The sequence below is a fragment of the Spinacia oleracea genome, chromosome 5, assembly GCF_020520425.1.
Source record: "Spinacia oleracea cultivar Varoflay chromosome 5, BTI_SOV_V1, whole genome shotgun sequence".
Lineage (NCBI taxonomy): Eukaryota > Viridiplantae > Streptophyta > Magnoliopsida > Caryophyllales > Amaranthaceae > Spinacia > Spinacia oleracea.
In genome coordinates, this window is record NC_079491.1 from 37,673,917 (window position 1) to 37,744,822 (window position 70,906).

A 70,906-nucleotide genomic window follows, 5' to 3' on the forward strand; every position below is an offset into this window, starting at 1 on the left:
GTTAAGTTATTAAAAGTAAAAGTTAGGCTTGAGTCGACGGAAGACTGTCTTAACTTTTAGAACAATTTCCATAACTTTAACCAACATAACCACAACTTTAACACATAAAATTACAAGGTGTGGAATAAAACAGATTACATGAGTCACATTAGCCGAAGAAAGGTAGAAATATAAAAGTCAGACTTTTATTAGTTAAAGTTAAGTTAATAAAAGTAAAAGTTAGGTTTGAGACGACGAAAACTGCCTTAACTTTTAGAACAATTTCCATAACTTTAACCTATAGAACCACAACTTTAACACAGACAAGTACAATGTGTGAAATAAAAATAATGCACGACTCACATTAATTGAAGAAATGTAAAAATATAAAAGTCATACGTATAGCAGTTAAAGTTAAGTTATTAAAAATAAAAGTTAGGCTTGAGTCGACGGAAGACTGTTTTAACTTTTAGAACAATTTCCATAACTTTAACCAACATAACCACAACTTTAACACATAAAATTACAAGGTGTGGAATAAAACAGATTGCATGACTCACATTAGCCGAAGAAAGGTAGAAATATAAAAGTCAGACTTTTAGTAGTTAAAGTTAAGTTAATAAAAGTAAAAGTTTTAGGTTTGAGACGACGGAAAACTGCCTTAACTTTTAGAACAATTTCCATAACTTTAACCTATAGAACCACAACTTTAATACAAACAAGTACAATGTGTGAAATAAAAATAATGCACGACTCACATTAGCTGAAGAAAGGTAAAAATATAAAAGTCGGACTTTTAGCAGTTAAAGTTAAGTTATTAAAAGTAAAGTTAGGCTTGAGTCGACGGAAGACTGTCTTAACTTTTAGAACAATTTCCATAACTTTAACCAACATAACCACAACTTTAACACATAAAATTACAAGGTGTGAAATAAAACAGATTGCATGACTCACATTAGGTGAAGAAAGGAAGAAATATAAAAGTCAGACTTTTAGTAGTTAAAGTTAAGTTATTAAAGGTAAAAGTTAGGTGAACTTATATAATGCTTTTCTTAACTTTTAGTACAGCTAACTTTTATATTGATATTCTTAACTTGAACGGAGATGTATGTTCAAATCCTACGTAGGCTATTTGTTTTATTATAAAAATATATAAGTCAGACTTTTAGCAGTTAAAGTTAAGTTATTAAAAGTAAAAGTTAGGTTTGAATTGACGGAAGACTGCCCTAACTTTTAGAACAATTTCCATAACTTTAACCTATAAAACTACAAATTTAACACATAAAAGTACAATGTGTGAAATAAAAAGAATGCACGACTCACATTAATGATGGAAGACTGCCTTAACTTTTAGAACAATTTCCATAACTTTAACCTACATAACCACAACTTTAACACATAAAATTACAATGTGTGAAATAAAAAGAATGCACGACTCACATTAGCTGAAGAAAGGTAAAAATATAAAAGTTAGACTTTTAGCAGTTAAAGTTAAGTTATTAAAAGTAAAAGTTAGACTTGAGTCGACGGAAGACTGTGTTAACTTTTAGAACAATTTCCGTACGTAACTTTAACCAACATAACCACAACTTTAACACATAAAATTACAAGGTGTAGAATAAAACAGATTGCATGACTCACATTAGCCGAAGAAAAGTAGAAATATAAAAGTCAGGCTTTTAGTAGTTAAAGTCAAGTTAATAAAAGTAAAAGTTAGGTTTGAGACGACGAAAAACTCCCTTAACTTTTAGAACAATTTCCACAACTTTAACCTATATAACCACAACTTTAACACATAAAATTATAAGGTGTGAAATAAAAATTGAGTGTTTAGATTTAAATGGTACAAACTACAAAGCAATTGAATGAACCCACTCAAACTTCAGGATAGATTGAACATGACAAAATATTTCATCATGTGCAATCAACATGTCTTCACTGACATTGAAGAAAACAGTGGGTTGAATGTAGTATCACTTTGAACCTAATTCTTCTCCTGCTTCGAGCTTAGCTCCACTTGCAAGTCGCAAATCGCAATGCCTGATCTTAATATCTTATTTATCGCATCACCTTCGCAAACTGTTCTGAATTGGTCAGAGAAAATCCAAGAATGTTGAGTATTTCAGCCCCAATACCCTTCTTACAGTGCTTACGGAAACATCGATGAAATGAAATTCGACCCACGACGGTACTCTCGCCGGAAGTAGCTCGAACAAAGCGTTCCCAATTCCCTTGAACCCTCATCGATAGCGTCATAACATCAAAACTGAAAAGAAAAAAAAAATCCAATTGAAGAGAAAAACGAAAGGAACGGAGATCGACATACGTGAATTGATAATTGAATCAATGTCTTCATTCTTCAATGGAAGGAGGAGATGGCAAAAGTGTGAGGAGAGAGAACGTGAAAAGATAATGATGGCAGAAGAAAGGAAGATATTTCATGTTCTACTCACACGTGTGAGCCCAGCCCAAAAGCAATAAAGGTTTATTAGTTGGGCTTGGTTTACAATAAATTAGCGTACAACCTTTGTAAACAAGAATCTTGATAGAATACTAAGGTCATTTATGTGATAGTATAAAAGGAAATGTAAATAACATTTTAAAATACCCAAAAAGGAAAACGTAAAAAACAAAAAGACACGGAGGGAGTAACAGCTAACGACTCATAACCAAACCTGCAGAGCGATTTCCGTCAATAATGCACAAAGATAAGTTAATTCCCAAAATACGTTACTTTTTTTGTTAATTCCCACCATACCGTCCACGTCAGCATAGTGAACCGGTCTTTTTTTTTTAAATAAGCGGCGCAAAACCGCTATCTGAGATAGCGGTTCATGGGGGTTAACCGCTATCTGAGATAGCGGTTCCTGTTTAATGAACCGCCATCTCAGATAGCGGTTCCTATTTAATGAACCGCCATCTCAGATAGCGGTTTACCACTTATCACTTACCTCCAGGAAGCAAATTCAAAAAATCAAAAGCACAAAAAAAACCCCGCTTTGTTCTGCGTCTCTCTCTCTGTCTCCGTCGTCCTGCGGTTAACCCGTCGTCGTCCCTGTTTCTCTCTCCACCGGCCGGCTCGCCGTTAGCCGACCTCATTCCTCGCCCTACCTCCGGCCGTCGCGTCGAGCCTCCTCACCCACAACGGATTCTCGAGTCTCTTTCTCACCCTTCTCCATCGTTCCTCCGTTTCGAAATTGTTCCTGAGCCCTTGCCGGCTGTCGGACCTCTTCCTCACCACCACTAGCCGTCGAGCCTCCTCATCAGCCACCAAAGCCGTCGAGCTTCTTTCTCACCCACCACCGGTCGTCGGTGGTTCGAAATCAGGTAAGCCCTAATTTTTTTTTGAATTAATATATTTGAAGCTAATTATTAATTCAGTAATAATCGTTGCTATGTTTAGGTTTGTTTGATGATGTTATTAGGAAGATCATGCTTATGTTTGATTGATGAGTTTATGATATGATTACCCTGAATTAATTGTAATTTTTTTTATTGTTAACGTATATCTAACCGCTATTTGAGATAGCGATGTTATGAATTATATTATTTTAAAGTGATTATGCTGTGATTTTTATTTTTTTGAATTATTTCTGATCTTTGATTCGTTTTAAGCTCTTGAGTTTTTCAATTTGGAATTTTAGTCTTCAATTTTTCAAGTTCAATTGAATTGAAATCAGATTATGATGGCCCAAATTAGGGATTTCATATTATTAATCATATTATTTTTTGTTTAGAATATGGAGTTGCCAGACTATCCTATTTATTGTCATTGGGGAGGGGAAATTTTGCAAAGTAGCGGTGATGTTACATATAAAGGAGGAGAGCGAAAATTTGGGTTTGTCAATTGTCAAATGAGTTATGATGAGGTTTTGAGTAAGGTTTATGATCTTATGAGATGTGACTCGAGATATGTGGAGTTGAAGCTACTAATGAGGTATCCAATGATGTCCGGTTCATATGAAGCCATTCCGTTGGATGATGACAATTCTTTAAAAGCAATGTTGATTGCTATGTCTCAAACACAATCAACCACAATGCAATTGTTCATCGAGCAACATCCAAAGCAACCCGAAACTCAATCCCACTTGGAATCCTTTCATGAAATGGATTCATGGGCGAGTCCATTTCCCTACTTGCCCTTGACAAATCAAAGTGGGTTAACGGGTTCATTCACAAGAATGCTTACGGATGAACAATATGCTAGTGAACAATATGCAAATATGTGGAGGAGTGGCGTGATCGTGAGAGTCGGATTGTTCAAGGCACTCCTTTTGCCGGTCATCGTGAGAGGATGAAGGAGTATATGGATTGGTATTGTAGCATCACGAGACTCCTCATTACTCCTGTTACACGATCACCCCCCACCACTCATTATCAGCCGTCTTCCTCTGATATTATTTTGGTAAATTAATCCTTGTTCCATTTTCATGTATAATGTTTATATTCATAACTAATGTTGAATTCTAATTATTGTTTCACATTCTTTTTTGTAGTCACATGCATTGGCTGATCTTGCCTCAAGATGCACTCGAGCTGTGGATTCTGCGTTAGAGTTACCTCCCAGTTTGGCCCTTCCTCTCACTCTTGATACGTTACGCAATTTGAGTTCCTCTTGCATTGAGACCTTATCAAGAGTGGGGCAAGAACATATCCTCCAACAATATGATTTAGCCTCGTCTCAGTGTACACCCGACACCTCCACCTCACATGTTTCTCGAGGGCGTGGTTTTCGACCACCACGTGCACGCCCTCCACCACTTACTCCTCCTCTACGCCCTCTAGCACTTACTTCTCCACACCCTCCACCACCACCTTCTCCACGCCCTCCACCACCACCTTCTCCACGCCCTCCACCTCTTACTCCTCCTGCATCTCCGCCAGCATCACAAGTTATTTCATCTCCTCCTTTGCAGCTTCTCACTTACCGGCGACAAAAGGGTTGCTCTCCTAGTCAACGTCCCGAGCCAATTGCCGAGGAGGATGAGTCCTCATTTTCATCGTCCGAGCATTCAAAGAAACAACGTAGAACTTAGATTTGAGCTACATTAGAAATTTTGTGTAATCTTTTGTTCTTTTTGCTAGTATTGGAACTTTTAGAACTTTTAGAAACTCATGTGTCATTATTGGAACGATTGAACTTTTGGAAATTTTTTGTTTGCACTCTTCTATTTTGTTGCATAAGTGTTATGGTTTGGTTGGTTGGTATGATTTGTGGAGGTTGTTGGAGTTGGATTACAGACGTTGGAGTTGGATTATAGACGTTGTTGGAGATCTTGGATTTGTTTACAGGTTGTTGGAGTTGGACTATTTGGCAGAAGATCTCAGCCCATTTTCTGGCTGAACACTGGAAACTGCAAGCTTGGATGCAGGGGGCATTATGAACCGCTAACTGAGATAGCGGTTTGGTTTTGAACTAAACCGCTATCTCAGAATGCGGTTAAGTAATATAAACCGCATTCTGAGATAGCGGTTTAGTTCTAAATCAAACCGCTATCTCAGATAGCGGTTTAGTGTTGAACCGGAAAAAAAAAAATTAGTTTTCTCTCTCCCTTGCTGACGTGGACGGTATGGTGGGAATTAACAAAAAAAAAGTAACGTATTTTGGGAATTAACTTATCTTTGTGCAATATTGACGGAAATCGCTCAAACCTGCATACACTTCTGAATGTTTTGAATAAGGATGGTAAGGGCATGACGGTCATTATACAGCTCCAAAAGGTTATGTTTTGCGTTGTAAAAGGTTTAGGATTTCAATTTCTGTCCTACTTAGAAATTTTGATCCCTTTGCTTTGCCCAAATCTCGACTGCAACCGGTTGCTTCATTTCTCGATGTTCAGATTCTGGTACGTACGTATGATTTTGTCTAAATTTTTGCAATTTCCCGATTGATTCAATTTGGTAGCTTCAATTTTGATGTTTGGTTTAGTTAGTGGTTCAGTTAAATCAATTAGTCAGATGCTTGTTTTTCAGAAATCAAGGATTATATGATCATGTGTTTCTTAATACCAACTGAAATAATTGAAATAGTTAAATGTTGTAGACTTGTAGTACTTAATCATACTGAATTTCTTGTGAAATACAAACCGCATATTGGTAGTTTTACCCTTTTAGGGGTGATCATATGTTTCTGAATTAGATTGCCCAGGTTGGTTTTTTTTTTTGGAGAATGAACAATTGGCTTTTCAATAAATAGTTTTAATTCGAAATCCAAAGTCTTAAAAAACAACGCTTATGATGGGAGAACATGTTTCGAAAGGGTGTTGTCAAACCGTGAATTCGGCTTTGAATTCGGCTTGTGATGGCCATTGGAATGAGGGGGTAATATTGAATTACTACAAGGGTGCGGAAGGAGTGGAAAAATGGGGTCAACATGAGGTGGTGGTGGTTGTTAGGGAAAGAGAGGACTAGCAGGGGCGGGGCTAAGATTATAAGAGCCGTGTGCAAGTTCTACAACTGGGCAGTTTATTCACATTTTAAAAGAAATACAATCAACAAACACCTGAATTTTAAATTCTTGTCAATTACAAGATAAACATAAAAAAAAATTCGCAATATTGGCAGAATTGCTATCTTGTCCATTGCTAGAACTGCCTCTAAGGACTGGGGAAGGGAGGGAATAATTACACAGGTTTAAGGAGTCCTAGTAACCCAATTTAGGCATAATTTTTTACCATCCGCAATATTTCACATGTTGAATTGCCTTCGATGATAATTTTTGCATTGGATATTACCACTTAATTGATTCCCCTCTTTCCAAACAGTTCAAGTGTTTTATTAGGTGTCTTAGCTGGTAAGCTCATGAAAGTTCTCTTTCTTGCACTTTGTGTTACCCTCTTACCCATGCTCTTTTCATTTTTGAGACTGGGACTGCTATTTGCTGCGAGTGTTGCTGTCTATATGTTATGAATTTTGATGAACTCATAGACTTTTGTTAATATTTGGAGATTTAAGGCAGGATAAAATCTTTGGAGATCTCTGAGTTGTTCTCCTGTGGTCTTGTTGTGGGGTAGTAGAAGTATTTATGTATAGATCACTGGTTGTGAATATTTGGAGTAATTTCTGACTTCTCTTTTGTTTTTTTCCCTTCTTATCTTCTGTGATGTCTGTTGTGATTTGCTAAATGTTTTTAGTGGATTCATGCCCCTTCTCGAACGTAGAAATTGCTATTAAATAAAGAGAAGTTGTCTAGAGCACTACATCCAGTCGATCTTGAGAAAAGGTTATACTAGGGATTGTGGCATCAGCTTCTTCCCCCCCGCCCCCCCCCCCCCCCCCCACCCCTCCCCTGAAGATGGAATGCTCCAAAAGTTAACCATTTTTTTCTTCTAACATTTGGGTTTGTGCCAAGTTAATTTCCTGCTCATGTTTCCTATTTTGGAAAAGAGATTCCTTCCTTCATGCTTATATTCAATGAAATAATCATCTCACTTAAAAGAGACATTCCTTCCGTACTTGTCTACAAAACCGCTCCGGATGAACTTTATGCCGAAAAATAGAAAACCATTTCAGTATGAGGCCTCCGAGCTTTCATCAAGAAAGGTGATGTTGAAGATTCCAACCCAAAGATTGTGAAGCCTTATTTGTTTGGATAACATGTTCTAAACGGCACAAAATGTATTGATGACATGTTGATACAAGACCTTGACGGAGTTAGTAAGTTAAGAGACGAGGAACCTTCTCATTTTACATTGTGAAGTGATAAAGCTCCTCGGAATTGGCTATTTGTTACAACAGGGTGTTTAGAGGTTATCTCACTTTATGTGTTATCAACTTTCTTAGTTACTGATGTTAGTTTTGCGAGTACTTAGAGAGAATGACCATTGAATATTGCCCTGCTAAACATCTATTTTTTCTGTTATATTAGTTTTTGAATTTTAGAAGTAAAGGCCATTGATTACCGTCCTGCTTCACTGTTCTTTTGGTTTTATGATTTGAGAAAAATGAGGGAGTATTGTGGATAAGCCAGAGGTGAGGATTTTCGGGATGATGAAACATATCTTGTGTTACTTTCCTACCTCACCTTTATAAGTAACTTGAATCTTATGAACCTCTAATTGTTTATAATCCCTGAAAATGTGAATCTGGTATGTATTGTGGCAGTTTCCATCTATTTAAGAATGAATAGTTTAGAGGATAAATACACCGCATTTATACTTTAAGATGTATTTTTAAGGGTGGGGGAAGCTGACGTACCTTTATAGAGTTTAAGGATGTTTTTTTTAATGAATTAATCGGTGACTTTTGATTTCCATCAAGGTGGCATTTTACCATACAAGGGGCAACCTATTGATAGGGGACCATATACGTCATCATGTTGTGACTTTAGTATGTCTATAGTCTTGAGTTATTTGTAATAGTTGGTCTTGCAGTCTTGCCATTCAATTTACCATGTGGAGTACTTGATTGTGGTCTTCATGTTGGTTGCTTACAGGGGATCTCAGGACCAAGAACCACAATCTCGTCCACAGGATGCTCCTTCACAAACAGGGTACCCATCCTTTGTTGGCAATTCTTCAACATATTCTCAACCATTAACAGCTGGTAACAATGCTTCTAACAGCTATAATCTACAGAGGCCATTTGAAAGGCCTCAGTCTCCTTCGCATGTCTCACCTGCTGAAGCTGCTGGAATAATTTCATCATTGAAGTACAAGAGGTAATTATCCTTGTCTCTCTTCTTTATTGATAAGAGATCATCCTTATCTCTTGATCTGTTATTTAGTACTTATTGGTTGTATCAGCTATCATGTATGCGTGACATTGGTAATAGTAAAAGTACAGATTTGGTAATTCGGAGTGGAGCTTGGAAGGTCCATCTAACCAAGTGACTCGGCTGATCTAGCGGCTAAGGCTTGGTTATGGAGAACTATGCAATCCAAATTCCTAAATCCAACTCATTTTAATATCTATAAAAAATTAGCTTATGGTGGAGTGTTTAAGGCCTAAAATTAGATTGAGAATAAGACGACAATCTAATTTCTCAATTGACCCATATCTTAAGTTTCTAAATGTAATGAACTAACAAGGCTTGTAAGCAACCATGGACGTAGTTACATGTGAAAAGACCCCTATATCTGTGCATGTGTACATAGTCCACACACGCATGAAATTTCCAAATGTTCCAAATACAACACATTTCCTTGAATTACCCTAACAAATTCAAAATATAATCGATATTTGCTGCTTCTTCTTGTGGGCAATCACAAAGGCAATTGAATTCATAATACAACTGGAAACTTGTGATGTGAAAGAACTTAAGTTGGTACCACTGTATCTATGGCTTTTATCTTCTTTAATATTTTGACCTTGTTAGTATTGCTTGAGTATGTGTCAACTCATACAAAGGCATATCCACCCCCCCTCTCCCACAACTGGCAATGAGTAAAAAATACTTATTGTTTTTGTATATTTGCTAGTTGATCATGACTGATTATTGCATTTAATGTCCTCCTCACAACTTTCTGTTTATGTAGACTACAGTAATGACTAATGACCAATGATAAGCAGTATTTGGATGTGCACCGGTTTGACTTTTTTGTGTCACAAAATGTTATGACATGATTACATAAAACTCAGAATACTGAATTAATCATTGGTTGAGTGATAGTTTTTTCTAGACATGTTATGACTTGGAATCCTGAAGTAGGGTAGACTTGTTAGGTCAATTTTTAATGTTCAAAAGGTATCACATGGTGACCTTCAATCTATGTTACATACTTACATGGCTTTCCAGAGAAGGATTGCCTTGAGAAAGGTTTTGTGAGCTGCTTGTGGCTGTTTTCGTTGATTTTAACTGCTGTTCACCAATCTAATTTTACTAAGTAATGTGGTTATGGCTATCCTTGTAACTATGAAGTGTATCACTGAAACTTGGGTAGTAGTGTCAGACATGGGTATACATGATGTAAAAATGTAAAATGAAGAGTCAGATTGTCATCATAACATTCTCCATCGATACAATCTTATGGAATTATATATTTTAATTTTTAAATAGGAGCCAAATTTAGAATCCAGAATTTTTATTTACTACTAGTATGAGCTATGACAGTGGGGAAATATACCCAGAGAGTTTAATTTTGTTTTGCTCAATTATGACTGTGGTTCTTAGCCATCTTAGAAAGAGAACTATAAAAGTAATTGGTACATAGTGTTTACAAGGAATTTAATAATTGAATCAAATGGCTCTTTCTTGAGTCTCTTTCTATTTTCTACTGTGTGTAGCCAATAAAGCTGAAACAACAAAAGAGACAAAAAATCAACCCTTACCCCCTGGAGAAAAAAAGGAAAAACCACGAACTCTTTCATCAACTATTTCACCTTTTTAATGCCCCATGTAATATTTCAAGTGTTTGTTCTCTGTGGCTGATCATATTTAGGGGTCTGGTGGATATTGGCTTTATGATCCATATTATGGTTTCTCTAAGCCATGCTGTCAAGTAACTGAGCCTTTTTCTGCTAGAACCAGCCTGCTACAATTTTTGTTGCATTTTTCCTCTATATAGGCCCCTTGCACCTGAAAGGTTGACAACATATGCATTTGAGAGTGCTTAAGAACTCATACTTGGTCCTTTAACAAATGATATATTCCTCAATCCTCACCCCCCCCCCCCCCCCTCCCCCCTCTCTGTCCTCCTCAATCTTTTGTTTGTTTCTTTCGAGTGTTCTTTTTTTATCATTCCTTGCCATGTTATTTGCCTATGCACTTTGTGTGGTGGTTCTTAATTTAGGTAGCTGGGGTGTACGAATAGTTTATCCTACTTTAGGCAAGGCAAGCTAGCAGTATTCTTAATTCCATATAGAAGCAACAATTGTGAACGTGACTGGATGAGGTTTGTTTCTGTAAGGATGTTCATAATTCTTAGCATCCAAGTGAAGGACTTTCAGATCTACTCGTTTTGAAAATGCTTCTTTGGATTGGCAGGGTTTTAAAGAGATTTCTATCCCACTATCCTGTTTAACAACCATTAACTGCCACCGTTTGGACGTATGGTGCTGCATCTCCCTTTTCTTTCCTGAGTTTCCTCTAGCTAACAGTTGATAGCGATTTTCTTCATTCTTAAATTTGTAGTTTGTTTGGAACAATTAAGTGATGGCTGTTGATTTTATCCCTTTATATGTGAAAATTGTCTATTACCCATAAGCGAGACCTTGCTTCTTGAGGCTGGTCTGGAATTTTATATTCAACTTGATGTTTTATGGAGGAGACCTTGCATGGGTTAAGTTGCTATGTGACACGCTGTTTAGTGTTTACATGTTTCTTGAGGCTCATTAGTAGCTGGGTAGTGAAACAGGAGAATATGCCTGCTCAACGACTGGTGGATTTGGGGGTGTCCATGTGAATACGATGCAAAATAAACACTTGGGAAGGGGAAGTGGAATGAAGAATTAGTGATGGATTATCCTTAACGGAAGGGCTTGGCAATTTTTCTTTCTTATTGATCAACAAGAGGTTCAATTAATAGATTATGATTCTGACCCGAGCTCATTGCTCATTAATTGACTCCCATCTTTGCTTGCAACTAATGTGTTCATTTTGTCTGTCTTGAACTATAGCGTTGATGAGCTACGTATGCTTTTGACCGACAAAGAGGCCTACAACCAATTTTTACTTGCTCTTGATCAAGTCAAGGCTGAAAATAATGTGAGTTGTCCAGGATGCTTTTAGTTCCCTTCATGTGTTTGTTTACTTTGTTTAGTAACCGAGTCTGAAAACACCTTATCCTCAAGAAATCGTGTACTATAAGTTTTTAGTGCTTTGTGCTGAGTTTCAGGGTATCACTTACTTGCTCATTTTCTGCGAGTTATGTTCATCAACGACAACGCAATAAACCAAGTCTCTTCATTACATCTTATTATGAGGTCCTATGTTAGATGTAGAATGATCACTGCTTGTGGTCTTTTCAAATAAAGTAATTTTTCTGAACACAGTTTGAGAGGGTGATGAGGTCAATTTGCATCGACAGAAAAATCAGATTGCTGATTCAACTCAAGGAACAAAAGCCATGGAAAAGGAATTGACCATTTGCTGCAAAGCATTGACTTCTGTGTGGTTGTGTTGTTTTGAATAGTGAGTTGTTTGTGCCTGTTTCCTGAACCTTGAGACAGCTGCGTAATTTTACATAATATTATTTTTATATCCTTTCGATTTCTCTCTTCGCTCCAGAAGTCTTATCGTGCTACTAGGATATTAATTCAATTGGAACTCATGAAACTTCACTTGACAGTTGTGACTTTTAAGACCTTAGATTTGAATTTACCAATACCAGATAACGCTCTGTTACATGTTTCCTTTCTTAAGTGTTTATTTTTTTAATTTTTTGTTATTGTTGTTGTTCTTTTGTGTGTAATTGGTGATACTTTCCTGATTTTTGTCTTTTATTTGAGTTGGGCATTGCTGAAAAATGAAATAATATAAAATTAAGTATTAGTTGACTCACCTAAATCTAGATATCCAGTTTTGGCCACACTGATCGGGATCATATTACTTGAACTCCTGAAGTGAGGCTCAGTTTTCCAACCAAAAACTAAACAAACTTTATTAGAAATCTGAAGCAACCCAGGCAGAAACGAAGCCGGCCTGAAATTTGGTAGACTTTTATGATTACCCATGCCCGAAATGCACCTAACCAAAGTTGACCCGAATTGAAAAATAACTGGTATGTGGATGACCAAACCCAAACCATACTGATAATCAACTAGATCTAACTCAATAACTATCTCAGAATTTCATTTTCTTTTGAAATTTTTATACTTATTGTTGTACTTCCATTCTTGGGATGTACGAACCATCTTTTATTTGGATTATAATTTGTTTTTTTCCTGAAGAACCTATGAATATATACTTGTATCTTATTGAGTTATCAAGCATACTATCGTTCAGAATGTGTTATTTTTCTTTTAAGGAGAAAGAGGAGAATATACAAACTTTAGATAGTGCAATTTAGCCATCAATCTACCTAACCACTCATATACATCCCTATAAGTCTATAACATCACAATTTATCTATTGTCAACAATAAACAACATAGAATAACACTAATGTAAATGTGTTCAATCTTTCCAAAATTGCAGAGAAAAAGAATCCTGTAATATGTTGTAAGTCATAGTGCATAAGGACCTTGTGTTGTTGGAACCTGATATCCCAATTTTGACATTGATCTAGTAGAAATGATATGAAACTAAGACCTGCATCGAACCTAAATCTGGAAAATCGAGTCAGTCAAATATTCACTCTTTTTTTAGCTCCTTGAAATTTGCGACTCAGTAAGTCAGTAACTACTGAATCAGACATTGATTATGAGTTACACTCAACCCAACCTGGAGTGTTAAACCTAAACCTGAATGGACTGGACCGAACCTGAACAGTACAAGAAAACCCTACTTAACTTGATACGAAAGGATCTGATTCAAACTACCAACTTTCCGTTCTTTTTGATCTTTTGTATCAAGAAACAATTGTTTTTTATTTGCAGGATGACCGGAAGTGTACTATGATCCATTTGCATATACCTGCAACAATGAAATGTACTAGTGATTCTTTTTTTTGATGTGACTCAGATAAAAATAGAAGTATCTGATTATGAAAACCAAAACCTGTAGTTTTTTTTATATATATTTCTTTTCCAGTGGGACATTAATCTTTTCACACTTCCCCATTGAAACATTAACTCTCTCTCACATTCCCAATGTCATATTCTGGATAAAAATGAAAACATTATCAATAAACTTAATTTGCATTGTTTAAATAAAAAAAAGAGGAATCTTTATCCACATTAGTTAGTTGTTAAATTGCTTGCATGATACTAAACGTAAAGAATAAAAAAGGACGGAGAGAGTAGCTATTTTGATATGAATATAGTGTGTTTCTTGAACTTTCTTACTCTTAGTATGCATCTTGTATTAGTCCCTGTCGTGCCACATGGACTGATCCTTATTATGCTTTTGTCTCTTATGCGTAGTACTAATGACCTTGATGTTGCTTTCAAGTATCTGACTAGTTTATTTTCTTATGGTCAGGTTAGAGATGAAATACAGAAAGAAATGCTCCAGCTTGCTAGTAAGTAAATCAATATTTTTTTTTATACGGTCTTCTAGAAAAGTGAGCCAATGGCTTATGATGTTTAAACATTTTGGCTCTGATAGGATCGAATTTGGATAAAGAGCCACAGATTGTAGAACTGAGGAATCAAGTGAGTTTCACCCATTTATTAACTAAGAGACTTAATTGTTGCTTTTGGTTCTGAAAAAGTAGACTGTTAAACCTTTTCTGATATTTTTTGTATATATTGCTGCAGTGTAGTATCATCCGGACGACTGAGCTGGCTGCAGCGCTGGAGAAATTAAATGACTTGGAGAAGAAAAAGGAAGAGCTCCTGAAGTGCTACTCTTCAGCATCTCTTCTGCACAGATTGCAAGGTATTTCTTAGCACACCATAGACTTGGTCCGCAGTTTTTTCTTTTACAGGTCACATTTCAGAAAATGTAACTTTGGTATCAAGTACTTTTGAGGGAAAAATTGTGTGCATAGGATTATCTTCTCCCTCTCTTATAATCTACTACTACATATTACGTAGTATATTTATGGTTCTACTAGTACACTCCAAATAGGTTGGTAGAGAATTTTGTGATGAACCACCCGCACCAACCACTTGACCGATTGTTTACTCTAGGAGGCACATAAAGAGACAAATAGAAGAAACAGGTAGCATGTTGGTGGAGAGGTCCGTTGCCACAGCTAGCGGACAAGAAAATCAATTAATGAAATGTGTACTAGGCATTACGCTTATGTGCATAAATAGAAACAGAGGAAGAGAGAGCGATGTGTGTATTTTGTAGTGAACTTGAGAGACTTGTGACCTAAAGTCACTTCCATTGAGATTTGTAGCATAAAGCTCCTACTTGTTTACTTTTCGTATTGTTTATGTGAATCAAAAGCCTTCTCTGTTCTCAATTGTTGTGAATTCGTTACAATTTGTTGGTTGAATTAGCAAGAGTATTGCACTTGGTATCAGAGCGGGTTCGAACCAGAGGTGATAGAAGGAGCAGTCATGGTGATTTCTAATACCCAGAGATTGGATGCCATGGATAGTGCTATTGCAGAGGCCGGACAACGAATGAACGGTATATAAGGAAGGTTGCAAGGAATGGAGAACACCATACAACAAATGGTAGTGGAAGGGCTAGCGGCTTTCCAAAAACCGCTAGCAAGAAAACGCAACTCACCGCTTGGAACGCATAATTGATCGCTTCCGAGAAGACCATAATGCTCAGGTGGTAGTCATGAAAAGAGATCAAGAGAAATTTCAGGCTAAGATGAAGGAGTTGGTGACCGAGAAAGGGAAAGCCGTGCTAACACCTATTACAGTGGAAGACAAAGGGGATTTTTCGGAGAACCACAACCTGATAAGGGAGAGGGTGAGAGAGACCGGAAGGGTGTTCGAGAGAGGCCGATCGTTTGATGAAGGCGGTGGCGGCGACCACTGGAAATACCGGAAGTTGGATATGCTATTGTTCATAGGTAGTGACTCGGATGGTTGGATCCTCCGAGTAGAAAAGTACGTCGACTTTTACCGTCTATTGGAGAGTGAGAAGTTTGGACGCAGCGGTGGTCTCCATGGAGGGGGACGCTTTGAGGTGGTTTACCTTTGAATCAAGGAGGAATCCGATTAGGTCATGGGCTGAATTGAAGGCATGAGTGCCGACCAAATACCGTCCCACTAATGTCGGAGGTTTACATGAACAATGGTTTTCCACCACCCAAACCACCACGATGGCCGATTACCAGCGACGGTTCATCGAGTTAGGGCAACTCTGGATGATGTTCTCGAGAGCGTAACGATGCGAAAATTTGTAAATGGCTTAAGGGAGGAAATCAAGGTGGAGATTAGGGTGTTAAATCCGTGTACCTTGGAGTAGACAATGCAGTTGCCCGAGCTAGCCAGTCGGGTGGAGGAGAGGAATCGGGTATAGGGGCTCAACAGAAACGGATACGCGCTTGGCCGGAAATGGATCATTCTCCTACTTCAGCAAGGACCAGATTGTTTCAACTCAAAACACAATAGGGTCCAAGGCTTAATCTCAAATGTTAACCCCAAACCATTACAACATAGTAGCCAAGGAGGGAGGAATTAAACAACCTAACTCCACAACCGTGACTTCTTACAGTTCCAATAGCAAAGTTCCAATAGCAAAGCCGCACCCCGATCAACGACGACGTCTTCTAGAATCATTGGTGACACTAAACGCAGAGCGGGAATACCAAGAGAAGAGGGCAAGGGTTGTGCTTTCGGTGTAACGATAGATAGGGGATTGGCCACCAATGTAAACGGAAGGAGCTAAGTGTGTTGATGGAAGAGGGTGACGTAGAGGAGAGCGAAGAGGGTGCGAACTTCAAGATATAGAAATTCCCGAGGAGGAGATTCCCACCACTATTTGTATCAATTCCATCATTGGTCTCACCAACCCGAAGACTTTGAACTTAATTAGGAAAATTCGAGTAGGGGAGGTGGTGGTCATGATTTACCCGGGGCCAACCCACAATTTCATCTCCTTGAAGCTTAGTTTTAAAAGCGCGAAGCGCAAAGGGTCCCTATCGCCTAAGCGTAAAACGCTAGGCGAAAGTGGCGCTTCTTGTAGGTGAAGCGCACCTAATTATACATATTTTATTCTTTCTCGTCTCTTGTGTGAATTTCAAATAAAACAGGCCAAAAAAGATTAAGAAAAGCTAAAGTAAAGCTGATGTCCCCCCATTTGAAGTTCTACAACAGAAAAGAAATAAAAAAGGGTCCACTGACAATCACTGACAACTCAAAATTGTAAAAATATATTTTAGAGTATAGTAAAGTAAAAGTAGGCGTCCTTGCTGATAGTGCCAAGATGGAATGAGAAACTTTATTTTAATGTCAAAAAGAAGAAAAAAAAGTAAAAGTAGGTGACTGACGGCTCAAAAGTCTTTTGTAAGACACAGAAAAGAAAATTAACGCAAAAAAAGAATTAAAAAGAGAAGATAAAAAGGCAAATAGAAAAAGAAAAATAAAACCAAATAAAAACACAAAACAGAACAGAACCCCATTTTGTTCCTTCTTCGTCTTCTTCGGCATGCTTCGCTGTTCTGATCTCCTCCCCTCTTGTCAGCCTCCATCTCCTTTCACCATCAACGATTCCAAATTGCTGCTTCCCCCTCGAAACGAACCAGCCCCACTGCAGACCCCTTAGTTTGTCTCAACATGACCGGTAAAAATGTCGATCTGGGCTACCCAAGAACATGACCGGACCTCCAATTTTGACTCCCTCAAAATTAGGGTTTTGGTCTTCTATTTGATTTAGGGTCGAAATTCAAGCAATTATATGCAATTGATAGAGGGTTTTGAGTCGAATTAGATTTGTTTAGCCAGGTAAGATGTAGATGTTGATTTGAAGAAATACGATGTTGTTTAAGCTTTTTTTTTTTCTCTATTTGCTCTTCTTTGTCGCCCCCCATCCGAAAAGCGTCTACCTTGCGCTTCACCAAACGCGATCTGGGCGCGCGCTTGCCTTCTGTAGATCGCTTCGCTCGGGTTTGCGGAAGCGATTTTCTGCTCGGCCCTACTCGCTTCTCGCTTAAGCGGCGCCTAAGCGCGCTTTTCAAAACTAAGCCTTGAAGGTGGTGGAGCGGCTTGGATTTGCGTAAACTAAGTCTGCGGCTTTCGATGTTTCCTTAGGGAATGGAGAGGCGGTACAGGGCACTAGAGTGCGCAAGGAAGTGACTTTGAAACTAAATGATGGAGTGGAGGCGCTCGAAGATTTTGGAAATTCAGACGTTCTACTTGGTATACAATGGTTTGCGAGGCCAGGAGATTAAGTGTCAAGTGGAGGGTGTTACCGTGACATTCAACGGAGACTCATCGTTGACTCGATCCATAATCTCACTCAAGGCCATGATTAAGGTTCTGAGAAAAAAATGAGGGGGAATTTTGGTCGAGTTTAACCAGATGAAAGGTGAGAGAGCTACCAAGCTGGAACACCCCGCATTCTTGCGTAGGCTACTGACCAGATTTGGGGAGGTGTTCGAACAACTCAAGGGGCTGCCACCACCGCGGGTCCACGAACATGCCATCATATTGAAGGAGGGCGGCGACCCGGTTGGGTTTCGACCTTACCGGTATCCTCAGATTAAGAAGGAAGAGATAAGAGCGGTTAATTGGTGAAATGGTCGATGCTAGAATCATAAGACCTTCTACTATTCCATTTTCACGCCTGGTTTTGTTGGTTAAAAAGGATGGGTCTTGGAGATTTTGTGTAGACTACTGAAACAAGGAAACCGTGCCAGATGAGTATCCCATTCCGGTGATTGATGAGTTTCTTGATGAGCTACATGGAGTACAAATGTTCTCCAAGCCATACCTAAGGCATGATACCACCAAAATCTTGTAAGGGAGGAAGATGTTCACAAGAATGAATTCCGGACACATAAGGGACATTTTGAGGTTCTCGTGATGCCTTTTGGACTTACCAATGCTCCTGCTACATTTCTGTCGCTTATGAATGAGGTACTTCGATCTTTTTTGAGAACTTTTTTACTTGTTTTTTACGATATTCTCGTGTACAATTCATTTGAGGCAGAACATATACATCACATGAGTGTGGTTCTGCCGACATCGAGGGATCATACATTTTTTGCGAATTTAAAAAATAATGGTAGTTCGGGAAGAAAGAGGTAGCATACCTCGACCACATAATCTCTAGCCATGGTGTGGCCGTTGATCAAGACAAAGTTCAAGCCATACAAGATTGAAGCATCCCAAACAACATGAGGGAATTACGTGGTTTTCTGGGATTAACCGAATACTACAGAAAATTTGTAGCAAGTTATGCGCAAATCGTCCACCCTCTCACTCACCAACTACGAAAAGGCAACTTTGAGTGGTTGGAGGAAGCTACGAAATGAAGAGGCTGAAGGAAGCGATGATCACTGCCATTATGTTAGCCATGACCGATTTTCACAAGCAGTTTATTGAAACAGATCCTTCCGGGTATGGGCTAGGAGCCTTTATGATGCAAGATCATTTGCCCAGTGCTTTCTACAACATGATATTAGGCCCTCGAGCCCGAGGGAAATCGATTTATGAAAAAGAGCTCTGTAGAAAAGTGAAAACACCATCTCCTTGGACGACATTTTGTAATTCGCACCGAGCAACAAAGTCTCTGTTACATCATTCAACAAAGATAAATTGGCGTAGATTATCTAAGGTAGGTACGCAACTTAATTGAAATTCAATATAAACTTGTGACGGCCAATTGGGTCGCGGATGCGCTTTCCCGGAAGGGGAATGGTGAATTGGAGATGGGAGGGTTGGAATTGGGAGCCTTAATTTCGGCCAAAGGATAGATTGGGGAGAAATTAGAAGGCGAGGTACAAAGAGATAGTAAGTCTCAGAAGGTAAGAAAGGACGTGGAAGAGGGAAAGGGAATTGTCAATGGGGCGGGGCGGGGCGGATGCGGATATAGGTCCCTCCATCCAACCCCCACCTAAAATTTTCATCCCCATCACCCACCGCGTTCAAAATTCATCCTTATCCCCGCCCCAAAGGGTACAAACTAAAATTTATCTCTATTCCATCACCTTGGGTATCCATCCCCGTCCCATCCCCACCCATACCCACGCCAATACCCGCCTAATTTTTTATTTATTTAGCAAACATCTGACAAAATATATAATGAAAAGTTAACTTTAAAAAAACACCTTACAACTAAAAATAACAAATATAATGGGAGAAACACCCAAACACAATAAACAAATGTTCAATTTTAGATCTTCTTTAAAAGTTTCAATTCAAGTAGGAAAGGATACTCGGGTCGAGTTGACGGGTATGAAACGGGTGGGCGGGGGTGGAGCGGGTCCAATACAAAATCCACACCCGCCCCATCACCCATGGCGGATGCAATTTTCATACCCATCCCCGCCCATCACCCGTCAAACCTCCCCCCCATCCTCGCCCCATCATCCGCGGGCGGGTCTCCTAAAAAACCCTCAAACCCTCCCCACTGACATCCCTTGGTGCTTGCGTAAACATCGGCCTTCATTCCATTGCTCTTACGAGAGTACCATGACTTACCCACGGAAGGGCATTCAGGAGAGGTGAAGACTTATATGAGATTAGCATCAGAATGGTTTTGGCAAGGTATGCGTCTCTTAGTCAACACGTCAGGGGATGCATTATATGTCAAAGAAACATGCACCCCCAACAACCGACAAAGTTACCTCAACCTTTGCCCATCCCTACGGCGGTGTGGGAAGATATTTCCATGGATTTCATTAAGGGGGGTTATCCTTATCACACGGTGTGGATACTATATTGGTGGTGGAGGACCGACTGTCGAAGTTTGCGCACTTCATAAGGCTCAAGCATCCTTTACAACACTATCAGTGTCTAATAATTTCATCAAAGAGGTGGTAAGGCTACATGGGTTTCCCTCCTCTATTGGATCAGGATAGAATTAACTTAGTATTGTTTGGCGAGAACTCTTCAAACTCCATGGGACATCATCATTATCATTATTATCATTACCCCATTGCCTCAAAGAGGCTGTCACAAGAAGCGGGGTAAGAGGGGGTCGGACGTACGCAACCTTACCCTTGCAATTGCAGAGAGGTTGTTTTCAATTGACCCAAAAGCGATAACACGACGACAACGGGACGACCATCTTCTACTTCATGGAGAGGAAGCGAAGAGATATTAAGAGCCATTTTGATTTAGTCCATTACATCCCACAACCAAAAGAACAAATGAATCTTTGGTTCCATCGGAAATGGACAAATCAAACTCCATGGGACAAATTTGAAAAAAATTACTTCATACCATCCCCAAACGGATTGGTAATATGCTTTGTTGGTGAGAAGCTGAAAGGATGGGCCAAGTGGTTGGGATGGGCGGAATACTCGTATAACACTTCGCCGCATTTGTCTACGGGCATGACCCCTTTCCAGGTAATGTACGGTAGAAACCCTCCAAGACTGTTTCAAGTTGGTACGGGTGGTGGATAGTCTAGAGATGTTACAAGAAAGATATTATGTTTTGGATGAACTCAAGCTGAATTTGTCTAAAGCCCAACAGATCATGAAACGTAACATGGATAACAGATTAACAGGAGAAGAGATGAGAACTTTGGAAATGGGGACATGGTTTTCGAAATTACAACCCTATCCCCAACGCTCCTTTGCCATGAGACCGTACTAAAAGACCATACTAGAAGCTGGGTGCTCGTTTCTATGGGCCTTATGAAATCATTCAGAAAATTGGAGAAGTGTAAGTTGAAATTACCCCCCACATATAAAATACACCCGGTTTTTCATGTGTTTCAACTTAAGAGAGCTATTGGCAACCAGGTGGTGTCTCCAACAATTCCCGAGCAATTAACAACTGAGTTGGAGCTCGTGGCAGAGCTGGAGGAGCTGCTTGAAGTGCGTCACAGGGGAGAGGAGAATGCAGTGTCTGAAGTCTTGATTAAGTGGAAGGGGCATGTCACCATTTGAGGCGACTTGGGAAGAGGCAGTGCTGATCCAGGCTAGGTTTCCGGACTTCCACCTTGAGGACTAGGTGGTTGTTTGGGAGCGGAGTGATGTGATGAACCACCCGCACCAGGAAGAGAGAGCAGTGTGTATTTTGTAGGGAATTGAGAGACTTGTGACCTAAAGTCACATCCATTGAGATTTGTAGCCTAAAGCTACTACTTGTTTACCTTCCTTGCTGTTTATGTGAATCAAAACCCTTATCTGTTACTACCAAATTGTTGTGAATTCTTTACAACCTGTTGGTTGAGTTAGCAAGAGTACTGCAAATTTGCTGCAATATTGAGGAAAATTACTATCAGCTTTTTACTTCACTTTGTAATACTATCTTATTATATGATTGGTGTTGATTTGCAGAGGAAATGAACAAGACAGATGGAGAGTCTGACAACCTTCACAGCCAGTTCCTTGACAGGGAAATTGAGCTCATGGCATTTGTCCAGAAACACAAGAAACTAAGATCTTTGTACCATCGCCACGCAATGACATATCTTGCTGCCAAGACATCTCTAATGCCATGAGTCTATCAGATGCTCATGCTGGGATTTGGTAGTGTATACTTTTTACATTCATTTTCATATGAGCTGGTATTCGGGGTTTGGTTGCTTACGCTAATTTATTTTTCTATTTGTATGTAAAAATTTAATCGATAATGTATATTTTTGAGTGTAAAGGAGGTAGGTGTGTTGGCAAAACTATTCGCTACTGGCCACTGCTTCTTCATTAGATTTCTGTATCCATTCTTATTCTGTAGCAGAAAGTGATGTTGAGTTTTCAAGTTGCCATCGGTCCCATAAATATGTGATGTAAGATATTGTGATATACTGCGGATAGAGGTGAATCTGGTTGTAGTCTTCAAAGCTCTCTATCTCGCAGTTCGGGGAAACCCTGAATGTAAATTGGGAGAATCTCGATACCAAAATTCAGACGAGGATAGCAATCGAATTTACAGTAGTTTCTTTCAACCATAATTTAAATTTCAACCATTTTTCAACCGAAAACTACTATTTATAAAAAGAAGGGATTATTCTTGCCTGGACCTGATCTACAATAATGTATTGTGGATCTAAAGCCAACAGTTTTCTCTAATATCTCTTCTATGTACATGGTGACCTTTTCGTTACATAATTACTAAAATAAATTAAACACCAATTTTCTTAGATCTACTAATGTTTTTATAAGAGAATCGTGACTTAAAATGAAGTAATTCAAGCACAATATTTACTAATGACACCAATTTGATACTTTTTCATAATAAATCTAATAAACATGAAAAAGTAAATTAAAAACAAGTGTTGACTTTGTTTTTTTTAAGGTATGGCCCATAATAAATTTAGTATGGACAAAATTCGGTTAAAAATTGGTGTAAAAGGAGAAGCAAGTAGTTTCCCAAGATTTTGGATCCTCTAGAGTTCTAAAATAACTCTACAAGGTAGAGTTTGAGCAATATCGACCATTAGATGAAAAATCAATGGCTCATATATTATCTTTTCAAAATCTCCCTTATTTTTCTCATTAATATCCACCTACTGATTTTCACTTTCCACTTATATGAGCGATTGATTATAAAATGTGTGGTTTACATACAACTCTACTTTATAGAGTTTTATTAAAACTCTAGAGGATCCGAACTCGTTTTCCAAAAGACAAGTTGTTGACAGAAAAAGAAAAAAAAAAAAAACAATCGATTTTATTTGGTTTGGGTTTAGTTTGGTTCGGATGTAAGTCAGATAAAGTTGCTATTTTGACCGGTTACAGCGGGTAGGGGGTCATGTCCGAATCAGATAAGTCTCGGGTTCGGGTGTATGTCAGATTCGGTTACTATTTTAACCGGTTTACTACGGGAAGGATTCATGTTTGGAACGGATAAAGTCTCGCGTTCGGGTCAAGTTTGGATCGTGATTCTCGGGTTCTGGTCATGTTCAATCAGTCGTACCTCAGATCCGGGTCAATTACGGATTGAGTTTGCGGTTCGAGGTAAGATCACGTTGGCTTGTATTCTTATGTTTTATGGATCGAGTAACTTTCGAGTTCATTGCCAAATTCGGATCACTTTATTATTCTAATATTTCATGCCAAATAATGCTTTTTTTTTTAGAATTTTACTCCCTCCGTACAAAATTAATCTTTCTACTTATTAAGACACCTTAACACAAAGTTTTATGTCCAAAATTCAGTTGAAAGTTGATTTTGGGTCCATTCCGATCGGGTCAACTACAATGCGGGTTAAACCGGATATCAGCTTTGTCGGGTCGGGTCGATTGCAGTTGTTATCGGGTAAAATCGGATTTTGGATTGCTATCGGGTCGAATGCGGGTTGGGTTCGGTTAATATTAGTCAGATAAATCGGGTTACGGGTCTGCTTGAGTTGTTAGCTGATCGGGTTGGGGTCTTTGATTCACTGGTTAAATGAGATTTCGGATCAATGGAGGTTCGGTTCGGATCGGTTTCAAGAGTCTCTACTTCTCGAATATATTCGGTTCGAATATCTATCGATTTCGGTCGGTTTCTCAGATCGGATCACTTTTTGACGGCCCTAAATATACTACACATGATACGATAGCCCGTAGGATCATTATTATTAATTTTGATATGACTCGACTATAGACAATTAATATGGTTTTAAGTTGTTATATGATAAAGACGGTCATTTACAGGTATTTGTTTGAAAATAGCGGGCTTGATAGAGTACTTCTTTGTAGGAAGATTTGTACGGATACTGGGAAATTTGGAAAACGAGCCTCATAACTTATCAATGCAAATTAGTCTCATTACTTACGATTGGAGCAAATCAATCCCACTCCTTTTATACTTGTGCAATTAAATCTTTTGCAAACCACAAATAATGTTGCAATTAATCAGAAATGAGTAAAAACGAAAAAGTATTGCAATTAGGGTCTGTTTGGTAAGCACTTTCAGTCACCTTAAATAATTAGGTGTTAATATGATAAGTCACCTTAAACAATTAGGAGTGTTTGGCAGGTAGTTGAAATAAAATATAAGTTGGATAAAGTGATCGATAATGAAACGTTAATCTAATTAACGTTTGAGTTTCAGCTCCTGAAATTATTATTTTCTTTTTAAAAAAATTGATAATAGAATCTTAAATAATGAAAAAAACCCTAATAACGTTATATTTCACAATTTACAATTCAACCCTCCCCCCAATAACGTTATATTTCAATAGAGTACTTGGCAGACTCGACACTCTGGAACTCGACCGTATTCGGTATGTGACGTTTCTTTCTACTTCTCTATATTTTTCTTATTGATTCTCTTTGAATTTGATTGTAAATTATATGATGAATTGTTGTCAATTTTACTATTTTGATTCTTATGTTTTTCATTGCAATTCTGGTGTTGGTTTGGAGTTTTTGGGGTTCGATCGTAAACTATAATTGTTGCAGTTATTTGATTTTTGGGCACAGAGTAATTTTTATTCTTTTAAAAGTTATCAAGATATTGGTTTTTGTATTAAAAATATTTTTAGATTCATAACATGACGCATTATAGATACATACTACTAACTTTTATGGAGTAATACATCCATTAAAATAATTATAGATGTTAAAATATATAGAATGTCAATTATACTACTCCCTCTGTTGTTGATTATTAGTCTCTTTTAGAATCTTAACACTATTTACAATTGAGGAAAATCTTCTAATTTCTTTCCAATACATATTTCAAAATATATTTATGTGATCTAGTTTTGTTCGCCTCAATACGTAGTTTATCAGTATCAAATTTTTATATTTATTTAACGTACGTATTTGGAGATATTCATATTTAAATATTGAGTTGGAACGGACTAAAAAGTCAAAAAGGGACTAATATTTAAGAACGGAGAGAGTAGTAAAAATTCCAGGTACTTACAAAACTAGTTCTACCAAACAGACAACATAATCAGTTACCTTATCAATTTCAGGACCTTATCAGTTTCACGTACTACCTTATCAATTTCAGCGGCCTTAATATGCGATAAATGGAGAATTTAATTATTAGGGCATACAATAAAATTATGAAGGCTCACTTTATAAACAGTAATATCGACAAAAGTAGAGTAATATATATTTTTTTGATAGGGGAAAAAGTGAGTAATAAGTCTCGTACACTCCTTGTATCTTTCATTCATTTGGTAACCAATGTTTGGCTAAGATGGTGAATAAAAGAAGTGATATTCAAGTATGAAGAACCACCTTTTTGTACAGCCTTTTTAGCTTTCTCCCCAAATTCTTTTGCTCTTTTTCTTATTTCTTGTCCTTCACACATAAGTTTATCTATTGCATTTCTCACAGTCTCCCACTTAACATAAATTCCTTCATTTTGCTCCTCTCCCCAATGCATAGTCACCTCAACACCTATTCTTACGCCTATTTTTAGTACTTGAACGATTAACTTTTCATTGTAAAATTGTTCGGCAAACATTGGCCAGGTGATCATAGGCACACCCGCACTTACTCCTTCTAATGTCGAATTCCATCCACAATGCGTTAAAAACCCTCCAGTCGAAGGGTGAGATAATATCAACACTTGAGGTGCCCACCCTTTGATTACTATCCCTTTTCCATTAACCTTTTCTTCAAAGTTTTCATTTATTATCCACTTGTCTATTTCTTCATTATAATCAACATCTCTAATAATCCAAATGAATGGGAAATTTGATGCTTCTAAGCCCTTACCAAGCTCTATCAATTGTTTAGGTCGTAGATGACAAAGGCTACCAAAACAAACATATACAACCGACCTTGGTTTCATAGACTCGAGCCATCTTAAGCAATGATGCTCGTCAATAATGCTAGTGTCTTTTTCCTGCATTAATTAGTACCACCAAATATATATTATGCATGCATGTTATTAATTATAACTTACAATAACCTAAAACTTAATAAACAAGGCCGGATGAAATTTTGTACCATTTTGTTGCAAAGAGAGAGAGGTCCAACACACAAGACGTTCCTCATGACCGCCTTTTGGTATGATTTCACATACTCAAACTCAAGTTCATCAAATGTGTTTACTAATAACCCTTCCGCGGATGAACAAGCTTGGTTGAATTGATCACGAATGTCCTTGATATCAATACCATCACCAATATGTGGACTACTTCTCTTCATCATCTTAGGCAATTGAGCATAAGTAAACTCAATTTTATCCGGGACATCCGGCACCAAAAAGGGTTCATTATCATACTCATTGTTTTCATGAACTTTATGAAGCACCATTTTGTGAGAGCACAAGAGAGTGAAGCAAGAAATACCTTGGTAAGCAAACCTAGGGATATTAAACTTATGTGCAACATCACTTGTCCAAGGGAGGCCAGAAATTATACAATTAGGCTTTGGATCTATATTTGCAAGGTAACTTTCTAGTGGTGTTTGTAATAAAGAAGTTGCTACAAGGAATTTAGTTTGTAAATGAGGAGATGGAAGACTATCAAGGTTTTCACATCCTTCGGGTAGCCCTGCCTTGTTGCATGGAAATGGAAGAGACACGAGTTGGATTCCAAGGCCAGAGAGTATGGCTTGATTGATGGTAGCTTGGTAGCGAAGGGCATTTCGTGGTGTAGTGATTATAGTGACTATAAGCCCTCTTTCTGCTAATTGTTTAGATAGATCTATCATGGGGATTAGATGGCTTTGAGACATTAAAGGGATAACTATGACATGAACATGGATATCGGTCGAAGCCATTGTTTTAAATATTGAAAGGGAGAGTTGTTTTGCTAGAGTAGAAAATCAAATGTAATGTGAGGTATATATATATTTATGGTGACTTTTTTTATACAATTATAAATGACTAATAATGCTCACGTACTACCAATTGTCTGTTGGTTCAGTGGTGATTGGGGCTGAACTTGGTAGGGAGAATTCGTGTTCGATCCCTCGCAACAACAATTGGGAGGGGACTGGAACCTATCCACCCAGAACTCTCCCCGAATCCGAATTAACCCTAAGGATGAATCGGGTGCTAACAAAAAAAATAAAAAATCTCACGTACTAAGGTTTATTAATGTAAGTGCACAAAGTCACATTGGCTTATATCATGTTTTGTGTAATCAATTAAGCGCGGGGAGAAAAGTAGATTTTGATATATAATATGAAGACAAAACCATATATGCTGGTCGGTTTATATAACTTATCTTAATCGACCACTAATCGCAAGTGATTAAGTTGGATTCTTACACAACCCTATAACCCTACCTTGAGGCATGATCCAGATAGGATGTAACTAGTAATGGGCTACTGAAACAACTACCTAGCTAACTTGTGGAAACCAAATAAAAAAAACGTCAGTCTCAAAAAAATATATATGTACTAATACTACATCCGTTTCACAATACTTGGATCATTTTTTTTTCACATATTTTAACACGCTTCTTTAAACATTAATATTAACACGCTTCTTTAAACATTAATATTTTTAATTGAGTATAAGTAAAAATAATAAAACTTGATATTTGCTGCTCTTTTATTTATTTATAAAAAGAGTGAGATATGATGCTCTTGCTACTACCATCTATAGTATATATATGGATGCTTCGCAATATGGCAGCGTGGGAGCATAAGGTATTACTCTATCTGTATTTATTTAAGGGATATATTTGGCCAAACACGGATATTAAGAAGAATAATTGAATGAAATAAAATAATAAAGCAAGTGGGGTTGGGTAGATATTTTAATAAGTAAATAAGTGGGGACCATGTGATTTTGGGGGGTGGGGCGTGGGGTGGGTTTATGAAATTATTTGTTTAATAGGATGGTGGATCATAGGGTAAATTAGATGTATTATTTAATTAGATAGTGGAATTGATAGTTACTAAATATGACAAGTGTATCTCTTAAATAAATACGGCCGGAAAAGGCAAGTGTATCACTTGAATAAATACGGAGGGAGTACATCCTCAAGTTGTAATGAAACCTATTAAAAATATTGTTTGTACTAGGGTTAATCAGGTTGTTCCTAGTAAAATTGCAGCGTGATAAATGTTGGTTAGCTTCCCTCTAGGTAACCTTTTTTTTGAGGGCCTCTGTTGTTTGTTGCTAATGCCTTATAGTTAGTTTGTTTCTCCCTTGGATTTAGGAAAGCCCTTCCTAGAAGGTAAGTCCCCCTTGGGGCTTGGCATCGTTCGCGTTTGTTTCTCTCTTGTTCCTTTTATGGGACGTTATGCAATATATTTTTCTCTTACTTATTAAAAAAATAAAGGAAGTTAATCCGTGAGTGATTATTATTGCTTGAATGAGTATTTATACATGATACACATAAGCTATTCTAAGTAACTAATATCACAAGGATATTTACAAGATCAATTAGAATCAATTACAAAAGATTACGATCAATCAAGATCAATTACAAAAGATTGTATACACATAATCTAACACACCCCCACAGTTGAAGCGGGAGGACGCCGTACGCTGAGACTGTCCCGAAAATCATTAAAGAGTACTAGCGGAAGCCATTTCGTAAAAATATCGACGATTTGATAGCGGGAAGGGACATGTAGGACACGAACTTGTCCTTTAGCAACTTTCTCACGTACAAAGTGTATGTCCATTTCAATATGTTTCGTGCGTTGATGTTGAACCGGATTTCCAGAGAGATATATAGCACTAACATTGTCACAATAGACCAACGTAGCTTTGCTTACCGGACATAGAAGTTCTAGTAGCAAATTTCGAATCCAACAAGATTCGGAAACAACATTAGCGACACCCCTATATTCGGCTTCTGCACTAGAGCGGGAGAGTGTAGCTTGTCGTTTGGATGACCAAGAAATGAGGTTATCTCCTAAGAAGACAAAATAGCCGGACGTCGAACGTCTCGTATCCGGGCATCCCCCCAATCTGCATCTGTATATGATGTAAGAGTAGAAACAGATGATGGATAAAGGTGCAAATCAAGATCTAGAGTACCTTGGATGTAGCGAATGATACGCTTGAGGGCATGCATATGCTCTTGGCGTGGATCATCCATGAATAGGCAGACTTGCTGAACGGCGTAGGAAATGTCTGGCCGTGTGAAAGTGAGATACTGAAGTGCACCTGCAAGGCTGCAATAGTGAGAAGGGTCATCCGTAGGGGGACCCGCAGAGGCGCCTAGCTTCGCCTTAGTGTCTACGGGAGTGGAAGAAGGCTTGCAAGATGTCATGCCTGCACGCTCAATAATTTCTGAAGCATACTGTTTTTGAGACAAGAATAGGCCACCTGAGTGACGTGTAACAGCAATGCCTAAGAAGTAGCTTAGAGGACCCAAGTCTTTCATTGCAAACTTAGAGAAAAGCAAAGACATAATAGAAGTCCGAAGAGTGTCAGAAGAAGCAGCTAGGATAATGTCATCACCATAAAGCAGAATATATGCCATATCATTACCCCGACGATAAACAAAAAGAGAATAATCAGACCTGCTGTTGAGAAAACCGATGGTGGATACGAAATCCGCAAAACGTTGATACCATGCACGCGGAGCTTACTTTAAACCATACAAGGACTTTTTCAGAAGGCACACATAATCTGGATGAGCTGGATCTCGGAATCCTGGAACCTGGTGCATATAAACTGTTCCGCAAGAGTACCATGGAGAAAAGCGTTTTTGACATCTAGCTGATGGAGACACCATCCTTTTGATAAGGCAATGCTGAGGACAGTGCAAATAGTAGCTGGTTTCACAACAGGACTGAAAGTTTCAGAACAATCAATACCAACTTGCTGACCTGCACCATCTCCCACAAGGCGGGCTTTGTATCTATCAAACGAGCCATCCTTGTTCTTTTTATGCCTGAAAATCCACATACTGCGAACAATATTAGCATTCAAAGGACGGGGCACCAACTCCCACGTCTTATTTTCAACAAGAGCATTGTATTCATCAAGCATGGCCAATTTCCAATTAGGGTCTTTTAGAGCCGTAATGGGATTTTTTGGAAGAGGAGAGATGCTAGGAGCGGTGGCATGCACTAAGGTTGAACAATTGTTTGGGTTTGAATATACCGTGTCTGCTCCTAGTGGCCATATGGTGAGATGAGATGGGCTGGGGCGTGGCTGAGGCATGAGATGGGGCTGTTGTTTGTGTTTGGGTCGTTTGCTGTGGCGGGATCACAGCTGGGCTTTGGGTGCCGCAGGGTATGGGTAGGGAAAGGGAGTTGTTGGGCAGCAAGCACTAGTGGAAAAAGGGTCATTTGCATCCCCGCATTTGCCACACAATTCTGAACATGTGATGCAAATAACAAATTTTACCATAAAATTTACTCATTTGCGTCGCAGCTTTGTTAAACTGCGAGGAAAATGACTCTAGGATGCCCCCTAGAGTCATTTTCATCGCAGATTAACAAAGCTACGAGGCAAATGACTCAATCAAGTGCATCGCAGATTTATAAATCTGCGATGCACTGCGTGTCCACCTAGGAATGTACGATAATACCCTCAACTCTAATCTAACCCCCCAAAAAAAAAAACTAATTACCGTACTCCTACCCTAAGACTTCGATATCACCAAGGAGAGTCTCTTCATTCCTCCTCCCCTCTCTTTCTCTCTCCTCTTCTTTCCAGAACTCCACTGCTGAGATATCAACAACTCTGAATCTTTCCTTCATTTGAAATATCCTCTAACCATCATACCTATTGTTCCATTTACTCGGAAAAATCAAGCTTGCGAAAACACGGCTCGAAGGGGAAAAATCTTATATTCTGCCGCGAAGAAGGAGATACTTCGTATCACAAAGCAGCGCAGCTCGATTTCTAGTGGGTCACCAAATCTGCGACTTAGTTCGTCAGCGTCGTCGAATCGTTTCTTTGTATATAGCGGCAGGTACAATGCAATTTTTTTTAATTAGGGTTATTGTTTATCAGCCTACAGTGTATTCTGATTTCTAGGGTTCTTGTTTGTCAGCCTATTTCTAGGGTTTTTTAAGGTTGGGTAAAACGCCAAAGAGTTGGTGCTGAGCTCCGGTTAACGTCGCCGCCATCGTTAATGACCTTATTTCTTAGGTATTTCCCCTCTCTTTACCGTGAATCCAACTTCAATTAATTTTTACTTTTTTTATATTGTTCTGATGAATATAAGGTTTGATTGTGTTAGTTAGTTTGTAAATTCGAATATTTTTAGCGATTGTTTGAACTTTAAATTGAGGATTATTTCAAAGTTTCCTTCCATTGTTGATTTTTTGGTTTCTTTGAACTTTCTATTTTGATAAATGGGTTAGTACTGATTTTGTGACCGTTTCTAATAATGGGTTGTTTTTTTGGAACAATTGAGCAGTGATAGTGATGGAAACTGCGAAAAAGGCATTACAGTTTCCGGGTTTGGATGAAGAGAACAGTGCAGTTGGGTGTTCTAATGTATGTGGAATTTCAGCTCCATTTTTCTTTTTCTTTCTCCATTAATTAGTTTCTTTTCATAATTTTTTTGATGATTGTTACAATGTATTAGGGGTTAAAGGTGAATTTTATTTTCTCTGACTATTCCATGCCTGAAGTTATTGGATATGATCTGCTGAAAAAGATTAAGGTTATTTTCTCCATTTTAGGTGATTTCCCCTTGCAGTTATTTGTTTGTTTGTAGCATAATAAACTCAATAATATTTCTGTTTTGTGTTACTCGGGTACTCGTGTTCAAGTATCCGATTAGGTTATTTTATGAAAATTTCCCATGATTTTCGCCCAAATTTACTGTTCCAGTAACAAAATTCTGTTTGCTGAAAGAAAAGATTAAGAGTATCTTTGGTTCTGTGAATCTTTCTTTCGATTTCCGCGATTTCCCCTTGCAGTTATCTGTTTATTTGTGGCGTATTACAACAGGACTACTGATTCCGGACGATAGAAGTATAATATATGGAGTCAATTATGCTCTTACCATTTAGAACCAAGATATGGTTCAATAATTAGAAAACCCCTAGACCCAAGAAAAAGATTACATAGTAAAGTTCTTGTCATTAATTCACTATATGAATATATTGTCCTGTTTTTTGGTCTTGGTAATGTTGGTGGGGTTTATTTTAAAGCCTACTTGACCTGTTTTTATAATCTTTTAATCAACATTGTATATAAGCAATCAAGTTCCAATGTTTTATTTGTACTTGATGCAACAGAATCAATCAAGAATATGGCTCAGAGAAGTTTTGCAGATAAGATTTGATGAGCAGATAGACATCTCAGACTTACTTGCAGACGGGGAGTTGCTGTAAGAACTTCTCTTGCACTCATTTCCCAAATAATTTCTCTCTCTTAACACTACTCAATTACTTGATGGAAAATCTTTCCAGCTATTGATGTGGACTAGCTAGTAGCCAAAATGTACATTTGCACTGTATCAACAGAACTGAGAAATTGTGGTGGTAGTGGTAGTCTGTGTGTGTGTCAGTGTGTGGGGGGTTCTTTTGGTCACCTGCTATTGCAAGTAAAGACTGGAACGCTGTATCTTACCTTAAGCTCCCAAAATAATTTGAGTTGCCTTGTGCTTGTGAAAAATTGAGGTGGGATAAACTTAGCTGCTCGAAACATGTTCTATTTGTTTCCTTTAGGATATTTTTATTTCCGCCTTGGGGGATTACTTTTATAATTGTGAGTTGTCTTAAATCTTAATGACTAGTGGTTATGAACTTTAGTTCTAAGGTCAGTTACACAACTTCAATGCATGGATCTCATGTTATTGCACATTAGTGGTTGCATGTACTATGCAACTTGAGTGCAATTGTATGATTGAAAAAAGAATTAGCACTTAGTTAAGATGCAAAATTATAGATGATTCTACATGTATATTCGTGTGCTCTTTTTTGGCTTTTGCCTCAGTATTCTCAATAGGCCACAAACTTAAGACCCTTAAAGATCTGTATGATTGTTTAGATAACTTAATTGTCCTCCCATGAAACCAACAAAAATTAATGCAACTGTCCAGATTGCTGCTTCTACTTTTAGTATTCCTCTTAGCTTTGTATTCATATAAGAGACTAGTACAGATAAGGTAACGAACCAGCAGAAAAATGTTAAATTCTCACTCATTAATATTTTAGAGCAACAAAACTCACTTGTATTTTCCTGTTTCTTTATTCAGCCAAACAGGTTCCAAATTCATCACTAACTGCAGCATCAGCAAGTTCTGATATTTACGGTTTTGCAGTTCTAGATGCTTTGTTGGTTGATCTCTAGCTAGATACCTTTGTTGTAGTAATTTTATGTTTGTTGTAACATGTTGGTTGATCTATGACGAATTTAATTGCCTTTTATTGGGAACGTTAATTACGTTGTAAACTATTGTGACAGGTATTATTTATAAATGTATTCCCGGTATTGTGAAGCGTCTACTTTCAAAGACGATCATGTTGGAATTTCCAATAAAATATTAAAAAACCAATTTTAAAAAAAAAACAAAAAATAAGTCATTTGCCACGCACGTTAGCTTAATGTGCGAGGCAAATGACTTAATTCTTTGGCGCCAAAAATGTCATTTGCGTCGCACATTAAGCTATTGTGCGAGGCAAATGACTTAATTTTTTGGCGCTCAAATTGTCATTTGCGTCGCACATTAAGCTATTGTGCGTGGCAAATGACTTTTTTTTTTGGCGCCTGAAAGTCATTTGCCACGCACTTTAAGCTAATGTGCGTGGCAAATGACTTTTCAACATGGTGCCCGAAAAGTCATTTGCCACGCACATTTGCTTAATGTGCGACGCAAATAAGGGTCATTTGCATCGAGATCTTTTGCCACGCACAATGTGCGACGCAAATGTGCTTAAAAGTGCGATGCAAATGACCTTTTTTCCACTAGTGAAGGGAGGAGAGTTGGTGGGATGGGCCACTGGACTTGAGAGAGGGGAGTGTGGTCCATGGTCCATGTCAGGAGATTGGGCCGACTGGGGGGATGGTGGTGTGGGCCCAATTCGAGTATGGCCTTGCTGGACATGTTGGAGGACATAAGGGGATAAGTCTGAGTTTAGAAAATCATAAGTGTGGGATTTGGGCTTATGAATTTTCTGAAACGGGAATTCGGTCTCATCGAAAGTGACATGGGGGGATATGATTATCTTGTTAGAGGAGAGATCAAGACACTTATATCCTCTATGATTATCCGGAAATCCCAAAAATACACATGGTGTAGACCGTGCTTGGAGTTTGTGAATGGAGTTGCTAGGGAGGTGTGGAAAGCAAAGGCAACCAAAGACACGAAGATGAGCCAAAGAGGGTTCCCGACCATAAAGACGACTGGTGGGAGATGAGTAGTTCAAGATTTTGCTTGGTAACACGTTATGGAGATAGGTGGCAAAAGAAAGAGCGTGGTGCCAATATGATGGTGGTGTGGATGAGTGAACTAGAATAGTCCTGACAATATCGTTAATTGAACGAATTTTCCTCTCGGACTTTCCATTTTGGGACGAAGTATGGGGACATGAGAATCGAAAAAGCATGCCATGGAGTTCACATTGCTTTAAAAACGACCCATTATCATATTCTTTGCCATTGTCACATTGAAAGGTCTTGATTTTCCGTTCAAATTGAGTGTGAATTAAAGTTTGAAAATTCAAGAACGTTGCAAAAACTTGTGACTTAGTATGCAAAGGAAACGTCCATAGAAAATTCGTAAAATCATCCAAGAAAAGCACATAATATTTATGGCCCTTATTAGTCAAAACAGGAGAGGTGAATAGGTCGTTATGCACGATATCAAATGGTGCAAACGTGCTAGAATTTGATGCATAAAAGGGTAATTTAACATGTTTACCAAGTTGACAGGAATGACAAATTAAAGAACTACTAGGCTTATTACATAAAATGGAATTGTTTTGCCTAAGAATATTAAAAATAGCATCCCCGGGGCGGCCAAGACGATCATGCCAAGTGGTGGAGGAAATGGCGGCAAAGGTTGATGGAGATGGAGGTGTGATGGCCTTGGTGAGGGGATATAAGTCTCCCGAGCTATTACACCTCAATAGATGCGTTCCCGTCTGTAGGTCCTTCACACAAAAACCAAGGGGGTCAAACTCAACTAAAACACCATTATCAATAGTAAATTTGCGAACCGACACTAGATTTTTGACGAGTTTGGGAGCATGAAGGACATTACGAAGGGATAAAGGGGGACATGGTGGGGAAAAATTAACGTGACTGCAACCATTAATAGGAATTTTATGGCCATTACCAACAGTAATATGATGATTATTGCTCAAATTGAAATAAGACGAAAGGTTACCTTGGTTGGAAGTCATGTGAGAGGTGGCCCCCGTGTCCATGTACCAATTTTCATCGGGGACATTGAGTGACATAGTGTGCATAGCCGCTTCGATATCGGTCGGAGAATAGCTATTACCATTCGGAGCACCCCCATAATAGCAAGAATTGTTGGGCCAAGCAGCATAGGCCTGATGGGTTGGATGTTTGCCAAGAATACCTGAAGCTCCTGTTGGGCCGCGAGCAGGGAGTGTGGGCCTGGCCCATCCAGTGGTTGGGTATGGGCAGGGACCTGCAGTCCATGATTGAGGATAGTAATATTGCTGCTGCCATGACGTGGGTTGCCAGCCGACGTTGGGTTGTTGTGGCTGTGGCTGGTGGTTGCCACGGCCACCGCCGCCACCACCGCGGCCCTTACCGATGTGATACTGTCCCTTTCCGCGACCCTTTCCCTTGTAGTTGTTACCACGGTTTGAATTTTTGTTGCCACGACCATGATTAACGGTTGCGGGAGGGCTATGATCATCATCATCCCCATTAGGGTGGTGCGGTTGATGCGGGTGATGGGCTGCGACCATGGCTGTATTATTGACGGGATTGTTCTCCATACCGTCCTCCTCCAAAACAAGCATCGAACGGGCTTTGGTGAAATCTGGAAGAGGGTCTGTGTGTTTGATGATGGAGCCCATATTCTTGTACTCGTCCGTGAGACCTGCCACCATCTGTAGAACAATCCGTTGTTCCGTCACCGGAGCCCCGACATTCTTGAGTTGATCAGCAAGCATCTTTAGCTTTTGGCAGTAGGATGTAACGTTGGGAAAGTTACACAAGGAGACATGAGAGAATTGTCTTTCAAGAGCCACAGCATGAGAACTTTTATTGTCCTGGAATATGTTCTCTAAGCGTTCCCAGGCTTGTTTTGCCGTAGAACCCGATTCAAGAATAGTGTTCAAGAGGTCATTGGAGATGGTGCCATATATCCATTGAAGGACAATGGCGTCGAGACGTTCCCAGAGGGCTTTGTCAATGGTAGAAGATGCGGCTGGGGCATCAAGGGAAGGAGTGAGGATATGGTCCATGACTTCATATGCAGTGGCATGAATGTTGAAGAGTTCAGCCCACGAGATGTATTGAGCATTCTCCAATTCCAAAGTGATTGGAATGAAGTTTCTGATGTTGTTGACAGCCAGGGCTGTAATCCCCCGTAAATTTATAAATTTTATTAATATATTTTAATGTATATTATTTATATTAAAATAGAATTTATGAATTTTAGTAATAAATATATAATTAACGTATATTTATTTTATTTTAAGTACGTTCTAAATATTTAACGATTTTTGAACTTTATTATATTTATGTATTTAATGTATATTTAATTTTATTTAAATATATTCTAAATATTTTAACGATTTTTGCAATCAAGAATAATTTTAGAATTTTATGTTGAAAAGAATTTGAATTAGGAAAACTCGTTGAATTCGGAAAAACAATCCTATTCGATTTTGACTCAAACACTAAAACCCAAATCCTAATCCTAGCCCACATGGGAAAAGCCCAAAATAAAAACCCAAAAACTCCCTTTTCTATTTCACGTAAAAACAAAATAACACCAAAACCCCTTGTCCCTTCCTATTTCACGTGAATACCTTCAACCCTCAAACTCCTTGCTGCCCTAGCCACCACCATCAGCCGTCGCACCACCTCCCTGCGCCACCAGTCGCTTCCACCCGACCACCGTCGCTCCTCCTCCTGTGTCGGGTAATCTCCTCTCCTTCTATCTTCCTCTTTCGTTTTCCTTGCTTTCTCACCCCGTTTCTGCTTCTGTTTCGCGACCACCGAGCAGCCCCCGCGTCGCAGCCCGAAGCTGCGCCGCACCACCACCGACCAAACCTGCCGCTGTCGTGCCCTGCTCGCCGGCAGTCCCTCTCCTCCCCTTCTTGTTTTGGTTATTTCTTAAACCCTAAGTTATTTAAATATTTTGATTTAAGTTTATTGATTTTAAATTATGTTTCTTGAATTAAATTATTAATCTTTATAGTTAAATTATAATTTTCAGATTTGATATTGATGTTGTAAATTAATTAATTTCAGTTGTGGTTGATTAATATGTAAGTTAGGGTTTTAAATTAGTTTAGTGATTTAATTCGTGTTTATTGAATATAAATTACAAGTTATTATGATTAAAGTATATTTTCAGATTTTATATTATGTTTAAGTAACAAATTTAATTTCCAGATTTATTAATTTGGTTAAATAAGTATTTTAAACTATTAAAGCATGAATTTTTAAGGTTTTATTATGTTTAAAATCATAATAGAATGATTATACCTATTAAAGTTATTATTTTATGATCTTAAGGATGTTGAATATATTTTGAGCAAGTTTTGAATTATTTTATATTGCTGGAAATTTAAAAAGGAACGTTTGTTGGAGTTTATGATAATTAGGGATCGTTAGGGAATTAATAACTATTCTAGGAAGTTAATTAATTAAGTTTCGATATTGGGGAATGTTCTAAATATGTTTAGGATGTGTTTAGAGTACGTTAGTGTTGCTGTAAATTATTAGGAATTGATTTGGGTACGTTTCTTGATTATTTTAGGCGGAGAATTCTTTGTAGGCGACTTTTGAATTCGTTAAAGTGGCCTATCAGTTTGTTTACACAAGGTACGTACATACATGTGTGCTTGGATGTGTGTTGTATTGAGAATATGATGAATATATTTATGAACTTGTTTATGTTGGAATTTCATGTTCAATGTCGTTGAATTAATGCGTTGAGCATAGAACTTTATTTATAAGAATTGAATCATGTTAGCATGGAATATTGATGCAAGCATGTTGGTTTTGGGGAACTTTATACTATTTAATATTGGTTTAGATCTTTATTGATCGTTGTTCCTCTTTAGATTTTCACTACTTTATAAGGGCTAAGGACCTTGTTTGGTAGTTGAACCTTTTACCTAATAAAGGTTTTTAAATATGGATAAAGGAAGGATTAAAATAGTTGGGATTGGCTCTTGGTTAAACGTTGTGATCACTTGTTTAATTCAAAGATAAAAGAAGTTGTGTTTATTTGTTGAATATAATATTTATGTTTGATGAGTCATAACCAAGTATTAAAAGTTAAGTCATGTAAAGTGAAAATGAGTAGCAATAGCTTTAGACTGTGCACGTCTAAAGTGACGGACAATCAGGAGTTGGGGTCATGGGTAGCCTATGGCTTTTTTCTGGGGCCGGATTGATCACCGGTTCTATTTTTATTTAAAAGTCCCTCGATATCGCAGGTCATTGGGGTTTACAGAGTCGCGCCCGTACCTCGTCTTCCTTAGTGAAGAAGAAGAAGTTTCTAGTAGCAACTCGGTCCATTGACTATTTCAATTAAAATAATGTTATTGTTATAAAAGTCTAGTCCAGTCTAGCCTAGTCTAGTCAAGTGTGGTATTCAAATTAATATGTGTTGTTTGCCCTTACTTATGTTTCATTAGCATCATGTTAGGATTGTTCGTTTAATAGAATCATGTTAGGATTATTATTGATTTATTATGTAGTACTCAGCTTTGCTGATTACGTGCTTTTGCTTGTGCATGTTGATCATGGCTATGCCTTATTGATCCTGTGATGACCCAATCTTTGGTGAGCAGTCTCTAAGGATCAATAAGCATTGTCCATCCGCAGGTTTGAAGATGTTGCATCATTGGGATCGGGAATAGAGAGCTTGTATTTAGTTTTGATTTGCTAAGTTGACTTGGGTTTGTTTAATTGGACTTTAAACTTGTTAGTTGATCTTATTTTCGTTGATTGGTTTTGGGATTATCTATGTAATCGATTATTTATAAACCTGAAGTTAGTTTTATGTTTTCCGCTGTAAAATTCTGAATAAGCCGTTACGTTTTCACACGGGCGATAATGCCTTGATAATTCTCTACGTTTTATATAAAAAGGTTATTTTAGAAAAGAGAGAATTGTCGGGGTGTTACAAGGGCAGGGTGAAAGGAAGAGGCGGGCTTGTCTGTGTCAACCATGGTGATGGAGAATGAAGGTGGTCGGCGGCAGAGAGTGAGGGAGAAGAGGAGAGGAAGGTCACGACTAGAGTTGAGAGGCTCGTGATACCATAAAAGGAACTTAATCCGTGAGTGATTATTATTGCACTTGACTATGTTTGTTCTAACATAATGGTAAAAGAATGATTGTCAAACTTGGTTGATGAATAATTGAATAGTGCCCAAATGTAAAACGATGCATGTATTGCTGAACGGAAATAGTACTACATATACAATATACAAACATAAAATATACAACAATATACTTTGTATATAGTTTTTTTTCTTACCAAAATAAGTATATAATTTTTTTCAGGATAGTGAAAATATTTCATATGTGAGACGGATGGGGACTATTACTTCCGAATGGAATACTTCCGTAGCCCAACCTAAAATCTTTACTAACTCTAACCTTCTCGCCTATTGCCTACTTCAATGAATGCATTTCCCGATTTTCGTTTCATATCTCATTATTGAATAATAACGTGGATTTTCAGTAATCGATAGTAGTGAAGGGTCAATATAGAGAAAAGGTGATGAGTGTAGAGGAGCTTTATACCCCACCAACCAATGAAATTAATCACTAGTTCACTACTACAAGTCTACAATTTTAGTGATGACAAAAGTTCATTATTTGAGCATTATTACTTTCTCATATAAATTGATTTGCTATATTTAAATATTATTTCTATAATATTATTATTTTTATCCACCCATAAAAGTTTTCCTTTTTCAATTTTAATCTTTGTCTCTTATATACTTTTTCTTCCAACTTGACCTCATATAATTAATACTGGATTTTAGCCCGCGCGATGCACGGATTCTATTAAATTGTTATGTTTAAATAAAAATCCTATGTATATACCACTTTTATATATTAGATTAGATTAGTTTCTGATTTTGCATTGAATTTCATTTTCGATTTTCTTTTTATTATGAGAGTGTTTGTTTTTGGATGAAATTGTATATGCGTAATATTAATTATTAATTAATAAAAAATATCTACGTGACACTTAATCATTTCTTTACGTAGCACTCGAATTTTTTAATTCAATATTAATTTTTAAATCTTATTTTTCATTGGCCGAAACCATTAGATTTTTCTACGTGGCGCTCTAATATTGGATTAATGTTTGATTTTAAATTGAATTTTATTTTATTTATTTTATTTTAGATTATTGTTTGATTTTGGATGAATGTTATTTTAGAATCATTTTTTAACTATTAGAGTGTTTGATTTTAGATGGAGTTCTATATATTAGTAATTAATTAATTAATTAAAATATTTACGTGGCACCTAATTAATTATCTACGTGACAATCAATTATTTTTTAATTATTAGGGTGTTTGATTTTCGATGGAGTTGTATATATTAGTAACTAATTAATTAAAATATCTACGTGGCACCTAATTAATTATATACGTGGCACTTGGTTTTTTTAATTCAAAAAGAAATTAGAAATCTTATTTTTCATTTGCCGAAACCATTAGTAATCCTAGGTGGCGCTCTAATCTTTCAGCAAATATGCCTCCTTTATATATGTATATTAGATTAGATTAGATTTGTGTTAAACTCAAACGTGAAAATAAAATTAAAGGAAGGAATTAAAAAATTGTTGAAGTTAATTTAATTACGGCAACTTTTGTGTAAGACCGCCTTACCGGAAAGACCACTTTGGTTGCTTAACTAATTGGTTCAATTTCTTAACTAAGTGGTTACATTGCTTAACTAATTAATTCATTTGCTTAACTAATTAATTCTTTTGCTTAACTAATTGGTTTCAATGCTTAACTAATTAGTTCAAGTGCTTAACTAATTGGTTCCATTGCTTAACTTATATGATACCAAAGTGGTCTTTTGTGTAAAACCGCCTTATAAAAAAGTTTGTAATTTAATTATACGTTTACAATAAATTGCATTGGATTTATTTCAAAACTCCGAAAACAAAACGAAAGACTCCATCGCACTTGGAATACTGAATCATACAACGATATGAAAGAGTTGGATCTGATCTCGTCCATAACGACTATGATTATGCCAAATTAGAGTGGAATTCTTTGCATTTGTTGAGAATATAAAAAAGTTGGAAAAGTACATAAAAAAGGAAGAATAAAGTTTGAAAAGTACCTAGTCATAGTTTCGTGATACATGCTCCCATGCGTCCAACCTGCCCCTTCCTCCCATCACAACAATCTTTAACATTATTATTTGTATATTTACATTTATTATAATCAATCATATGTTGTTATAATAAAGTTATTATTATTTTCTAATTGCATGAGACTAATTAGTATTTTTAATGAGGTACAATTGTAAAGGGATTTGTCTTACAGCTGCTTCATAAGTAAGTTATTCCATTTAGGGTTAACAAACCCTACAAATTAGGGGTATAGCCTTTATAGGGTACAGTCAAATGTCCATTGACATTAACACATGTGTCCCTTTTTGGGAGCAGAGCATATACTCCGTAGTTATTAAGGAATAACTTAATTAATTGATTACCTCACTTATAAAAAGTTAATTGATTAATTAGTGGACAACCCAACCCTAAAGCTATATGTAGAGCCATAGAGCACCTAATTAACTAGCTTAATTAAGTACCTTAGATTAATTCACACCACTCCATTAATATTTTAACGTGGGGTTTGTCATTTTGTTATAGCCATGGTTTTAGGGAGGTTAGATTCAATGTGATTTAGGATCCTTATGTCGGCGACTACGCTAGCCTGATGAACGAAAAGATGCACGAGCGATGAGAATTCAAACACGCCGTGTTTTACTGGGAAGAGACCTCGTTCATTTTCCTTTGTTTGTTTTGTTAAGGGTGGAATTTTTTTTCAAAAAGCTGAAAAAAAAACTTTCTATATATAGAGGAAAACCAACTTTCCTTTTGAGAAGAAATAATGGCACATTTTTCACTCTAATTCCTTACATTTCCTTTCCTATCTTCTCATTTCCACTTCTATGTTCTTTTTCTTTATAATTTTTTCTTGTAAGGAAACAAACGAGCGATTTCCGTCAATAATGCACAAAGATAAGTTAATTCCCAAAATACGTTACTTTTTTTGTTAATTCCCACCATACCGTCCACGTCAGCATAGTGAACCGGTCTTTTTTTTTTTTAAATAAGCACCGCAAAACCGCTATCTGAGATAGCGGTTCATGGGGGTTAACCGCTATCTAAGTTAGCGGTTCCTGTTTAATGAACCGCCATCTCAGATAGCGGTTCCTGTTTAATGAACCGCTATCTCAGATAGCGGTTTACCACTTATCACTTACCTCCAGGAAGCAAATTCAAAAAATCAAAAGCACAAAAAAAACCCCGCTTTGTTCTGCGTCTCTCTCTCTGTCTCCGTCGTCCTGCGGTTAACCCGCCGTCGTCCCTGTTTCTCTCTCCACCGGCCGGCTCGCCGTTAGCCGACCTCATTCCTCGCCCTACCTCCGGCCGTCGCGTCGAGCCTCCTCACCCACAACGGATTCTCGAGTCTCTTTCTCACCCTTCTCCATCGTTCCTCCGTTTCGAAATTGTTCATCAGCCCTTGCCGGCTGTCGGACCTCTTCCTCACCACCACTAGCCGTCGAGCCTCCTCATCAGCCACCAAAGCCGTCGAGCTTCTTTCTCACCCACCACCGGTCGTCGGTGGTTCGAAATCAGGTAAGCCCTAATTTTTTTTTGAATTAATATATTTGAAGCTAATTATTAATTCAGTAATAATCGTTGCTATGTTTAGGTTTGTTTGATGATGTTATTAGGAAGATCATGCTTATGTTTGATTGATGAGTTTATGATATGATTACCCTGAATTAATTGTAATTTTTTTTATTGTTAACGTATATCTAACCGCTATTTGAGATAGCGATGTTATGAATTATATTATTTTAAAGTGATTATGCTGTGATTTTTATTTTTTTGAATTATTTCTGATCTTTGATTCGTTTTAAGCTCTTGAGTTTTTCAATTTGGAATTTTAGTCTTCAATTTTTCAAGTTCAATTGAATTGAAATCAGATTATGATGGCCCAAATTAGGGATTTCATATTATTAATCATATTATTTTTTGTTTAGAATATGGAGTTGCCAGACTATCCTATTTATTGTCATTGGGGAGGGGAAATTTTGCAAAGTAGCGGTGATGTTACATATAAAGGAGGAGAGCGAAAATTTGGGTTTGTCAATTGTCAAATGAGTTATGATGAGGTTTTGAGTAAGGTTTATGATCTTATGAGATGTGACTCGAGATATGTGGAGTTGAAGCTACTAATGAGGTATCCAATGATGTCCGGTTCATATGAAGCCATTCCGTTGGATGATGACAATTCTTTAAAAGCAATGTTGATTGCTATGTCTCAAACACAATCAACCACAATGCAATTGTTCATCGAGCAACTTCCAAAGCAACCCGAAACTCAATCCCACTTGGAATCCTTTCATGAAATGGATTCATGGGCGAGTCCATTTCCCTACTTGCCCTTGACAAATCAAAGTGGGTTAACGGGTTCATTCACAAGAATGCTTACGGATGAACAATATGCTAGTGAACACATTTCAGAGCTCACTTCTCCAACTCAAACACCACATGTAGAAGCTACAAATGGTGATCCATCTATGATACTTTTCGATTCTCTAGATCAAATATGTGTTGATTTTTTTGGAGATGAAGCGGTTGGGGTGGATAGTGATGTTGATGAAGATGAAGATACACAAGATGCTAATGACAAAGCTATAAGAGAAAGCGCTCCATCTCAAATTTTCAACAATGTTGCAGAGTTGGATCCGATTTTGCTTGATTCTTGGAGGACTTGGTCCAACAACCACTCTTTCGATGGTGAATTTGCTATTGGGCAAGAGTTTGATTCTTTGGCACAATTGAAAGACATAGTCAAAGGTTATTCCATAGCTAAAAATCATTCATTTAAGGTGTTGGAGAGTGAGCCCACAAAATACGTAGTTGAGTGTAAAAGAAAGAGTTCATGCAAATGCTCATGGAGGATACGTGCAATCAAGGATCTTTGTCTTGCTTCATTCAGAATTGTGAGGTATAATGGCCCCCATGCAAGTAATTGTTTGGGTGACATAAACTCAATCGATCATCCTCTTCTCTCCTCTGATTTTGTATGCAATGAGATAAAAGATCTTATTCGTGCCGATCCTTCTTTGAAAATCCGTGTTATTGTGCAAGCGGTGAAAGTCAAGTTTAAGTATACCATCACTTACAAGAGAGCTTGGTCAGCGAAACAAAAGGCTGTTGCAAGCATTTTTGGTGATTGGGAGCAATCTTACGAAGAGTTGCCTAGGTACATGCAAGCATTGAAAGAATCTAATCCAGGAACCGTCGTGGAATGGTGTACCTTGGCTTCTAATGAAGATCCTTCTGTTCACATTTTTTTTAGAGTGTTTTGGGCATTCAAGCCTTCCATCGATGGTTTTAAGCACTGTCGACCCCTAATCACCATAGATGGAACTCATTTGTATGGTAAGTACAAGGGCACGTTACTCATAGCCATGGGTACAGATGCGAATTCTCAATTGTTCCCTCTTGCTTTTGCTATTGTTGAAAGTGAAAATGGTGAGAGTTGGAAATGGTTCATGAAATGCATTCGGCATTTAGTTACTCAGAGGGAAGGTTTATGTGTCATTTCTGATAGACATGCAGGGATTTTGCAAACAATGAATGAGGTCAATAGTGGGTGGGAGGAGCCGCGTGCCCACCATCGATTTTGTACTCGTCACCTTGCCTCTAATGTCAACACTCAGTTCAAGAATGCTTATGTGAAGAACCTTTTCGGAAAAGCCGCAGATGCTCGTCAAAGAAAGAAGTTTGATTACTACTTGGGAAGAATTGGTGAATTGAATGTTGAAGCTCATAAGTACTTGATGGATATTTCTTCTCATCGGTGGTCGATCCACCATGATGGTGGTTTTAGATATGGCGTGAAAACCACAAACATGTCCGAAGCTTTTAATGGGGTGATGAAAGGTGCTCGTTGTTTTCCGATAACCGCCCTTGTTCGGATGACGTTTTACCGAGTGAACTCCTACTTTGTTATAAGACGAGGTTGGGGTAAAAGGAGAATTGAAGAAGGCCACGATTTCGTTGAGAAGGCCACAACAACAATTGAAATGAACATGGCAAAATCTGGTGCTCACGAGGTCCAAGCCTTTGATCATGGGATGGGGCTATTTGAGGTTACAACTGGACGAGGAGGCAGGGCTTCAGGTAAAGGTGGTAACGTACACACTGTTAACCTTGTAGCCAAAACTTGCACTTGTGAGAAATTAAAAATCTACAAGTTGCCATGCTCCCATGTGCTTGCGGTTTGTCGTTCTCGCAGCTTATCTTATGCTGCTTTCGTTGATCCTTTCTTTACCACTGTCGAGTATAAGCAAACATACTTGAAGAGCTTTCATCCACTTCCTGATGTTCCCTATTGGCCTCATTATACTGGGGTGAGAATAGTTGCTGATGCTAGTAAACGGCGTGGTGTGGGACGCCCAAAGTCGTCTCGATACCCTAATGAGATGGATTCGAGTGCTCGACGCAGTGTCAATGTAAAATCATGTAGCATTTGTCGACGTCAAGGGCATAATAAGAAAACTTGTGCAGCTAGCGGTGGTGTTGGATCATCGGGGTAATAAACTCAGTTTATGTTTCTCTTGATGTGTGATTCTAAGTTTAATTTTTGTGCATATATTTCTTTTGACGTGTGATTTTACGATTTCTAATAAACTTCTTTTTCAGGTCTCATGGAGCCGACGATCCATCCCGGCCCACGTGATACTTCGGTTTTGACGTTGCAGACGGAGCATAGGAGTGAGGATGTTTGGGGAGGGGGTATGGACAGGCTTTTGACGTGTCGGGAGCACGTGCTTGGTTTAGGAGAGTGGGTGATACATGATCGAGTCTTGGAGTTTGTTAGATTAGCAGGGTTCTATGGTGTACATAGATTGGTTGGTGGTGGATTAGCCTTAGATAGGTCTTTGATCACAGCATTGATTGAGAGATGGAGACAGGAGACGCACACTTTTCATTTGGCTGTTGGTGAGGCTACTATTACTCTGCAGGATGTCGCTGTTTTGTTGGGGCTCAGAGTTCATGGGGCTCCTGTCACAGGGGATGGTACTGGGGTGTGGTCAGCTTTAGTCGAGGAGTTGTTAGGGATACGACCAGAGCCTGGTGATGATGGAAAACCTGTTCTCCAGGGTTCATCATTGAGGATGACTTGGTTGAGGCGACACTTCAGTCAGGGCCCCCCTGATGACGCTGCTGATATTGTTTATGAGAGGTTTAGCCGAGCATATATTCTTGCACTTATGGGGTCCATTTTGTTTGCTGATAAGAGCGGTGATGCCGTGCAGCTCGTCTACTTGCCATTGATTCGCGACTTGCGTAGAGCTGGGACATACAGCTGGGGGAGTGCGACCCTTGCTTATTTGTATCGACAGATGTGTCGAGCCGCTCGTAGACGATCCCGTGACATTGGTGGTCCACTTATACTTCTGCAGTTATGGTCATGGGAGCATATTCACATTGGTCGTCCGAGGATTTCGAGAGTTCGCGATGCTCCACCTCCTGACCCAGAGCATCCTATTGAGGTCGACGATCCATCTATTCTTGGTACTCAGCATCAGCGTGGAGTGGACCCCTTAGCATGCAGGTAACTTATTTGTTTAACTACTCATTACTACTTCGATAAATCAAGTAATTTGTTAACACTTTACTTTACTAACACTTTACTTTACTTGTTTTGTTAGTTGGCTTAGGGTTCACTTTTCATGTGGCCATACAGCTAGTGGACTCTCTTTCTTTAGGGATGCACTTGACCATCAAAAGGAGACACAGGTATTTAATATCTCACCTTACTAATTACTCAAATGCTTCTTTTGTTTCAAGTTAGGTCAACTTTGGTCAATTTTTGTCAATGTAGGTGCATTAAAGTCAACTAGTTCAACTTTGGTCTAAATTGTCAATTTAAGTCAACTTTGGTCTAAATTGTCAATTTAAGTCAACTTTGGTCTAAATTGTGATTAATTCAAGTTAAAAGCATAAAATGACCTAAATTCAACTAAAATAGCATAAATTGACCTAAATTCAACTAAAATAGCCTAAATTCAATTAGTTAGGTCAACTTTGGTCAATTTAAGTCAACTTTGGTAAACTTTGGTCTAAATTGTGATTAATTCAACTAAAAAACCATAAAATGACCTAAATTCAACTAATATAGCATAAATTGACCTAAATTCAACTAAAATTGCCTAAATTCAACTAGTTAGGTCAACTTCGGTCAATTTAAGTCAACATTGGTCAACTTTGGTCTAAATTGTGATTAATTCAACTAGTTAGGTCAACTTAGGTCAATTAAGTCAACGAACGTCAATTTGAGCTCCCTCGATTCTACTTAGATAAAGTTATGTTAATTTAGGTTAATTTAGGTAAATTTGTGCTATTTTTGTCTTAAATAGCCTACATTCACCAAAAATTGTCTAAAAATTCCCTTAATTCACCAAAAATTGCCTAAAAAGGCTAAAATCGCATAAAATAGCTTCAATTCACCTTAATTAGCCTAAATCCACCAAACATAGCATAAAAAGGCCTAAACTAGCTTAAATTCACCTAACATAGTCTAGAATAGCTTGGATTCACCTAAAATAGGCTAAAATAGCTTAAATTCACCTAAAATGGCATATAATAGCTTAAATTCACCAAAGATTGCCTAAAAAGGCTTAAGTTCGCCTAAAATGGCCTAAAATCGCCTTAAATAGCTTCAATTCACCTTAATTAGCCTAAATCCACCAAAAATAGCCTAAATACACCTAAACACGCTTAAGTTCACCTAACATAGTCTATAATAGCTTAAAATCACACCTAAAGGCTTAAATTCACCTAGAATTGTCCAAAATAGCCTAAAATTGCTTAATTTCACCTAAAATTGCCTAAATACTCACTTTTTACTTATTGTAGATGACTTGGCAGCCATATTCAGAGACGGTACTTGGTTTACTACCCGAGATTTGTAGATGTGATAGAGATATATGGCGCTCAGTTGTACCGTTGATTTGCTTTGACATTGTTGAGTACCACTACCCAAATCGAGTGATGCGTCAGTTTGGATTGGAACAGTCAGTTCCCGTTGCGTGTGACACGAGTGTTGATCTTCATTATGTGGATCGACGGCATAAAAACAAGAAGTTTGAAGAGATGCATCGCAAATATGTGGAGGAGTAGCGTGATCGTGAGAGTCGGATTGTTCAAGGCACTCCTTTTGCCGGTCATCGTGAGAGGATGAAGGAGTATATGGATTGGTATTGTAGCATCACGAGACTCCTCATTACTCCTGTTACACGATCACCCCCCACCACTCATTATCAGCCGTCTTCCTCTGATATTATTTTGGTAAATTAATCCTTGTTCCATTTTCATGTATAATGTTTATATTCATAACTAATGTTGAATTCTAATTATTGTTTCACATTCTTTTTTGTAGTCACATGCATTGGCTGATCTTGCCTCAAGATGCACTCGAGCTGTGGATTCTGCGTTAGAGTTACCTCCCAGTTTGGCCCTTCCTCTCACTCTTGATACGTTACGCAATTTGAGTTCTTCTTGCATTGAGACCTTATCAAGAGTGGGGCAAGAACATATCCTCCAACAATATGATTTAGCCTCGTCTCAGTGTACACCCGACACCTCCACCTCACATGTTTCTCGAGGGCGTGGTTTTCGACCACCACGTGCACGCCCTCCACCACTTACTCCTCCTCTACGCCCTCTAGAACTTACTTCTCCACACCCTCCACCACCACCTTCTCCACGCCCTCCACCACCACCTTCTCCACGCCCTCCACCTCTTACTCCTCCTGTATCTCCGCCAGCATCACAAGTTATTTCATCTCCTCCTTTGCAGCTTCTCACTTACCGGCGACAAAAGGGTTGCTCTCCTAGTCAACGTCCCGAGCCAATTGCCGAGGAGGATGAGTCCTCATTTTCATCGTCTGAGCATTCAAAGAAACAACGTAGAACTTAGATTTGAGCTACATTAGAAATTTTGTGTAATCTTTTGTTCTTTTTGCTAGTATTGGAACTTTTAGAAACTCATGTGTCATTATTGGACCGATTGAACTTTTGGAAATTTTTTGTTTGCACTCTTCTATTTTGTTGCATAAGTGTTATGGTTTGGTTGGTTGGTATGATTTGTGGAGGTTGTTGGAGTTGGATTACAGACGTTGGAGTTGGATTATAGACGTTGTTGGAGATCTTGGATTTGTTTACAGGTTGTTGGAGTTGGACTATTTGGCAGAAGATCTCAGCCCATTTTCTGGCTGAACACTGGAAACTGCAAGCTTGGATGCAGGGGGCATTATGAACCGCTATCTGAGATAGCGGTTTGGTTTTGAACTAAACCGCTATCTCAGAATGCGGTTAAGTAGTATAAACCGCATTCTGAGATAGCGGTTTAGTTCTAAATCAAACCGCTATCTCAGATAGCGGTTTAGTGTTGAACCGGAAAAAAAAAATTATTTTTCTCTCTCCCTTGCTGACGTGGACGGTATGGTGGGAATTAACAAAAAAAGTAACGTATTTTGGGAATTAACTTATCTTTGTGCAATATTGACGGAAATCGCTCGAAACAAACAAAGGAAAACCATTTTCCCTTTATGTTTTGCCTTGAAAATCATTTTCATTTGAATTTTTTTTTTCTTTAACACAAAAGGAGCCTTAAAGTTGTTGGTTTGTTGACTGGGTTGAACTAAAAGGGAATAAAAGGGAATAAAAGGGAATAAAAGGGAACAAATTATTCTAATAATTAAAAAAGTGTTAAATATGGTATAGGACGGTGCATATAGTGAATGTCCTACAATCAATGGTAGCTCATCATATTTGACAAATCAATGACAATTCACATTGTTTTATTGTAGTAAAAGTCAAATGTGTCATACTTCAATAGTAACTAAGTTTCCCTATAAATACTTACATTCAAGTTGTAAATTTCACCGAGCAACTCAATACGAATATATATATATCTGAGTTTTGCTTTATCTGTTAGTAAAATCATTCGGTTTCTTTCTATTACCTCACAATACGTTATCAGCACCAATTTTCCTCAGGTATTTTTTTTACCTGTTACTCAAATTTTTAGAAAAATGGTTATATCCTTAACAAAATGTTTTTGAGGAGTATGCTCTATAGTTGCCCATATTCGGGATCCTCTATATCAGAAACTCTAAACACCCGTTTTAATCATCAAAGAGAGTTCACATTACTACCGGTCTTATGATCAACTTGGTAAAAGAAGAAAATTCTTGTGTACTACATTTATGACACTTGGTTGTTTTTTTTTTTTCTCATTCATGTATAGTTGTATATATGCACTCTTACGTACTACCTGCATGCATAGTAATATTAGCCATGCATTATCATTACACATATATACTATTCATTTGCATGCCTACATGCATATAGATAGACTAGACTTAAAATAAAATAATTTTTTTTTTGGTAAAAACGATGTAGCCTTTATTTTCAGCTACATCTTTATTTTTGTTTCTCGAACCCACGATCTCTTAAACAGACTAGGGTTCTCGGACCATTATGGCTTGCATCCCGGGGGATATCCTTTTACAACTTTAATTCTATATATCCATTATTTCTTTTCAAATCCACACTGCCATTTTTTTGGTAGTAAATACTAAAATTATCAACCTCTTTAGACTATAATATACCAGTTTACTGTAACAAATTGTATAATACAATCATGATTTATCCCCTATAAAAGGGGGATTACCCGTCCCATTTTCACCACACAACATCTTATCTCCTTCTTACTTTTATCCAAAACCACACAAATTTTCCTCCTCCATTTTTCCGATCAAACATGTTTCCGGCCGGCAACCCCGACCCTCCACACGTCTTGACCTTCGAGGAAGATTTAAGAAAATTAAAACAATATTTTGTTTTAATGATGGCCTTAGTAGTCCTTCTTATGGCATTAATGATTTTCATAATTTTAAACAAATGAAGATCTACATTTTTTATGTTTTTGTTTATTTCCGGCAAGTAAGAACAAAATGCATAATTCTTGTAGTACTTCATTTTCCATTTTGATGTATTGCATTTTGTTGCATTTTTAATTTTTTTTTAACCATAATGTAACATTATTATTGTCATTTTCATCTTAATTTTTTTGCTTAAATTAACGTTACTATCATGATTTATTTATGTGCGGTTCATATTAATTAACTAAGGGGGAGAAGAAAAGACAACATTTTAATTATAGTTAATTATTATGATTATGATTAATCAATTAATTATAATGTTGATTACTAAGTTTAATGATTATTTGATTGTAGTTAAAATGGGAGATTTGATGAAAAGACAATTCAATGTGCTAGACTTGTTTGGGCACAATTTTCTGGAATGGACTGTTGATGCACAAATGAATTTAAAGCCCAAGGACTGGACCATACCATAAAAGATATACTGGTTCCAGGCACTACAGAAATCAAAACTGCCACCGAGCAGAAAAGGCCAAAGCCAGAGTCCTTATAAGACATCATTTACATGACAGCCTGAAAACTGAATATCTGTTGGTGGAAAATCCCAAAGAGTTGTGGGATAGCCTTAAAGAAAGATATGGACACCATAAAAGGGTGCTCCTACAAAAGGCTCAATTTGACTGGACCAATTTGAGGTTCCAGGATTTTAAATCTGTCAGTGAATATAACTCCACACTATTCAAAATTGTATCATTGCTGAAATACTGTGATCAAGCGGTCACAGAAGATCAAATGATAGAGAAAACCTCTCCACATTTCATGCGAACAATATTGTATTGCAACAACAATACCGAGAGAGGGGCTTTAAGAAATACTCTGAGCTGATTTCTATACTATTAGTTGCCGAACAGAACAATGATCTTCTGTTGAAAAACCATAATCTTAGACCAACTGGGTCTATGGCATTCAATGAATCAAATGTTGTTGAAAGGTCAAACCCACCTGAGGCAAATGTTGCTCACAGAGGTGGACGTGGAGGATATAACCACCGCGGTAGAGGACGCGGAAACCACCGCGGGCGTGGCCGTGGTCATGGTCGTGGAAGGGGTTATCTCGCCCCTAGAAACAATAACCACAAAGGGCATCAACAAGGAAATCAAAAGCAGACCCCCTCAAAAGAAAAAGACACATGCTTTAGATGTGGCATGATTGGCCATTGGGGGAAAACATGCCGTACTGCCAAACATTTGGTAGATTTATACCAAGCATCCATAAAAGGCAAAGGAAAAGTTGCAGAGGCAAACTATGTAAATGAGGAAAATAGCTCAGTGCCAAGCTTTGATGTGTCTGATTTCTTCGTGGATAACCCTGACAATGGCAATGATTTGATATTTGGGAATAATAGTAACATATAGATACCCCCATATAATTATGTCATGTATTGTTCTATGTATTTCCTTATGTATGTTTCGAATACCTTGTTATAAGTTCTTAATCAATAAATCTTTTATTATCATCATTTCTCTAAACTAATTACATATTTATTTATGAAGATATGAATCTACCTGAAGTTGGTTCCCAATGTCAATGCCTTCTGGATAGTGCAAAAATGCATACTATCTTAAAAGATAGAAAGCATTTTTCAAATTTGACAAAGTTCCAAGCAAATGTCAATACCATTTCCGGGACAGCAAAGCTAATAGAAGGATCTGGAAGAGCTTGCATTGTGCTCACAAATGGAACAAAATTGATTATTAATGACGCTTTATATTCGAGTAAATCTCGAAGAAATCTCTTAAGTTTTAAAGATGTGCGTCAAAATGGTTATCATTTAGAAACAATGACAGTGGATCAAAAGGAATATTTATGCCTCACGCCAGAAAAATGTGGCAAGAAACATATTTTTGAGAAATTTCCAGCATATTCTTCGGGGCTACATCGTATAGATATAAGGCCAATTGAAATAAATATGATATCTAACAAGAAGTTAGATGACAAGAATTTGCTTACATTATGGCATGACCGTTTGGGTCATCCTGGAACAGGAATGATGCACAAGATTATAGAAAATTCAATCGGGCATTCAATAAGGAATGTTAAAATACCCCGATCAAATGAATTGACATGCTCTGCATGCTCGCTTGGAAAATTGATTATAAGGCCATCTAAAACCAAAATTGCCACTGAATCTCCATCATTCTTAGAAAGAATTCAGGGAGATATTTGCGGGCCAATTAATCCTGCAAGTGGACCATTTCGATATTTCATGGTATTAATCGATGCTTCAACACGATGGTCACATGTGAGTCTCTTGTCAAGCAGAAATGTTGCATTTGCAATTCTACTTGCTCAGATTATCAAATTAAGAACACAATTCCCAGGCCATGCAATTAAGAAATTAAGGCTCGACAATGCTGGGGAATTTACATCCCAAACTTTTAATGATTATTGCATGTCAATTGGAATTGCTGTTGAACATCCAGTGGCTTATGTGCATACACAAAATGGTCTCGCTGAGTCACTTATCAAGAGACTACAATTGATTGCCAGGCCATTGTTAATGCTATCAAAATTACCCTCATCTACTTGGGGCCATGCTATTTTACATGCGGCAGCGTTAATAAGATTGAGACCAACAACTTATCATGAGTTCTCACCTTTACAGTTGGTATATGGTCGAGAACCAAATGTCTCACATCTAAAAGTATTTGGTTGTGCCGTGTATGTTCCCATTGCTCCACCCAACGCACAAAAATGGGTCCACAAAGAAGGCTGGGAATTTATGTTGGGTATGATTCACCCTCTATAATTAGATACCTTGAGCCAATGACTGGTGATTTGTTTAAAGCAAGGTTTGCTGACTGTCATTTTAATGAGTCAGTATTCCCAGCCTTAGGGGGAGAGAAAGTGGACCCGCGAAAAAAGGAGATTGAAATCATATGGAACGCAACACAACTATCAATATTTGATCCACGAACAAATTCATGTGAACAAGAAGTCAAGAAAATTGTTCATTTACAAAGTGTTGCAAATCAATTGCCTGATGCATTCACGGATACAAAGAAGGTGACAAAGTCACATATACCAGCAGAGAATGCACCTGCATGCATTGAAATTCCAACTGATAATAAGGCCATTGAAAATGAGTCTATGGCACGACGAAAACGTGGAAGGCCATTTGGTTCAAAAGATTCTAAGCCAAGAAAAGTAAAGAAGCCTGATGGAGTAACAAATGAAATCAATATTGATCCTCTAAAAGAAGGTCATGAAAGACCAAATGAAGAGGAAAACATTGATAAAGATGATCCTCCTAAAGAGGAGGAAGAAAAACATAAAGAAATCGATAACGATGAAATTTCAATGAACTATGTTTCAACGAAGAAACATTACAACCGGAAAAATGTTATCGTTGATAAAATATTTGCTTACTCCATTGCAATTGAATTGATATCTGATAATGATGACCCTGAACCAAAAACAGTGGATGAATATCGTCGCAGACATGATTGGCCAAAATGGAAAGAGGCAATTCAGGTAGAATTGAAATCCCTTGAAAAACGAGAAGTTTTTGGAAAAATATCCACTACACCAAAGGGTGTAAAACCTGTCGGGCACAAATGGGTATTTGTGAAAAAAAGGAATGAGAACAATAAGGTTACAAGATACAAGGCAAGGCTAGTTGCCCAAGGTTTCTCTCAAATACCAGGGATTGATTATGAGGAGACATATTCTCCAGTAGTTGATGCTACTACGCTAAGATTTCTGGTAAGCTTGATAGTTTCGAAAGAACTGCAAATGCAATTAATGGACGTTGTGACCGCATATTTATATGGGTGTGAGGGGGTCGAAAAAGCACGAGGCTAATGCGTGACCTCGTCCCTCGTGGGTGTGACGATTCTTTTTATTCAATCAAGTGTAATTGGATTTCCTGTGAGTTTACACCCAATTGACTAGTAATATAGGAGTCGCCATTCAGTTTTTAACGACAATGAGAAAAACTGACAAAACCCGGTTATCGTGACATAAAGGGAGTGCAATTATGTTTGACCACGACGGCCGTAGGTTCCCTTGTGATCCCTGGTGTGGGGATCTCTCAACATACACCCGCAAGGTAGAGATTGAGGGTTCGGGGGACTGTAACTACCGAGAGGAGTACTTCGCTCGTCGATAACTCCAGAGGCAGGATATCCTTACTAGCTCAGCATAAATAATTGAAGGGACATGCGTTAACTATTAAACTAATCTGAATTGATTTTAGCAATATGCGACATATAATACTAATTCGATCGTGATTATCTGATTTAAATAGCATTAAGGGACCTAGCATGATAATCCGATTTCCCAAAAATATTATATTTGTTAGGCGTGATAGAACAATCAGATTAGGTTAGTTTAACAGTTCATAAAAAGGGCGAGGAAAGCAGTTAAATCATCGAAAAGGGACACATTACGACGCACCCTTGAGAGGTGCGTCACGGTTCTCAGAAAACTAACCACTTTGACTTTGCTGTTTCTCCTTTTTATTTAACGAATCTCAATTATGGGACAGGATACGTTCTGTTCGATTTATGGATCGATTGCGACAGAACGCGTGAACAATTTCGCAGCGAGAGGCTTAGGCTAAGGGGTTTAGAGTCAATACTCAGAATATAATTATGTGTTGTTGTTGTGTGTCCTTTTCACGTCGAATTTAGGGGCCTATTTATAGGGAAGAGTTCGTGGAAAGATAGAATTGCAGAGTTCTAATCCACAAAGAATTAGGAAAAAACACGTACCCAGGTATTTTCAGCGCCCAAGCCTGGGCGCCGAAGATTTCGGCTCCCAGAGCCAGGCGTTGAAAATAGGGTCTAGGCTGTTTTCTTTAGTCAGATTCGGATTCCTGAAATCCGTAGAGTTTGAGACTTAACCGAGTCTTTTAGCGCGTATCAATTTTATGACGGAATGCGTCTGGGCCCGTTACGAACTCTAGGCTCGTTAGGATTTTAATTAATACGTAACTCTTATTTCCGAATCATATTAGGAATAGGATTCTCCCAGTTTTCTATCTCATTTAGGATTTATGTTGGAATGCAACACCTAATTCTGACAGGTTTCTATCCTTTATGATTTGCCACTTTTAGAAGCTACCTTTTACGGCAGTTACTATTTTTAGCAAGTTTCCATAAATAGCAGGTTTCGGGTGAAATGAAAAGGGGAATTGAGATTCGTTTATTTTATAGGAGACGCGTTGTCAAGTGGAGATTTACGTTTTCATCATCGAACCTTTCCCTTGCGGGAATGGGGACAAAAGTAGGTGTCTACAGTTAGCCCCCACTTTGACTGAGTCTTGGAGTAAGACGATGGTCAAAGTATTAGACGGAGTGCGTCACACAAGCCATGGTATACGTGACCTGTTTTGCGAGGGTCTCACGAGCCCCCGAGTGATGACATTTGACTTAAGGGTCATCACTTGAAGTGTCGACATATCCCTCACGTGTCATTGGGATTTGTCAACTGATAGTATAGAAACTTCCTCACTTTGTCATTGGAAGGATCTAAAGGTGCGTAGAAAATCCCTCACTTTGTCATTGGGAGTAACTACAGATGTTTTCGAAATCAAAGCTATAAAGTGTAATTGGGCCTGGCCAAGCCCAATCACGAGGTAAAAATGTTTTTTAAAGATTCTCATTTTCAGGGCTAGCTAAACGAGAAAACCCCCTTGTTTTTATAGGACGTAAAACGAAGGAAAATCCAGCACCCTTGTTTTTATAGGACGTAAAACGAAGGAAAATCCAGCAAAAGTTATCGCTGCAGCGACTAAGGACCTGCGCGGTTTTAATGGCGCAGACCCCGCCGGCTAAAGACGGCGAGCCTGTCCGCTAAGGGTGGACACCCCGTCCGATAGAAGTGGACGAATCTGTTTTTGAAATTTGAAAATAAGGACCCACGCGGTTTGTGGCGTAGACCCCGCCGGCTAAAGATGGCGAACCTTGTCCGCTAAGGGTGGACACCCCGTCCGATAGAAGTGGACGAACCTATTTTGAAATTTGTTTTGCTTTTTTGAAAATAAGGACCTACGCGGTTTGTGACGTAGACCCCGCCGGCTGAAGATGGCGAGCCTATTTTAAAGTTTGAAGACTTTATTTTTGTCGAAAACTAAGGACCTGCGCGGCTAGTGACGCAGACCCCGCCCGCTGAGGGTGGGCGAGCCCTGTCCGCTGAGGGTGGACGTCCCTGAATTCGTTTTCTTTTCGATTCGGGAACTCGCGCGGTTTGTGACGCGATCTTGCCGACTGAAGATGGGCAAGTTCCTATTTCTTTGGTTCTTTGTGATTTCTTTTGAGAATTTCTTTTCATTCATTCTTGCACGAGCGAACTCTTTCGAGGGATGCTCGAATTTAGTTGTAACCTGAACGTGGGCTGACAACGTGTTCAGACGGATCTTTGTTTTGCGACCGTCCGCTTTCGTGATTTTGAGCTAGTCTTTACGGCTCGACTTGGTCTTTGATCAGAGGACCGTGCACAAGTGTCAGTGACGTGCTTTCGATGAGGTCGAACCTATTGTTGTTCTTTTTTGAGATATCCAAACATGATATGGTGTATGGCGCAGTTTGGGAATGTGATTTTGATCGCGCGCTCCTCGTTGGAGTCTATTTTTTCGCGAGCCCCCAAGCACTGGGGCTCGCCGGTTATTTTTCGCATCTTGTAATCATGTTTGGGGTCATGCTCGTATGTGCGAGCGACCTTCTACAGTAGTGTGCTACTTTAGCGAAGCCGTGGAGTGCGACTTTAGTTTTCAGACGACATCCGGTTTTAGCTTGGCCCGGATTAACCCTTTGACAGACAAACATTTTTTTATTTGGAAAACCAATGACTTGACTACACATATTTTTGGTGTTTCGAAGAATGACCATGATATTTAACTTGCTTTTTTTGAAAAGTGTACATAAGCATTTTCTGAGACGAGTCTAAGTTTCGACCAAGTTTTATTATATTTTTTTTATTTGGGAGCTAAAGGTGCTTTGGGCTTGATCTTACTTGCAATAGGGTCTCGTGTTTAGCAACACGGTCTTAAGTCCTTTCCTGTTCCGTGTCTTGTGAAATCTGGGCCTTGGGCTGCATTTTCGGCGCCCAAGTTCAGGCGTTAAACATTTCGGCGCCCAGGCGTGGGCGCTGAAAGTCCTTTCCTGGTAATATTTGATTTTCGGATTTCCTAACACGTTTCCGAATGGGATCAGGATGTCATTGGGTGCGTTCAGCTATATATAGGGGCTAGATACGTCCTTATTTTCTACTACTCTCAAATTCTTTCTTTTCTTTTTGTTGTGCTTTAATTATTCATTGCTTTTGCCATGTCGATCCCTACTTTCTCACTCCAACGGACTGTTAGGCGTTGGTTACGGGCCCTTACTCCCACATAAAAAGCTTTGTTAAAAGAATACCACTTAGAGGCACTTTTAGGCTTACAACAAATTAATATTGATTATAACTTTCTGCATGCTGCCCTAAGCTTTTGGGACTCCGATCATCATGTTTTCGCCTTTCGGGGCAACGAAATATGCCCTTTGCCCGATGAATTTGCTGCGATCCTTGGTTATCCTACTAATGCTACTCCTGTTACCCCTGGCACTATTGAAGAGGGTAAAACAACCATAAGGGCTTTCCTAGGGCTAGATGATAACATGTTTGCTGAAATTGTTGTAGATGATAAGGTTAACTTGGCAAAACTTGTAAAACATCACTTTAGGCCTAGTAAAAATATGACCGAACAGAAATTGAATATTCGAGCCCTTGTATTTTGCTTGTTGAATCATTATTTGCTATCGAATAACAATGGTGAGTTCGGTGACATAAGGTTGATCCCCTTGATTAGCCAGATGGAAAGTTTCTATTCTATTATGCCGCTGGTTGTTGCCGAGACTTTGCTGAGTGCGGATGAGCTGAAGAAGGATGCCAAATCTGAACATTTTAAGGGAAGCCCCCTATTAATGCAGGTAATCGATTTTTCTTTGCGCGCGTACACGTTCCTTTTGCATATATTTCTTTTCGCCTGGGGCTGAGTTTCAGCGCCCAGAGCTGGGCGCTGGAATTTTCGGCGCCTGGTCCTGGGCGTTGAAACTGCGCCCCAGGAACCGTTTTTTCTTTCTTTTCATTCTTTTGACTCGATCGTACCTGTTTTTGCAGATTTGGCTTGCGGAACGGCTTAGACTTTTGGAAGCTCCTGCCGATCCTAAACATTATCGCCCTATAGCTTTGGGTAACCGAAAATACTTGCACCAAGGCTAGGACGAGGCCGAATGGACCTCCTTTTTTACTTATGGCATTTGTTCTATTAAGTGGGTGGTACCATGGTGGGGTTTGACTACTATGACAGGGGGGTCTGATGTATCGGTTTATGTTTCTTTGTTGGGGCTATCTCGTCCCATTTATATTTTCCCTTACCGAGTCATGCGTCAATATGGTTTAAGGCAGACTATCCCCTTTTCTGATACGGTACCACATAAGGTAGCGGCCTTTTCACAAACACGGGTCTTAGCGTGGGCTAAGTATTATGATGGTCTCCCGCGTTGGGCCGTAGCTACAAATGGCTTTGTGGGTCTTTCTGAAAACTACAAGTTGTGGATGAGCTCCGATGACAAAGATGTGAGGACCGAGGCTCGTAATGGGGAGCCGGCTGAGCTTTTGATACCTCGTATTCGTGTTAAGTATGAGGGTCCTGATTCTGCCAAACCTCGTACCTATAGTGTTAAGACTGTGAAAGCTCGTCCTGATCGAAAGCGAAAGGAAGTTCCTCCCCGTTCCAGTTTCAGGCCTAAAAAGATGCCTAACATGAAGGGGCCTGCTGTTGTTAAAAGAAATGCAAGCTCTCGCGGAGATCGTCGCCGGAACAATGTATGGGTTAGGAAGGCTCAGCCGCTTGTAGAAACAGTGGCTAGTCTAATTGATGATAATAATCCTTCTCCCACCATTGCATGTGCCCTCGAGGCTGAGCGGGCTATAACTGAGAACGTTTCTGAAGCCTTGGCATCTTTGGAAGTTAATGTCCAGGAGCCGGTTCTCATGGAGATTGACATTGGGGCAGCGCAGAGGACTGTGGGAGTGGATCCTGCGAATATTGCCCTCTACAAGACTTTATTTGATGATCCAGAAGAACTAGAGTAGTGTAGTTCTTGCTAGGGTGTAGGTGCCCTCTATTTATTTCAGTCGTGTTTGTTTTTATTTTTAGCACTCTGTTTTCCTTCTTATTATATTTTAATAAAGGCGTATTTTTAGTTTTCATTTATTTTTGTTTCTCCTCTTTCTTATGTATTTTATATGTCTAACACTTTTTTGCACAAACATTTGCATTTTTTTTTATTATTTGGACCGAATCCTTGGTAAGGATTGCCTACGTATCTTGTCAGAATCAGGTTGCGCGTAGTTCTAGCTTTTGAATTAGTTCTAGTATGCCGGATTTCGGTAGATATGCCCTGAGGTGGAAACATATTACTTAGTCGGTCAAATGAGTGAAGTATTATCATTATTTTCATCTGCCATTTTTTTTTGTTAGGCTAAAAATTCGAAATTCGAAATTCGACTAATTTGTATGGCTATATTCTTGGTTGGTAAGCCTATTTGGATACGTACTGTACCCCCCAAGTGTTCGTTATTTTTCCGTTGTGTGCGGATAAAATGACGAGCACTTCTGAAAAGAAAACTTTTGGCAGGCAGAGAGTTTCAACGTCCAGGCTGGGGCGTCAGAAATTCCGGCGCCCAGCCCTGGGCGCTGAAAATGACTTGGGCGGTCAATTTTTGACGCTTTGCTTCACATGTTCCTGCGTTTATTTCTATTTCTTTTTTTTTTTGTGCCTTGATATTTTGCTTCGTATTTAAAGTTAATTTTGAGGCTATTTTGGAGGCTTTTTTTACTGTTAGCGTGAAACGCATTTTTGTCCAGATTAATTTTTTCTATTGGTGACTCAAAACAGTTTTAAAAATGGAGTTAGGGTGCGGAATTTATGAAGATCTTTGTGTAGGCTTTGGAGGTGGGTTGTTAGTGAAGGGTATGATGGAATCTATGTTTTATGAATCTGTTTTTTTTTTGGTAACATTTGCATTGTTTTGGATTTTTGATTTCCTTTGATTTTGGGTTGCATGGATTGGCTCTTATGATGACACTGGTTGGCTTTTTAGGTTTTGGGGATATGAATGGGATAGTGTGGTTTATTTTGTGGGTTTCGGGAATTGGTTCCCATGGCACTATTTCAAAACCGAGTGGGCTTTGTTTGTTGGGCCTATAGTGGGCCGCCTCTTTATTTTTGTATTTTGCAAGTACATTTAGTGTTTATTTAGTGTTAGAATAAAATTTTTAGGAGAAATATTACGCCTTTATTGATTCGGAAAGTAAAGAAAACACACTGAAATAAAACTGACCTATATTCTAAGCGGCCTTAGGACCCTCTAAAGTCTCTATTATTTTTTTTCTATCAATCTAAAGAACTATTAGGCGCTTTTTATTAATGGTGCTCTATGTGGCTCAAGCCTGGGGTTTAGTCTCATAAAACTTCGGTCCTTCACCGGTACTCATCTTGAATTCCATTCCTTTTGCATTGACCCACTGATATGTCTTCACCCATCCGTTCTCGACCTCTTCTAGCGTTGATGCAGGAGAGATTAACCGGGTTGGATCGAAACCTTCATCTTGTAAAGCTAGGGTAGTCATCACAGTCTCGTTCTCCATAGGCCTCGATTCGTTAAACAATGTCCATAGAGCCTGGTTGTCCAATATTTCAGCTGTTTTAGTCTTGGTGAGGTGGGGTGCCTCATCCAAGGTGTCAGTCATGGAAAATTTCAAATCCGGGTTTTAGCAAGCCATCCTGAACGAAGGGTTAAGGGAAATCACAGCATGGGTGTTCTTCTCCTTCCCGAACAAACATCCCGTTAAGGGTCCTTTGATATGGGGGAAGGAGGGTGGTTTGTTTGGCTTTGTTAAGGCGTAGCCTAGATAGGCGGTCAGCAATATCTTCCTCCGTTGGTTCATAACCTAAGCCAAAGGGAGTAGATTTGTCGGGAAAAGGATGGAATGTGTATGCCTTCTTCCTTATGCCCAATGGGGTTCCTGGGAAATAACCTTGAGCTAACAGCATTCTAGGGATGACTCGGGATGCATGCGGGTCTAGGAATGCTGGATCATAATCTTCGATGAACTGGATTGTTTCTTCCATTTGAAACCCATAAAGGTTGTCTGCAGTTTCGGCCGTTCCAACCATAGTACAACTGACGTCGAGAGGAGGGGCGCGGATTTCTAGTATTACCCCGTTATGGTTAAGTTTAACCATTTGGTGCAAGGTAGAAGCCACACCTCCTAAGTCATGGAGCCAAGGTCGCCCCAAGAGGAGGTTGAAAGTGGGCTTGATGTCGATTATTTGAAACTCCGTGGTGCGTGCCACAGGCCCGGTTTGTATGGCAAGGTTGATTTTTCCCAATACAGGCCTTCGGGAGTGATCATAAGCTCGTACCCCTTGTGTGGAGGTTTGGAAGTCATCGTTTCCTAGCCCCAAGCAATGGGCGATTCGCAATGGGCAGACGTTAACCGCCGAACCATTATCTACGAGCGCTAGGGGGATGTTTTGTCCTTTGCATCCAACCACTAGGTAAAGGACTTTTTTGTGAGCACCCCCCTCTTTGGGTAAGTCTTTATCGGTGAAAACTATGGCCTTTTCTCCGGCATCTCTCGTGACATGGCTAACCAATGAGTCAAGTGTGATATCTGTAGGTACTGAGATGAGGTCAAGTGAGCGAATAAGCTTTTCGCGATGTTCCTTTGAAGTACACATAAGATCCCATATGGTAATCTCGGCCTTGGTTCTTTTTAGTTGTTTCAGGAGAGGATTTTCAATGACTTCCGCGACGGTGGCGTGCCATCCTTTCTCAGGAGTTTGCCTAACCGGGATGTCTCCCATAGGAGGTGGGTGAATATCCGGTTGGTATATTCTCCCGGATCGGGTGAGGTTGTCGACCTCGGGCTCCTGAGGGGTGGTGTCAATGAGAGCATACCCGGGCCAAGTTTCAGTGAAGAAGTCCTGGCCCGAGACTTGAGATAGGTAAATATCTTCAGCATCATCGTTCCACACACCGCACACTTCCCTCTCGATTCGATCCATAGGGACCACAGCGAGTGGTGCACCTTGAGGTGTAATATACACCGTGGGGTCGAAATTCTCTGGTTGGTCGAGAGAGATGTGACAAGAGCCGAGTGAGCTCTTGTTGTTGTTGGGTTTGCCAACGTTAGGGAGAGGTATCACTTCATCCTCTATCATGTCCTGGATCGTATGTTTTAGATTCCAGCAGTTTTCAGTGTCATGCCCATTTCCTTGATGGAATTTGCAGTAAGTACCTTCGACCCAATATTTGCTTTTGACAGGAGGGTCACGGGTGGGGCCTATAGGTCTCAACTTTCCTTGATTGGTTAGTCTTTCAAAGGCTTGTACCAAAGTTGACCCGAGTGGGGCAAACTTTCGGTCTCGGACCCATCTTGCAGGGTTTCTTCGGGCGGGAGTCTCTTCTACAGCATGGACTTCTTGGGCTTGGGATGTGTTACCCCGATTATAGGTGTTGGTCTTATATGTGGGTTTGCTTTGTATGGTTTTGGCGAGGTCGTCCTCGATCTTTATTCCCACATCATAAACTCTTTTGAAAGTGTCGAGTCCCAGGTACCTAAGGTGTTGTCTGTAAGCCGGGTCCAGGTTGTCAATGAATTTTCGGACCAATTCTGTTTCGGGAGGCCTATTGATTAGATGGGCCGCCTGGTCCCTCCATCTAGCAAAGTAGGTTGTGAAACCCTCATTTTTCTTTTGGAAGAGAACTTCCAGCTCGCGCATGGTGACTTGGAAATCCATGTTCGACGAGTATTGCTTGATGAAGACATTGACAAAGTCTTCCCAAGTGGGGAAGAGCTTAGGGTCCTGGTGATAGTACCATTTGAGCGGCACAGGTTCCAAGGACAAAGGAAAGGCAGGTAAGTACATGGACTTGTCCACGCCTTTCAAGTTCATGGTATTCACAAAGCTCAGTAGATGATCACGGGGGTTGTCCGTGGCCTTGAACTTTGGTAAGTCAGATGAACTGAACTTTTCTGGTAATTTTCCAGGAAAAGGTTCAGGATCGAGGGAGAAGTATTTGCTCCCTATGGTTTGCTGTAGGACCATTTTTTCAATCCTCTTCTCGTTATCGAGGTCATTTTTGGCTTGCGCAGCCGCTAAAGCTTCATTTTCCATTTTCAGTTGGCCCATAAGTTGGGTCATTTGGACCATCTGGTCTCGCAAATCTTCGATGGACATGCTTGAAGGTGCGAATCGAGGTTGGGGAAGCGGAGATCCTTGAAATGAGGGACGACGGACGGAGCTTGGAGTTACTAAACCTGGTGTTGGCGATGTATCTTCGAGACGCACTAACCGTTGATTCCCTGATCGGCACCAAGTGGCAGGACCAGTCCTAGGCATAAGATAAGATAAAGTTTAGGTTCCCAAAGTTTCAAGCATTACTTAGTCTAGACTTCGACTCTCTAAATTGGTTTTTCACTCTTTCTTTTGTCGGTACACTTTTTGGTTTTTTTTTTATTTTGGTCATTCTTTGGATTTTCGAAACACTTGCCCGTGTGACATTCATAATTATTTGCATGGTCGACTTTTAGTGTCGAGCATTGCCGTCGTAGGAGGCCTAACAACGACGCAAAGAGTTATTAATTTTTTTTCGCGAGTCGCTTTTGAAATCGAGTGCTTTTCTTACGCCCTTGTAGAAATTATTTTTATGAACATTTTTTGCGCTACGTATTTTCCTTTCGCACGGGCACCGAGGCTGCTGCGCCTGACCAGAAGGCCAAGCAGCAACTTCAGCGCCCAGCGAGGGGCGTGAGAAATTCTGGCGCCCAGCCAGGGGCGTTGAAAATTCGTCCCTAGCTGTTTCTCGTTTTCTATCTTCTGTTTATGCGACTTTGATTTGCGTGCTTGCCTAATAACGTCCTTTACGCGTAACAGCGTTTGTGGGATTCGTTACAGGCCATCCCGAGCGTCGCTTATTTTTGTGGCGATCATTCGGGTTTGCGGAACACGTGTTTCGGTATAACTCTTTGGCAAATTAGTCTATGAATGTTTGGGCAATTTTTAAGGTCGTTGGTTTTCTAGGATAGTTTGTCATACACAATCACATATTTCGCTACACATAACTAAATTACAAGCATGGATTTGAAAATTAAATATGCCACGTAGTTTATGATAGGCTTCTATGGGTAGTTTATTTGCGCCTGGCTTGGTACCGCTTCTATCGTAGATCCAACACATGCCCCGGTCGAGGTAGTGTCTTCAACAGACGAATTTCGCTCAAGAGGCCAACCCGCAAGTGCAAGCCAAGGGGGCATGCAGGCGAGAGGGACCTAATGGGCGAGCGATTGGGTTCGGGATAGGTGTACTACCTGCACAAGTACCGAGTGGGAAACATGCGCGGCGTATGCACCCCCCTATTGGCGAAAAAAGGTATCCTTAGTCCCAACTCCCGAGGGAGCCGAGATTCGTTATGCGGTTCTGCCCGTTCACATTAATATGCTGATTTTCAGGTCGTCCCAACTTGATGGGGAAATAAACGCGGGGTAGGATCGTTTCACCCTTCGGCTATTTTGATTACCTACAAGCACGAGTACTTCCTTCACTCTCCCCAGTGGAGTCGCCACTGTGAGGGGGTCGAAAAAGCACGAGGCTAATGCGTGACCTCGTCCCTCGTGGGTGTGACGATTCTTTTTATTCAATCAAGTGTAATTGGATTTCCTGTGAGTTTACACCCAATTGACTAGTAATATAGGAGTCGTCATTCAGTTTTTAACGACAATGACAAAAACTGACAAAACCCGGTTATCGTGACATAAAGGGAGTGCAATTATGTTTGACCACGACGGCCGTAGGTTCCCTTGTGATCCCTGGCGTGGGGGTCTCTCAACATACACCCGCAAGGTAGAGATTGAGGGTTCGGGGGACTGTAACTACCGAGAGGAGTACTTCGCTCGTCGATAACTCCAGAGGCAGGATATCCTTACTAGCTCAGCATAAATAATTGAAGGGACATGCGTTAACTATTAAACTAATCTGAATTGATTTTAGGAATATGCAACATATAATACTAATTCGATCGTGATTATCTGATTTAAATAGCATTAAGGGACCTAGCATGATAATCCGATTTCCCAAAAATATTATATTTGTTAGGCGTGATAGAACAATCAGATTAGGTTAGTTTAACAGTTCATAAAAAGGGCGAGGAAAGCAGCTAAATCATCGAAAAGGGACACATTACGACACACCCTTGAGAGGTGCGTCACGGTTCTCAGAAAACTAACCACTTTGACTTTGCTATTTCTCCTTTTTATTTAACGAATTTCAATTATGGGACAGGATACGTTCTGTTCGATTTATGGATCGATTGCGATAGAACGCGTGAACAATTTCGCAGCGAGAGGCTTAGGCTAAGGGGTTTAGAGTCAATACTCAGAATATAATTATGTGTTGTTGTTGTGTTCCTTTTCACGTCGAATTTAGGGGCCTATTTATAGGGAAGAGTTCGTGGAAAGATAGAATTGCAGAGTTCTAATCCACAAAGAATTAGGAAAAAACACGTACCCAGGTATTTTCAGCGCCCAGGCCTGGGCGCCGAAGATTTCGGCGCCCAGAGCCAGGCGTTGAAAATAGGGTCTGGGCTGTTTTCTTTAGTCAGATTCGGATTCCTGAAATCCGTAGAGTTTGAGACTTAACCGAGTCTTTTAGCGCGTATCAATTTTATGACGGAATGCGTCTGGGCCCGTTACGAACTCTAAGCTCGTTAGGATTTTAATTAATAAGTAACTCTTATTTCCGAATCACATTAGGAATAGGATTCTCGCAGTTTTCTATCTCATTTAGGATTTATGTTGGAATGCAACACCTAATTCTGACATGTTTCTATCCTTTATGATTTGCCAGTTTTAGAAGCTACCTTTTACTGCAGTTACTATTTTTAGCAAGTTTCCATAAATAGCAGGTTTCGGGTGAAATGAAAAGGGGAATTGAGATTCGTTTATTTTATAGGAGATGCGTTGTCAAGTGGAGATTTACGTTTTCATCATCGAACCTTTCCCTTGCGTGAATGGGGACAAAAGTAAGTGTCTACAATGGGTCACTTGACGCAGACATTTATATGAAAGTCCCTGAAGGACTAAAATTACCAGAAAACCACAAACCTAAAGAAATGCTTTCCATAAAGCTGAAAAGGTCACTTTATGGGCTAAAACAATCTGGAAGAATGTGGTATAACTGTCTTAGTGAATACCTTGTGAAAGAAGGATTCAAAAACAACCAAATCAGTCCCTGCGTTTTCATTAAGCGATCCCAGTCAGGATTCGCTATCATTGCAGTATATGTGGATGATTTAAATATCATTGGAACTCCACGAGAACTTGAACAAACTGCAAAATACTTGATGAAAGAATTTGAAATGAAAGATCTTGGAAAAACCAAATTTTGTCTTGGACTACAAATTGAGCACTTGAAAGAGGGAATTTTTGTCCATCAATCAAATTACACAGAAAGGGTACTAAAACGCTTTTACATGGACAAATCACATCCAATGAATTCCCCTATGATCGTTCGATCTTTGAATATGAAAGATGATCCATTCAGACCTCGAGAAGAAAATGAAGAAATTCTTGGTCCTGAAGTACCATATCTAAGTGCAATTGGCGCTTTAATGTATTTAGCTAACAATACTAGACCCGATATTGCTTTTTCTGTGAACTTGTTAGCCAGGTATAGCAATTCGCCAACAAAGAGACATTGGAATGGAATAAGGCATCTATTCCGTTATCTACGAGGAAAACCAGATCTTGGTCTACTCTATCAGTTAAGAAAAGATGCCACCCTCATTGGATATGCAGATGCTGGATACTTATCAGATCCACAGAAGGCCAAGTCACAAACTGGATATCTGTTCACTTATGGAGGTACTGCAATATCCTGGAAATCAACGAAACAAACATTGACCGCTACATCATCAAACCATGCGGAATTGATTGCTCTTTATGAAGCTGGACGAGAATGTGTATGGCTCAGGTCAATGATCAGTAATATCCAAGAAGGATGTGGAATGAACTCAGTAACAGAAAATCCTACCATCATCTACGAAGACAATACTGCATGTATCGCACAAGTAACTGAAGGGTACATCAAGGGTGATCGGACAAAACATCTCACACACGATCTCCAGAAAGAAGGAACGATAAACGTCCAACAGATTCAATCGTCTGACAATCTTGCTGATTTGTTTACCAAATCTCTTCCTTCGAAGAGGTTTGAGCAGTTGGTACACAAAATTGGATGCGTCGTCTTTGTGAGCTATATTAAATTGAGAGGGAGTATTATATGCACTGCACTCTTTTTCCCTTAGATCAGGTTTTTATCCCATTGGGTTTTTCCCGACAAGGTTTTTAACGAGGTAGTATACAAAAGCATATAATCACAAAACTAGTACATCATTAGGGATGGACATTCATGGGGGAGTTGAAGGAAATAATGCCCTTGGTCCAAGTATGCATTCTATGTTAAGTCTAATAAATGCGGTTCAGTATTAATTAACAAGTTAATAATTCAGTGAGATCAAGTGAGCTGAATGCCTAGCTAGAGGCCGCTTCAGTTCAAGTGGAATTAATGATATTAATCCACAGCTTACTCTTGACTGAACCCGTAGGGTCACACAAATAGTACGTAAACGGATCAAGTATTTAATGGCATTAAATACTCCATCTATGAATATTCGGAACCGACGGATCTTGGTTTCAGTGGGAGCTAAGATCGTCACAGGCAAGAAATGAATACTCCGGAAACGATGATATTGCCGGAAACGGAAATATGGATCGTATCGGAAATATGAATATTATCCAAGTCGTAGATGTTGCCGGAAACGGAAACATGGTACGTATCGGAAAATATTATTGGAAATGGAAATATTACCAGAATCGGAAATATTGCCGGAAACGGAAATATTGTCAGAATCGGAAATATTACCGGAATCGGAAAATAATTCCGGAAACGGAAATATTAAATATTTGTTCGAAACGGAAATTAATTCCGGAATCGGAAATATTAAATATTGTTCGTATCGGAAATAAATTCCGGAACTGGAAATTTAATCGGAAGCGTATCGTACGAATTAGCATCGGACGAAGCCTGCCGGACGAAGGCCCAGCACGAAGCCGGGCCATCGCCCAGCAAGCACGCGCGCCACAAGCCCAGCCAAGGCAGCGCCCAGGCCTACCACAAGGCAGGCCCAGCGCGCGCCAAGGCCACGGATGCGTGGGCCGCGCTGCGTGGGCTGCTGCTCGCACGCGCATGGGCAGCCCTTGTGGCTGCCGTGTGTGTGTGAGTTTGTGCTCATGCGTGATTCCTAAATCTACAAGAGTTAGTGTATGATTAAATTCCTATTCCTAATTGGATAAATTAATTAAATAGAATTCATGTAGGATTCTAATTTCAATTAATTCGTATCCTACTAGGATTACGATTCCTTTTCCATAACTCTATAAATAAAGGCCTAGGGGTCATTATTTATACACAAGTTTTAAGTATTCAAAACTAAGATTTTTAAGCAGAAAAATCAGCCAATATTCTTGCCTACCTAACCGAAAATATTAGAACCTTAAGGGCGATTCTAGTTGGTCAATCTTAAGGCGGATCCGGACGTGCTGTGGACTATCTACAGAGGGACGACACTTGGAGTCCTAAAGACTTGTTCTTGTTCGGTTCGGGCGCAGCTAGGGAAGGCACGCAACAAAGAGTATGCATCTAAACTATGCTAAATGATTATGTGTAAATAATATGTTTCCTGGCTTTATGGTTTTTCCGCATGATTTATGAACTGTCATATGAATCATAACCTAACAGTGGTATCACGAGCCCCTTATTATTTTCATAATCTAAATTGCATGAACATGGTTAAATATTACAAATTTGCAAGAATTAAAAGGGGTGATTAATTTTCGTAATTGTTAATTAATTGCAAATTGCGTTTATTTAATTATACGTACGCAGTTTTTCGGCAGTTTCTTCGTTACTCATCCAAATCGAGTGATTTTTGTGTCAATTCCGCATGTAAAAGGCATTCTAAAATTTTGACAAAAAGAGTATTTTTCTGCCGAACCCAGAATTCTCA

At 39.0% G+C, this 70,906-nt stretch overlaps 7 protein-coding genes across 8 annotated transcripts; 5 read left to right on the top strand and 2 right to left on the bottom strand.

Annotated features, from left to right (window-relative positions):
- Positions 1-4,202: 4,202 nt before the first annotated feature.
- On the top strand, positions 4,203-5,148 carry LOC130460842 (uncharacterized). Its single transcript, XM_056828485.1, has 2 exons — positions 4,203-4,384; positions 4,476-5,148. The coding sequence occupies exons 1-2, from the start codon at positions 4,274-4,276 to the stop codon at positions 5,013-5,015; spliced, it is 651 nt and encodes a 216-aa protein (XP_056684463.1). The 5' UTR covers positions 4,203-4,273; the 3' UTR covers positions 5,016-5,148.
- Positions 5,149-5,642: 494 nt separating this feature from the next.
- Positions 5,643-22,310, top strand: LOC110774845 (vacuolar protein-sorting-associated protein 37 homolog 1). 2 transcript variants are annotated; one of them, XM_056828755.1, is made up of 8 exons: positions 5,643-5,825; positions 8,414-8,470; positions 8,543-8,638; positions 11,536-11,623; positions 13,999-14,038; positions 14,125-14,171; positions 14,277-14,397; positions 21,887-22,310. In XM_056828755.1, exons 1-8 carry the CDS (start codon positions 5,674-5,676, stop codon positions 22,048-22,050), a joined length of 765 nt encoding a protein of 254 aa, XP_056684733.1. In that variant the 5' UTR covers positions 5,643-5,673; the 3' UTR covers positions 22,051-22,310. The 2 variants fall into 2 exon arrangements, with proteins under 2 accessions (XP_056684733.1, XP_021835126.2); XM_021979434.2 differs by having other exon boundaries at positions 8,414-8,638.
- A 3,067-nt stretch (positions 22,311-25,377) lies between these two features.
- LOC110774847 (UDP-glycosyltransferase 73C3-like) lies at positions 25,378-27,246 on the bottom strand. Its single transcript, XM_021979436.2, has 2 exons — positions 26,446-27,246; positions 25,378-26,341 (listed from the first exon to the last, which is right to left on the bottom strand). Exons 1-2 carry the CDS (start codon positions 27,220-27,222, stop codon positions 25,661-25,663), a joined length of 1,458 nt encoding a protein of 485 aa, XP_021835128.2. The 5' UTR covers positions 27,223-27,246; the 3' UTR covers positions 25,378-25,660.
- Positions 27,247-29,318: 2,072 nt separating this feature from the next.
- Positions 29,319-31,119, bottom strand: LOC130461445 (uncharacterized mitochondrial protein AtMg00810-like). The gene is made up of 3 exons (XM_056829552.1): positions 31,001-31,119; positions 30,072-30,305; positions 29,319-29,931 (listed from the first exon to the last, which is right to left on the bottom strand). The coding sequence occupies exons 1-3, from the start codon at positions 31,117-31,119 to the stop codon at positions 29,319-29,321; spliced, it is 966 nt and encodes a 321-aa protein (XP_056685530.1).
- Positions 31,120-43,801: 12,682 nt separating this feature from the next.
- Positions 43,802-46,366, top strand: LOC130461446 (uncharacterized). Its single transcript, XM_056829553.1, has one exon. It carries the CDS (start codon positions 43,802-43,804, stop codon positions 46,364-46,366), a length of 2,565 nt encoding a protein of 854 aa, XP_056685531.1.
- A 111-nt stretch (positions 46,367-46,477) lies between these two features.
- LOC110774843 (serine/threonine-protein phosphatase 7 long form homolog) lies at positions 46,478-49,742 on the top strand. Its single transcript, XM_021979431.2, has 4 exons — positions 46,478-47,388; positions 47,486-47,573; positions 48,693-49,124; positions 49,216-49,742. Exons 1-3 carry the CDS (start codon positions 46,478-46,480, stop codon positions 48,954-48,956), a joined length of 1,263 nt encoding a protein of 420 aa, XP_021835123.2. The 3' UTR covers positions 48,957-49,124; positions 49,216-49,742.
- A 1,000-nt stretch (positions 49,743-50,742) lies between these two features.
- LOC110774844 (uncharacterized) lies at positions 50,743-53,538 on the top strand. Its single transcript, XM_056829088.1, has 2 exons — positions 50,743-50,836; positions 52,079-53,538. The coding sequence occupies exon 2, from the start codon at positions 52,684-52,686 to the stop codon at positions 53,137-53,139; it is 456 nt and encodes a 151-aa protein (XP_056685066.1). The 5' UTR covers positions 50,743-50,836; positions 52,079-52,683; the 3' UTR covers positions 53,140-53,538.
- Positions 53,539-70,906: the final 17,368 nt, after the last annotated feature.

Excerpts from the sequence above, each read along its gene's own strand:
- LOC110774843 (XM_021979431.2), top strand. The coding sequence starts at position 46,478 with ATGGAGCCGACGATCCATCCCGGCCCACGTGATACTTCGGTTTTGACG. Across the intron at positions 47,389-47,485 it reads GTGGACCCCTTAGCATGCAG|TTGGCTTAGGGTTCACTTTT; the intron begins GTAACTTATTTG and ends TTGTTTTGTTAG. Across the intron at positions 47,574-48,692 it reads ACCATCAAAAGGAGACACAG|ATGACTTGGCAGCCATATTC; the intron begins GTATTTAATATC and ends TACTTATTGTAG.
- LOC130461446 (XM_056829553.1), top strand. The coding sequence starts at position 43,802 with ATGGAGTTGCCAGACTATCCTATTTATTGTCATTGGGGAGGGGAAATT.
- LOC110774844 (XM_056829088.1), top strand. The coding sequence starts at position 52,684 with ATGGCATTCAATGAATCAAATGTTGTTGAAAGGTCAAACCCACCTGAG.
- LOC130460842 (XM_056828485.1), top strand. The coding sequence starts at position 4,274 with ATGAAGGAGTATATGGATTGGTATTGTAGCATCACGAGACTCCTCATT. Across the intron at positions 4,385-4,475 it reads CTTCCTCTGATATTATTTTG|TCACATGCATTGGCTGATCT; the intron begins GTAAATTAATCC and ends TCTTTTTTGTAG.
- LOC130461445 (XM_056829552.1), bottom strand. The coding sequence starts at position 31,119 with ATGAAGGAAAGATTCAGAGTTGTTGATATCTCAGCAGTGGAGTTCTGG. Across the intron at positions 30,306-31,000 it reads GGTGATATCGAAGTCTTAGG|GCATAAAAAGAACAAGGATG; the intron begins GTAGGAGTACGG and ends GTGGATTTTCAG. Across the intron at positions 29,932-30,071 it reads GAACAGTTTATATGCACCAG|GTCTGATTATTCTCTTTTTG; the intron begins GTTCCAGGATTC and ends TCTCAACAGCAG.
- LOC110774845 (XM_021979434.2), top strand. The coding sequence starts at position 5,674 with ATGACGGTCATTATACAGCTCCAAAAGGTTATGTTTTGCGTTGTAAAA. Across the intron at positions 8,639-11,535 it reads TCATCATTGAAGTACAAGAG|CGTTGATGAGCTACGTATGC; the intron begins GTAATTATCCTT and ends CTTGAACTATAG. Across the intron at positions 14,398-21,886 it reads TCTTCTGCACAGATTGCAAG|AGGAAATGAACAAGACAGAT; the intron begins GTATTTCTTAGC and ends GTTGATTTGCAG.
- LOC110774847 (XM_021979436.2), bottom strand. The coding sequence starts at position 27,222 with ATGGCTTCGACCGATATCCATGTTCATGTCATAGTTATCCCTTTAATG. Across the intron at positions 26,342-26,445 it reads TCTCTCTTTGCAACAAAATG|GAAAAAGACACTAGCATTAT; the intron begins GTACAAAATTTC and ends TAATTAATGCAG.